This window comes from Theobroma cacao, chromosome 8 (genome assembly GCF_053813885.1).
Source record: "Theobroma cacao isolate CCN51 chromosome 8, ASM5381388v1, whole genome shotgun sequence".
NCBI classification, from domain to species: domain Eukaryota; kingdom Viridiplantae; phylum Streptophyta; class Magnoliopsida; order Malvales; family Malvaceae; genus Theobroma; species Theobroma cacao.
Genome location: NC_142646.1, coordinates 28,694,594 through 28,766,682, shown reverse-complemented (window position 1 = coordinate 28,766,682; position 72,089 = coordinate 28,694,594). Strand labels below are relative to the sequence as shown.

At 32.6% G+C, this 72,089-nt stretch overlaps 3 protein-coding genes, 1 non-coding gene and 1 pseudogene across 5 annotated transcripts; 2 read left to right on the top strand and 3 right to left on the bottom strand.

The window, feature by feature from the left end:
* Positions 1 to 4,628: 4,628 nt before the first annotated feature.
* Positions 4,629 to 8,194, bottom strand: LOC18593008 (cytochrome P450 93B16-like). The gene is made up of 2 exons (XM_007020012.3): positions 7,277 to 8,194; positions 4,629 to 5,282 (listed from the first exon to the last, which is right to left on the bottom strand). The coding sequence occupies exons 1-2, from the start codon at positions 8,192 to 8,194 to the stop codon at positions 4,629 to 4,631; spliced, it is 1,572 nt and encodes a 523-aa protein (XP_007020074.3).
* Positions 8,195 to 11,137: 2,943 nt separating this feature from the next.
* Positions 11,138 to 11,883, bottom strand: LOC148761310 (uncharacterized; annotated as a pseudogene).
* Positions 11,884 to 25,126: 13,243 nt separating this feature from the next.
* On the top strand, positions 25,127 to 25,232 carry LOC148761309 (small nucleolar RNA R71). The gene has a single exon (XR_016028111.1). It is a non-coding gene; the product is annotated as a small nucleolar RNA R71 (small nucleolar RNA).
* An 18,708-nt stretch (positions 25,233 to 43,940) lies between these two features.
* On the bottom strand, positions 43,941 to 57,180 carry ATSAC1 (Phosphoinositide phosphatase family protein). Of its 2 annotated transcripts, XM_007020007.3 has the most exons (16): positions 56,875 to 57,180; positions 56,198 to 56,402; positions 55,942 to 56,107; positions 54,232 to 54,454; positions 53,457 to 53,533; positions 49,767 to 49,954; positions 49,547 to 49,644; positions 47,968 to 48,101; positions 47,732 to 47,866; positions 46,889 to 47,273; positions 46,623 to 46,744; positions 46,295 to 46,405; positions 45,960 to 46,172; positions 45,151 to 45,339; positions 44,912 to 45,023; positions 43,941 to 44,656 (listed from the first exon to the last, which is right to left on the bottom strand). In XM_007020007.3, exons 1-16 carry the CDS (start codon positions 57,001 to 57,003, stop codon positions 44,408 to 44,410), a joined length of 2,736 nt encoding a protein of 911 aa, XP_007020069.3. In that variant the 5' UTR covers positions 57,004 to 57,180; the 3' UTR covers positions 43,941 to 44,407. The 2 variants fall into 2 exon arrangements, with proteins under 2 accessions (XP_007020069.3, XP_017981042.2); XM_018125553.2 differs by lacking the exon at positions 47,732 to 47,866.
* Positions 57,181 to 57,355: 175 nt separating this feature from the next.
* Positions 57,356 to 58,770, top strand: LOC18592999 (SSUH2-like protein). Its single transcript, XM_007020000.3, has 4 exons — positions 57,356 to 57,581; positions 57,686 to 57,745; positions 58,426 to 58,472; positions 58,577 to 58,770. The coding sequence occupies exons 1-4, from the start codon at positions 57,423 to 57,425 to the stop codon at positions 58,662 to 58,664; spliced, it is 354 nt and encodes a 117-aa protein (XP_007020062.1). The 5' UTR covers positions 57,356 to 57,422; the 3' UTR covers positions 58,665 to 58,770.
* Positions 58,771 to 72,089: the final 13,319 nt, after the last annotated feature.

Here is a 72,089-nt window from a genome sequence, read left to right as displayed (position 1 = left end):
TGTATTGTAGGTAGGTTTTCCATGTGAATGGTTATATCTCTTGGTTAAATGACATTCGAAGGTTATGAGACAAATTGAAAAAACACCATAACTCAAAAGTTTAAAGATGAAAAGTTATCGTTTCAAATTATAACTCAAATATTATGTTTTATGGAATGAACGGTTGTCCATTGATAAGTTGATTATTGAAACAATACCTTGACCCAAAGGTTGTGTTTTGCAAAATGTAAAGATGCCATTTAAGCAAAGTGGTGCTTTAATGAAAATGTTATGTCCTTTAAGAAGAGACACTTGCAAGCTTATATAAAGGGCTTGTTGTCAACCATTTTGACACACCAAAACAACTAACATAAGTGTAGAAAAACCAAGAGATATAAAAGTATTATGTTTTAAAAATAAACATAAACACTTAAATTCTCATCATCTATGCAAAGAATCCAAATTTCTTATAATTTTCTTGCTGCAAAAAGTAGGCTCTAAGGTTGAACAACTTTACAAACCCTCGAGTGTATCTAGCGGTCTACTCTCGTAAAGTGCAAAATGAAGTTAGACATTGGCTTTATTGTATACCTAAGTCTATTTGCATTATTTCCCCTTTGTATACTGAGTGGCGGGGGCAAAATAAGTCTTAAAGATAGCGTCTATTGAAAAGCTCGCTTTGAAGTCACTTTTGTCGATTCTTTGAATTCCATCTAAACCCCATTTACACGTTAAATTCAATCTGAACCCCGTTTGCACCAACACGAAGTGCGATAGTGGCAGCCACAACCTTTTGAATAAATTGACCAAAACACATAAAGTAGAGATTAAGAATCACATCAGACTTGTGATTGCCCTGCGTCCACGTTGTGCGTTGCCAACTCCAACAAGTACTCCATCGTCACCACTATCATGGCTTTGTCTTGCATATATGGTAAATGAAAAATTAAACAAAAAGAATATCAGGTTGTCAATGAGATCAAACTGCATACCCCCACACTAAAGAACTACCACCTAGCACAAAGTGAGTCCCAAGTATCCAACCAAGATTATCTCACTATTGCAACCGGGGTGCAACATTTCTATACATCTATTCAATCCCTCACATCATCCAACCGACCCTTAGCATGACCAATACCATTAAATCATTTAACCAAATCACAACATAGCATAACCATGGACCAAACACGGCAAAAAATAATCAAGCAAGAGGCACATACAATAGACCTTGGCAAACAGAGCCATCCCCTCACACACCACCCATATCTAGCATCTATCGCCCCAACAACCCTTGTCATTACCACATAATTAAAGTATAGGAAGACATAATTATAACATGAATCAAGGCATGCTCCTTTAATTTTTAACCAACTTGGTTCTACCAAGTGGTAGATCAGGATTTTGTATGAGAAGTGGCTAAAGACTAATCATATAAGTTCATGGATTGGATCATGGATCGGGTCAATGATTCGATTCAGAGTAAAATATTAATCACTTTTGAAATAAAATAAAATTATAATATAAAATTTCATTAAAATTAATCACTTTTGAAATAAAATTAAATTATAACATAAAATTTCATTAATAATTTAAATATAAGTTTTCAAATTCACCAATATAAATAGACATAAAGCAGAAAAAAATTAATATTAGATTTTCACATTAGGCATTGTAATAGGCATAAAGCAAAATGAAAAATTAACACGAAATTTTCACATTAAGTATCATAAATTGTGCTCGATGTGCTTTCATGTTTGTAAATTCATGGATGATTAAAAAAGAATAAAAGGGTTTAGTATAAATATAAAGGAGAAAAAATGAAAAAGGGAAAAAAAGAAAAAAAAAAGGAGAATTTAGCATACTTATAAAGGAGAAAAAAAAAAGAAAAGGAAAAGAGACGAATAAAAAGAGAAAAAAAGAAAAGAAAAAATGGGTTTAGTACACTTATAGCATAATATATAAAAAAAAAACCTAAAAACTATTTAGAAAAATTCTAATAAGTCGTTATACTTTTCTTATGTTTAGTCAAGCTTTTATATTTTTGTTTTGAGCCAAATAAGCTTTTTTATTATTATTTTAAGTCAAATAAATCCTTATAACTAATGATTGACTTAATCAAAATCTCATTTATTATTTTATATTGCATGCGTTGACGTTGCATGTTGACTATCATAATTGATGATAATGTGACATATTGGCATATTATAATTAATGATTATATAACATACTAATTTGTTATAATAACATGATCATGTTACATTTTTTACCATCCACATCAATGCCATGCCAGTGTCCTATGGATATAAAATAATAAGTGACATTTTGATTAAAGGTAATTAGTCAATAATTAGTTGTAAGGGCTTATTTGACCCAAAGTAAAAGTATTGAATGCAACAAAAGAATAAGCATTTATTTGAATATTCTTAAATAGTTTAGGGACTTATTTATCATAAAGTAGTTATTCCATTTCATTTTACACATCAAAGCTTACCATTAATAAATTCCATGACAAGCCAAATAGGTATAAGAGAAATATGAAATCAAAAAACTAGTTTTTGGCAATCCAAACTAAAATGAATACTTGGAATTTTGTTTGCAGGTTATTTTTCTTCGTGTCTTGTAAGTCAAAACTAGACATTCAATTTCATTTATACTTTTTAATAATTTTATAGAAAATAAAAGTAAATATTAGGAAACAAAAAGTAATAGAAATAACATATAAACAGAGAAACTTAAATGCAGTACTGTTAACACATTATTTATTTTGATATTGGCAAAATTTGCAATATGTTGCATATATTGTTGGTAATGCCCTTGAACCAATTGGATCGATCAAGAAATATATATTGTCATTTAATGCATACTTAATCACATAACTATATGTAATAGAGATTTTCCTTCATGTTAGTGCAATAATAAAGAGTTATTAAGTACTAATTGGATGAAGCTCGTGGAACATAAAGGCCTTGCAAGAGAATTGTAAAGTTGTTACAATTGTGAGATCACTATGCATCAAAGCCATGTTTCTAAAATTGTTCCTAGTCATTGTATTGTCAAGACAGGGCATTGACAATACTTAAAGACTAGTACATGTTAAGCCTCCTTACTTAGGAAGTAAGCATTCAATCTCATAGATTTAAGTATATGGGATACTTGAAAAATAACGTGTAGGTGCCTATTAAAGAACAAGTTCACTGAACATGACCTGCTATGAGAACTGCATTTGGTATTTCACTCAAGTGCCTATGGAAAATATTCTCATGTGATAGTTGTGCAACTAGTCTTTGGACTTGAGACACCAGGTCATCTTATATAGGGAATGACATACTTTGATTTCACTCTTACGGGTCTGGAAGCGACCAGATGCCTAAACAGGGTGTTTTTGGGTATGCCATGAAGCATGCAAAGGTGAATGAGTGGTCAAGAGAGGATTCATCACCCCAAGTGATAGAAAGGGATATATCTCACTTGTTCTCAACTCTTGATTAACTTGTATAAAGTGTTTGGCCAAAGCATGATGAATTTGAGGAAAGTTAGTTTTTTAAATTCATAATGTTAGTCATGAATTATGAGAACTAATATAAAATGTCATAAGTAGACACCGAGCCGTGCTTAATGACATATTTGGGATATTTGATGAAAGGACTGTATTGCACTAAAAGGCTTATCACTGAAGAGCTTTATTAAATTCTTTAATTGACTCTCTAACATTTTGGTGGTCATGATGTACTGTTAGATGCCGCTCATGATCAATAAATATAAATTAATTATCAAATTGATATATGATTAGGATTTATATTTATTGCTAACATGTTAGAAGTCTAATGGGTCACACACATTAAGTGACATGATTGGGATTAAACAATGATAATTAATTAAGTTGTACTTAATTGAAAGAGACCAAAATATAGCGAGAAATCAATTAAGTTCACATAGACTTAATTAAATTAAAATACAAATGTTTTATTTAGGGTTACAAATTAGTTTGGCTATACAAATATGTTATGTTAGCAAACTAAAACTCTAAAGCCTCAAACAACTTCTCAGCCATTTCATAAAATAAGAAAAGAAAAATAGTTTTCTTTGTCTGACAAAAATAAGATTCGGCAAGAACTTTTGATCTTTTGTTTTAGAAACAAAACTTGCTAGCACAAGTAAAATCTTATCTTTGAGAAGGTATTGTTCAGTCACTGTGTGGATTACTGTTAGAGGCCAAACACTTGGGTGGATGAAGATTTGACAAATCCTAAAGGTGAAGAAGCAAATATTTTGGATTTAATTGGTTTTTGATTACGATATCTAGAGTATGGTGTGTAACTTTTAAACTTATTAGTATTCATAATTAATTTGAAAGTTACATGAAAAACACAAATATTGATCCTGTAAGACTCAATTGTTTCTCTGATTTAATACTAGTTTATTATTCCGTTATGTTTTAATTTTAATTTATTGATTATTTGCATGTTTGAGCATGATGTCGACTCTCAGAATATATTTCTACCAATATGCATGCCATCACATTGACATCATTCTTAACAATTAACCACGCGAAGAAACAGATCTAATACCCTAGAAATCAGGAGAACCGCGGTCTTTCCCCGGTCTGGTGAACTATGGCTCACCACACTCATACGTAAACGGTCTCTTGCTTAAGTTGCAAAGAGAGTGGGAGTGAAGCGTGCAATTGGAACACACTCCAGATCCTTTGCCCTGGGAGCCGTAAGTCCAGGCCTTTCAGACATGTCAACACCATCTCCAATCTTGGAAGTAGCTGCAGGCTTCCAGTGAAAGCACTGAATCATGGCTGCCAGAGTGGTGGGCAGCGCCTGCATTGCTAAAGAAGTACCAGGGCAGCGCCTCCGCCCTGCACCAAAAGGTAACAGCTGATAATGGAGGCCTCTAACCTCTATAGGCCCTGAATTATTATCTCCCTCATTGGATGTCAAGAACCTCTCAGGCTGAAACTTCAATGGATCTGCCCAGACGTTGGGATCCCTTCCTATAGCCCAAATGTTTACGAACAATAAACTGTCAGCGGGGATGGTGTATCCCTTTATTTGGCATGATTGGACTGATTTTCTGTTGATCATCGGGATCGGTGGGTGAAGCCGAAAAGTTTCTTTAATGATGGCGTGGATGTATAGGAGACGAGGATTGTCAGATTCTTCTACCAATCTGCTTTTCCCCACAACTTGATCAATCTCTTCCTGAGCTATTTTTAGCACATCCGGATGATTAATGAGCTCTGCCAATGCCCATTCAAGTGCAATTGCTGCTGTATCTGTGGCGGCTGTCAAGAAATCCTGGACAAGTCACTAGTAATGATCAACTATAGACGAAGAAAGAGAAAGATATTCTTTACAGTTTTTTTAAAGGCAAGAAAGGATTTCATTATTATAAATTCCTTTACAAAACTATCAGGCCTGTGGTAGTGAGCAAGTAGCACAAAACAGGGGACAAGAAACCCTATAAAAGCAGTTACGCTGTGAAAGAAAAAAAAACCCAGAGCACTAAATCCCAAGTTGCCAATGGGATCAACCTCCTAGAACAATACAAAGACTCCCATTCAAATAAAAAAAGACAAGGAGTCAAATAGACTCATCGTACCACAACCCATTCATAATATTCTGTACAAAAAACAAAAATGACCAGCAACAGCCTTAACAGTCAAAATCACGCAGTTACCAAGCTTCAAGTGCGACAAACAAATCCCATATAAAGATGTTCTTTACATAATTGGCAATTATAAATGGGACAATTTTTCTTGGCACTCAAAGTTAAGTTGTTTTCAAAAAAACTTTTTCATAATTTTAACTGCTTTAAGTCAAAAAAAAAAAAGATTTTTGGACAAAATTGTGCTCAATGAAACCTTTTCATATTTAAGGGCTAGTGAAAAAAATATTGTTACACGTTATGTTGAAAATAAAAATTGTTATACATTATGTTTAAAAAAAATTACATGTCATATTAAAAAAAAATTATTACACATCATATTAAAAAAAGTTGTTAAATGTCATGTTAAAAAAATATTATTATTACATTTCATATTTAAAATGTTATTACACGTCATATTGAAAACAAATTTGTTATGCACCACGTTGAAAAAAAAGTTATAACATGCCATATTAAAAAAAAAAAAGTTATACACGCCATATTAAGAAAAAATTATTACAAATTATGTTGAAAAAATGTTATAGTCATCTCCTAAGGTCTCAACAGATAGTAAAAAACATCTTTTTAACAAAAGTCTTGAACATTTTCTTTACGAAATCATCAGAAAGTGAGACAAAGTTTTGCGATTCATCAACAAAATCATTTGGTAAGGACATTTCTAGAAATTTTTATGAGATTTTACCAAATCAAAGATGGATGGAAGCAAGCAAAACACAAAATCCGTTTTCTTTCTTGTCGTTCTCTTTCACCTTCTTCTTCTTTGTTTTTTCCACTTTCCCTTTATTTTAATTTTGCACCGAATTTAAAACAATTAAAACCTTTTATTTATTTCAAGATGGATAGAAAATCTTAAACCATTTCTTTCATTTCCTCTGCAATCAAAATGTAAAAACTGTTTTCTTCCCTGTAGTTCTTTTTCACCTTCTTCTTCTTTCTTTTTTTTTTTTTTCACTTTCTCTTTATTTCAATTTTGCAACGAACTTGGGAAAATTGAAGCCTTTTGTTTATTTCAAGATGGATGCAAAATCTTGAACCATTCCTTTCCTTTCCTCTAGTTAAATTCTTTTTATTCTTAAGATTTTTGGAAGGAAAGATGAGCAAACTAAAAATATAGTTTTAAAAGGTTTAAAGGGCAATAGAGAGCTGAGAAAGCTGAATGGGCAATGTTCTGGATGGCGTGAGAGAGAAATCGGGAGCATCTAATTTGTTTGAAGGGTATTAACGGCATTTTTATCAAGTAATGGTAAAAGTTGGTTAAAAAAAATTAACTTTATATTCAATGCTATTTTTAATATGAACTTATGAGATTGGCTATTTCTCAAAAATTTGCTGCTATAAAAGTAACATGCTCACTATCTTGAAAAGAGAAGGAAATTCCATAGAGGGAAAGGATGAAGAAAAATTGTTGTTCTTCCAATATTAGCTATAGTCAAATAGTATAATTAAATATTATAAATAACGAATAAATAAATAAATAGTATTATAAAAATATCAGCTATAGTCAAATGTGATACAAATATTATTGGAAAATCAAAAAATGATCCCAATAAAGTTATTAATAAGATTTAGTAATCATGGTCAAAATAGTTAAACCCAGTGGCAATTGAGATTTAGAGATACTAACCATAATACAAGCCTTAATGTGATTTCTGGTTAATTGCATCTCCGAGTTATCATTTTCCAATACATCAAGCATCATGTCCAGAAAATCCTTGACCTCATCAACATTGTCTCCTTGGTAACACTCATTTCTTCCCTTCTTCTTGCTTTTTCTTACTTCCTCGCGATCTCTTATGATCCTCTCCAACAAAGCGTCATACCTTCTATGTATGTCCTCAAATCTCCTTCGGAATCCCTGCAGATCCCAGTTTTTGCAAAACCATATGATGTCTGAGATGCTGAACTCTCCGAAGATCTCAGTCACCTCCCGCACTATAGTTTGAACCCCATCAGTGGAGTTTCCACTCCCCGAGCACTTCATGCTCAGCATCATTTCTGATATTATGTTGCTGGTTAATTTCAACAGCTCTTGAGTTACATTCACGCTCTCGCCTGCTTTAGACTTTTCAAGAAGAAACTCCATGAAATGGTGCAATTCCTTGGTCCGAACGGGAAGAAACTGGCTAAGAGTTCGGTTACCTAGGAGCTCGTTGGTGCTTAACTTTTTTATGAATTTCCAGTAAGGTCCGTAGGGGGCGAAAGCAAAGGAAGAGTTGTATGTAAGGTGGTTAATGGCAGCGGTTTGCTTGCGGTTAGCGAACGTCAGCTCGTAAGTTTTCAGAAACTCTTTTGCAAGCTCTGGGTTAGAAGCCACGACGCACCCAACAGAGCCAAGTCGGAGATAAATTAAGGGACCATAGCGGGACGAGAGCTTGTGGAAAGTTTGATGAAGGAAGGGACCGAGGTGGTGGAGGTGGCCGATGATAGGTAAGGCAATTGGGCCTGGGGGAAGCTTGGGACGGCTCTTGTTGTAGATTATTGTTTTCACAATAAGAAATGAAGCAATGAAGAGGATGGCATACGACAGGAGTTCAAGCATCATGGCCACCTCCACCAAACGACTGAAACAGAGTTTTGGCGAAAAATTTTCTCAACCCACAGGATTTTGTCTACATTCTCTCCACAAGAACCATGTATTTATTTTGACAGGATACAGCTACCCATAAACAGTTAAACTTTTACAAGGGTAAAAACGAAAATGCATAAATATCCCCTACGTACCAAACTGTTTAGTTCTATCCAAATTCTCAAATTTATTGTCCAAGTAATCCTTCACCAACCCTATTGCAAGTTTAGACACAGAGACTCCCATTTTGAGGGGTCACGGGCTGCACTTTGTAGGAAATTAAAGGAGAAGAAACCAAGTTGGATTCAATGCAAGTGCACAACATGAAAAGAAAAATACTAATTCTAAAAAGTTTGAACTTAAATTAAATAGATATATATTTTTAAAAAATCTTAAACTACTTTAAAAAATAAAATTAATCTATATTTTTTATTATCTTTAATTAAATTTTTATATTTATATTTTCTGTCAAATATGACCTTATGACTAATAGATTTTTTTTTTCTGAAAAGGATGAAATTTTTTTTTATCAATAAAAGCTCAATAAGCAAGGTCGTACACCATATACAGCTTTAGCTTATTTAAAGTTACAATCATATGAAAAAAATAAAACCCAATCAACCTGAAAAGATGAGGCTTATATCTAGTCCCATTATGACTGGATCTCTAGTGGTGAGAAATTCTTAAAATTCCAACAAAACTCTGCTAGTCAAAATCGTTGATAGTTCAAAGTTCCAACCATTTTGCTTTCAATGAAATCTCCACAAAAGCAGCTACATTTAAATGGTTGGCAATTTGAATTCTGGAAATTTAAAAGGCAGCTGAATCTATAATTTTATTGCCAAAAATCTGAACCCTTTTTCAACAAATTTTAATTTTCAAAACTGCCCTTCGCACAGAAAAACCGCACCTATTAAATCTGTATTTTAACAATTTAAATTTCCACCATTTTGCTCCTTTAAACGGGTGTCCATGATTTTGGCAATCAACATATGTGCATCAAAATCGTGCAAGTCATTTTTTGAAAATTATGCAATAGTTTAATTATTGGATTGTAGATAAGTTTTAAGTCTACATTTCGACAATTTTAATTTAAAGTTGTACCTAATTTTTTTTTTAATAAGTATGCAATTTTATTGCTCAATGTCAATGATAAAATCTTTGGACTTATTAGTACATGAAGTTAAAAAATAAACAGCAATAAATAAAGAATAATCCCTAAGAACAAGACGTTTAGATGTAGGGAAATCTAAACGCCAAAATAAAACCTAATCAGTCTAGGCCATAACTTATCCGAATAGAGGCTGTCCGAAACAGCAAGCCACGTTCAAAACAAAACCGCCTGGGACATAAAATAATTCTGTCCAAAACAAGTTCCGTGTCCCGACAAACTCAGTCCAAAATCGTGGAAATTCAAAACCATCAGTAAGCCGTCTCCCATTACATGATTTAAGATATAAGAAACCTAAACCACATTCAACATTAGCGTTCACATTAAACTAGAATTCCTACTTATTGTTGAATTCTAATTAAAAAAAAAAAAAAAACACTAAGCACTCCAAATCTTTTAGTTCAATCAAGCTACTCACCAAAGACTTTCAATAAATCTGAAATTCCACTTGCATCATCCTTAGCCAATTTGTCGAGCAGAGTTAGCTAATTTTTGTTGAAGAGTCAAAGACAAAAAAAGAATAAAAACTAAAAATTTTTAAAACTAATACGTTAAACTTAATCAACGATCAAAAGATTTGTAATAAATAATAATTTTATATAGCATGTAAATAAGAAAACTAAGAAAAAAAAGATTTATAATAGTAATTTAAGAAATTTGTGCTCGACAATATTTCTTGAATTCAAATTCATCAATTATTGACTTGTACTGAAAAGACTAGCAATGTCTTTTTCAACATAAACAATTAAATTATCTGCAAGAAACTCACCATCTATTTTGTTTTGGAGTCTTGTTTTCACAATTTTCATTGCTGAAAAGGCTCTCTCTGTAGTTGCTATAGAAACTGAAAGAGTCAAAATAAGGCAAATTAATCTATCAATCAAGTGGTAATTTTTTTACTTTTCTGTTTTTGCTAATCTTCGGCATAATTCAAAATATGTCTTAATATCTTCAAAACTTTGATGATGAGGTATATTAAGCTCATAATGCCTCAACTGTATCTTCAAAATAAGTTTTTCTTGTTCTGTGAAATCTTAAGAATAAAAACTCCTAGCTAACTTGTAGATATTATCAATATTGAATCATTTGTAATTCTTATTAGGATCCAAAGCAGTGCCTAAAGTTAAAAGTTCCATAACTTGCTCATTGAATGTCAAATTCAATTCTTGTAATTGGGAATTTATTGTCACTAAGAATACATTAACTTGATAATGATGCTCTACAGTTACATTTGGTTGACAAGATCGATCTCTGCCCAAGATATATCGTGCATCCATGTTAGGAATTTCTATCTCATGTTTTTAACAAAATTTTTTCACATTCTCAAGCAAATTAGAACGCCCATCATCTCTTAACTTCTAAAGGAGTGATTTTGTAATAAAAACAAGATGAATTGCATTTAAAATATCTTGAGAGCGTAATTGTAATGCTTGACAAAGAACATTAGTGATTCCCATGATCTCATACATTAAGTGTAATATGAAAATAAATTCAAATGATGTTAATATTTTACTAGCAGTAGAAGCATCACCTCTTTGTGAATAACTGAACCCTTCATCAATAATACTTTCAACAATAGTGCAGGTTGCATCAAACATTCTCATCAAGCTACAAATGAAATGAAACTGTGAGCTCCATCAAGTATCTCTAGCTCTTTGTAGAGTTCCCACTTGATTTGCTCCTCTTCTTATTTCAAGTTCATTACTAGCAATCATGTTTGCAATGTCAATTGCTTGAGCAGCTTGTAATTAGTCATGCCTTTTGGAAGAAGCATTAACAATATTTACAATAGAACCCAACTGTGTAAAAAATTCATGAATATGAACTACTTCTCTAGATGCTGCAACCAATGCCAATTGTAATATGTGAGCATAATAATGCACATAATATGCGTATGGACAATTGTTAAGTGCCAAAGCTTGTAAACCATTCCATTCACCACGCATGTTACTAACACCATCATATCCTTAACCTCGAATACTTTCAACTTGAAGGTTATAATGAGAAAGAATAGACACTAACTCTTTTTTCAAAGTCATTGCACTAGTATCACTAACATGTACAAGATCAAAGAAACGTTCTTGAATAAAACCATCACCATCAACAAATCTCAAAATATTAGCCATTTGCTCTTTTTTAGACTCATCTCGAGCTTCATCAATAATAATCCAAAAATTAGCATTACCACTTCCTCTCTAATTGAATTTCTCATCATATTAGCCAAAATATGCAAAATCTCCATTTGAACATCATTGGATGTGTACTTAGCAACTTGTGGAGCATTTTCCGAGACAAGCTTATGAACTTTATCACTGTAAGATCTTAACAATTTCAGCATTTCAATGAAATTTCCTTTATTTTTTGAGGATGGACTTTCATCATGACCTCTAAATGCACAAGCTTGAAAAGTTAACCATCTAACACAATCTATAGAAGCTTTAAGCCTAAGCCGATTATTCAAGATCTCTTCTGATGCTTGTCTGTTGATAAGCATGTTAATATGTTGGGATTTTTTCAATAAACCCTCACAAGATTTTATAGCAATATTATGTGGGGAATTTAGATTTTTCCCAACATGATTTAAAAGTGGACAATTTTCTCCACTATTTACTTTCTTCCAACTTTTGAAACCCTTTTCAATAAATGCATTTGAACTTGGATGATTTGAGGCATTCTTACCAAAAAGGTAGCATGGCTAACAAAATACAACATCTTTGTCACAAGATACTCTAACCAAGAAAGATATAATTCAAACCAAAAACCTTGAAAACAACGAGGATGATCATCATTTGATAAAGGGTACATCTTAAGAATGATTTACATGGCCCACATTTGGGATAAGCACGACGAATTTCATCCCTTTGATTAGTAGGAAATTCCCATATCATTGGCCATAATCCAAGATTAGGTTCTATAAGAAAAGTATCAATTTCTTCAGGATTAAGCCTTGGATGTTTTGATTCACACTGATCTTGTTCATGAGTTGAAGTATTAAGGCTTGGTGGCTCAAGTATAGGAGAATCGTTTGAACGATCTACCTCTTTTCTTTTAAAAAATTTAGTAATTGTTTTAAAATTACTCATATTTTAATCAAACCTAACAAAAAAAAAAAACAATGTAGTCAACATTATATTTAAACTTAAAATATTAAATATAAAACTATAATGCATAATATATAAATTGTTAAATACGAAATACAAGATTTCACACAATAGTTAAATAATATAAATAGAAAGAAGAAAGTAAAAGAAAATTTTACCTCCTTTTAATTTTACACAATGGTGGTGAGTGGTTTCTGTTTTTCCTTGTCCAAACTCACAAGCTTATAAATCTTTTTTGAAGAATGAGGTGTGTTTCAATGGTGAGTTGTGAGAAAAGAGAAATAAAAATAAAAAGACATAAAAGAGAAGAGAAAAAGAAATAGAGAAAGAGGTGTAGAGAAACTTAAATTAGGGTAAAGTTATGTAGTTTGTGAAGTTGTTTTATAATTTTTTATTTATATTAATTATTAAATAAAAAAATTATTTTAAGTGGGTCATTAAAAATATATCGTAAGTAAAAATTTTCAAAAATTTTGGGGGGGCTATTGATAAAATATATATAAGAAATAAATATTTTTAAAAGTCCATTGTTGGCTTACCCTCCGCCCTTGTTTGCTTCAGTGTTCCTTTCCTTCTTAATATGTGTAATTTTCCAATAAGAAATTTCTTTTTGCATATTAACAATGTGGATCATAAACTACCTGAATCTCCATAAACACTCATTCGGATTAAGAATCCATTTGACTGCATTATGTGAATCACTTTCAATGTACAAATTCAAAGAATAATGGCCGAAAACCCCCCAAGAACACTTGTAAAGCTTCTTTAATAGTTGAAAGTTCTGAAAAATTTGAATCTCCAACACCAATTGATCTGGAAAATTTTAATTAAATTTTGCTTGCATGATCCCTTAGTAAACCATCTATCCTTGCCATTCCTGGATTCTTTAAAGTCGAACTATCCACATTAAATTTATACCAACCTGCTAATGGTGCACACCATACAGCCTCTTGTCTAACAACCTTCACTTGCCTTGGAACAAAAACTGAATAAGGCATTCTGAAAATATTGGATATATCGTCCACTAACTCAGGCCACCAGCTTTGCTGCACAAAGCAATCCACTATTTAATTAGGTCATATAGCTGATCACTATCCCATTTCTTATTATTAATACGATATTGTTGTGAAGCAGCCAAATGGACCAAGTGATTACATAAAAAACCAATATCCAGATCTTCAATTTATCATTACTAACACACAAGGAATTCCATGCTAAGAACAAAAATTTTGGACTTTCATGTATCACCCAATTCACCTTCCAATCCAAACACCACCTTCCCCAAATCTTCCATACCTCATCACATGTGAAAGACAAATGTCGCACAGAGTCCAGCTTTTGATTACATATCACACATAGAGCTTGGTTTTCCAAAATTAAATTACGTTTCATTAATTCTGTCTTAACAGAAATATGTTCCCACATTAATTGCTAGACAAAATTTTCCACTTTATATGGAGCACAACCAAGCCATAATTTCTTCCACAAATCACTACTCGCAGATTGAGAAGTACAAGCTAAACTGCAAAACTATTTAAAGGTGTACTTACTATTAGCATTTGCTTTCCATCCTAAACTATCTCTGAAGGCTCAATGAAAAATCTTGACGAAAACTCCAAAGACTCATCCATTGTTCAAATTCCCAATCAAATAATTCCCTCTTCAATTCAATTCTCCATAACCACCCTTGAGTAGTCCACTCCTCAAACTCCCTTATATAGTCGTGTTTATTGAGTGCCAAAACAAAAAATCTTGGGAATTCATCTTTCAAGACCATATTTGCAAGCCACCTATCATGCCAGAATACAATCAAACCACCATCACCTACAACACATCCAAAGTTAGCTTTTACATGCAAGAAAAATTTATCAGTAGGCAGTAAAGGAGAAACAATATTTTCCATATTCTAGAGCATTTATGAGTAACAGCAACGTTAGGTAGAAGGAAACTAAGTTCCTAGTCGTTCTTTACTAATATTATATGTCTTCACAAGCTTTCCTTCTCATTACCAAACCTCAAAATCCACTTATTAAATAACTCTTTATTTTTTATTTCCAAATCAACAATGCCTAGACCATCCATTTCTTTTCTCTGACAAACATGATCCCATTTAATATAATGCACGCATCTTTTGTTCTTTGAACCAGCTCACAAGAACCTTCTTTTGATTTTATCCAACTCATTTTTAACCCCACTTGAAATTTTAAACAGAGACATGAAAAATACTGGCAAACTGTTGACTATAGCTTTTATCAAAGTCACTCTACCGCCTCGAGAAAGAAATTTAGATTGCCAACCCTTTAGTCTAGCTTCCACCTTTTCAATCAACGGCCTCCAAATTCTATTACGAGATAATTTAACGCCCAGAGGCAACCCTAAATAAACAATGCGTAAAGAATCAACCTTAGCAAAAATTTTTGAAGCCCATTTCGACACTAACTCTTCACGACCCAAATCCCATATAAGCTACTCTTTTGGAAATTATTTTTTAATCTAGATACAACTTGAAAGCAATGTAGAACTCTTTTCAAGTTTAAAAGCTCATCAAGCTTAGATTGACAAAACAATAACGTATCATTTGCGAATTGTAAATGAGAAATACTAGGCCCTCCATTATAATCTCATTATTGATTTTAAATTGAATTTTTTTATGTTTTTGCTTAAGAAAGGTTATAAAAAAAATGTTTACCTCTAGAAATGCGAGGCAAAAGTCATCCATTGACAAGAAAAGTCCATTTATAGTCACCTATGCCTTCCAAAGCCTTATTACTCGCTTTAAATTGTTTTATAATCTCATTATTGATTTTAAGTTGAATTTTTCTATGTTTTCAGTTGAGAAAGGTTATAAATAAATGTTTACCTCGAGAAACGGGAAGCAAAAGCCATCCATTGACAAGAAAAGTCCATTTATAGTCACCTATGCCTTCCAAAGCCTTATTACTCGCTTTAAATTGTTTTACAATCTCATTATTGATTTTAGGTTGAATTTTTCTATGTTTTCAGTTGAGAAAGGTTATAAATAAATGTTTACCTTGAGAAACACAAGGCGAAAGCCTTCCATTGACAAGTAAAGTCCATTTATAGTCACCTATGCCTTTGAATGCCTTAATACTCGCTTTAAGTGGTTTTATAATCTTAGTATTGATTTTAAGTTCAATTTTTTTATGTTTTTAGTTCAGAAAGGTTATAAATAAATGTTTACCTCGAGAAACGCGAAGCGAAAGCCATCCATTGACAAGAAAAATCCATTTATAGTCACCTATGCCTTTGAAAGCGTTATTACTCGCTTTAAATGGTTTTATAATCTCATTATTCATTTTAAGTTGAATTTTTTTATGTTTTCGGTTAAGAAAGGTTATAAATAAATGTTTACCTCGAGAAACGCAAATCCAAAGCCATCCATTGACAAGAAAAGCCCATTTATAGTCACCTATGCCTTTGAATGCCTTAATACTTGCTTTAAGTAGTTTCATAATCTTAGTATTGATTTTATGTTGAACTTTTTTATGTTTTTAGTTAAGAAATGTTATAAATAAATGTTTACCTCGAGAAACGTGAAGCAAAAGCCATCCATTGACAAGAAAAGTCCATTTATATTCACATATGCCTTTGAAACCCTTATTACTCGCTTTAAATGGTTTTATGATCTCATTATTGATTTTAAATTGAATTTTTTTATGTTTTCGGTTAAGAAAGGTTATAAATAAATGTTTACCTCTAGAAACGCGAGGCAAAAGCAATCCATTAACAAGAAAAGTCCATTTATAGTCATCTATGTCTTTGAAAGCCTTATTACTCGCTTTAAATTGTTTTATATTCTCATTATTGATTTTAGGTTGAATTTTTCTATGTTTTTAGTTGAAAAATGTTATAAATAAATGTTTACCTCGAGAACGCAAAGCAAAAGCTATCCATTGACAAGAAAAGTCCATTTATAGTCACTTATGCCTTTGAAAGCCTTATTACTCGCTTTAAATGATTTTATAATCTCATTATTGATTTTAAATTGAGTTTTTTTATGTTTTCGGTTAAGAAAGGTTATAAATAAATGTTTACCTCGTGAAACATGAAGCAAAAGCCATCCATTGACAAGAAAAGTCCATTTATAGTCACCTATGCCTTTCAAAGCCTTATTATTCGCTTTAAATGGTTTTATAATCTCATTATTGATTTTAGGTTGAATTTTTCTATGTTTTCAATTGAGAAAGGTTATAAATAAATGTTTGCCTTGAGAAACGCAAGGGGAAAGCCTTCCATTGACAAGAAAAGTCTATTTATAGTCACCTATGCCTTTGAATACCTTATTACTCGCTTTAAGTGGTTTTATAATCTCAGTATTGATTTTAAATTGAATTTTTTTATGTTTTCGGTTAAGAAAGGTTATAAATAAATGTTTACCTCTAGAAACGCGAGGCAAAAGCCATCCATTGACAAGAAAAGCCTATTTATAGTCACCTATGCCTTTCAAAGCCTTATTACTCGCTTCAAATGGTTTTATAATCTCATTATTCATTTTAAGTTGAATTTTTTTATGTTTTCGGTTAGGAAAGGTTATAAATAAATGTTTACCTCGAGAAACGCAAATCCAAAGCCATCCATTGACAAGAAAAGTCCATTTATAGTCACCTATGCCTTTGAATGCCTTAATACTCGCTTTAAGTGGTTTTATATTCTTAGTTTGATTTTAAGTTGAACTTTTTTATGTTTTTAGTTAAGAAAGGTTATAAATAAATGTTTACCTTGAGAAACGCGAAGCAAAAGCCATCCGTTGACAAGAAAAGTCCATTTATAGTCACCTATGCCTTTGAAAGCCTTATTACTCGCTTTAAATGGTTTTATAATCTCATTATTTATTTAAAGTTGAACTTTTTTATATTTTTAGTTAAGAAAGGTTATAAATAAATGTTTACCTCGAGAAACGTGAAGCAAAAGCCATCCATTGACAAGAAAAGTCCATTTATAGTCATCTATGCCTTTGAAAGCCTTATTACTCGCTTTAAACGGTTTTATAATCTCATTATTGATTTTAAATTGAATTTTTTTATGTTTTTGCTTAAGAAAGGTTATAAAAAAAATGTTTACCTCTAGAAACGCGAGGCAAAAGCCATCCATTGACAAGAAAAGTCCATTTATAGTCACCTATGCCTTCCAAAGCCTTATTACTCGCTTTAAATTGTTTTATAATCTCATTATTGATTTTAGGTTGAATTTTTCTATGTTTTCAGTTGAGAAAGGTTATAAATAAATGTTTACCTCGAGAAACGGGAAGCAAAAGCCATCCATTGACAAGAAAAGTCCATTTATAGTCACCTATGCCTTCCAAAGCCTTATTACTCGCTTTAAATTGTTTTACAATCTCATTATTGATTTTAGGTTGAATTTTTCTATGTTTTCAGTTGAGAAAGGTTATAAATAAATGTTTACCTTGAGAAACACAAGGCGAAAGCCTTCCATTGATCCCATTACAAATTTACCTCTTTATAGCCTTAATCAACATACAGCTTCACATTTCAACTACCAAATTAAACAGAAATGGTGACAATGGACAACTTTACCCTAAGCTTCTATGTAATTTGATTAACTTAGTAGGAGACCCATTAACCAATATAGATACAGAGGTAGCAGAAATACATTCCATAATCTATTTAATCCATCTCATACCAAGCCCCATTTTCCACATTGTCAACTCCAAAAACTCCCAAAAAACACTATCATAAGCTTCTTCGAAATGTACTTTAAACAATAAGCCTCCCTTCTCCTTTTCTGACAAGGTATATACCACTTCATTAGCAATTAATACCAAATCAAGAAGCTAATTACCAAAATGAAAGCAAATTGTGAATTGCCGATCACCTCACCAATCACATCTATGAGATGAATAGCTAAGAGTTTAACAATTATTTTATAAATACAACCTACTAAACTAATACGTCTGTATTCCCCCACCATGCTTGGGTTTTTCTTCTTGTGAATTAATGTAATAAAGCTTTCATTAAGTCCATGTCCTATTCTCCCAGAGGTATAGAAATTAAAAACATAAAACATTGCCTTGGATTTAACAATTGACCGTTGAGATTTGAAGAAGTTGAAATTAAATCCATTTGGCCCAAGCGCCTTAATCCCATCCATATCTCTTATCATGTTCCAAACATCATCTTCAGAAAAGGTCTCTCCAACTTGTCACAAGACTGTTTTTTAATCAATTTAATATCACATCTTAAATCTAGCAATCTAATTTATCTCCTAGCTGAAAACAACGTTTTAAAATGCCTCCATATTTCCTTCTTAATTGAATCTGGATCATCAACAACTTCATCATTCACTGAAATACTAACTATATGATTAGTCCTCATCCTTGCAGATGCCATTGCATGAAAATACGTAGTATTCCAATCCTTTTCAGCCACCTATTTAATTATAAATTGTTGTTTCCACTTCCTTTCTTCTATCCTGTACAATGACCTATTAGACTTGAACTACATCTTGTTTTGATTTGACAAAAATCACATGTTGTCTTAATTACATTTTTAATCCCTTAAGATTACAAAATTGTTTAAAAAGTCGTGCATCATTAGAAAACATCTTACAAGCTTTCAAACAATGCATTCTCAACTAACAAATCAAGAGCAAACATGCCTTGAAATGTTTCTTTGGAATATAGGTACAAGGCAATGAGAAAGTAGTTGGAAAGAAACACTAAAAAGCTAAAGGAACTTCAAGACGCAAGCCAAGAGTGCATTTGAGTGAAGCTCAAGTCGATCTGAAGGCTGAAAGAGTGCAAAACTTGAAGATCATAAAGCCTTAGTCGACTAAAGAGAAAGCACAGTCGACCTTATTTTAGAAAGACCAAGAAAATCAAGTTTAGAACAGCCATAGTCGACTACAGAGAAAACATATTTGACTCTATTCCAAAAAGATCAGGAAAATCAAGTTGAAAAACAACCCTAATTGATTATAAATAAGGTATAGTCAATCATGACAAGTCAAAGGCCAAAGGAAGTCAACTTTAAGATACCATTGTCGACTATAAGAGAGGTATAGTCAATTATATAAGGCTAGATTTTAAAAATACATGTTCACAGGAAGTGGATCGACTAGTGAAAGATTATACTCGACTATGGAAACCCTATTTAAGAAATTTGAAAAACATAGTCTACCTAAGGAACATTGTAGTCAACCCTCAAGCTTCAGCAATAGTCAGATTTAATTCAAACATGTGTCTAACAACTCTAAATCATGCTCTAGCTACAAATAGACTCATTTGAGCCATTTTGAAGCAAGAGAAGACTTGAGATGAACTTTCAAACCCTAGAAAGACTACTTATATGCTCATCTTCACTCTCTAGTATATTTTTAGTCTTCCATTATGCTTTCAAAATTGAATCCTTGTTCTATTCAAGCTAAAATTTCTTTTCTCACTACAAACAAGATTAAAATCGAAGCACCCAACCTTTATAAAAGAATTTTCTTGCTGAAATTTGTACTCTATTGTAAAGGTTCTAGCGTAACCTTGCAAAGTTATTTTGTAAAGGTTATCGCTTCCTATCAAAAAGCAAAATTCCTTTGTGGATTGTGTGGGTTACTGCTTGATCCCATAAAAGGCAAAAATTCCTTTGTGAATTGTAAGGGTTATCGCTTGATCATGTGAAAACGTAAAAATCCCATTATGGATTATGTAACATTTATCACTTCCCGTTAAAAAGTAAGAATCCTTGATGGTGGATTGAAATTACTTGATTGCCAAGGGAGTGGAAGTAGGCATCAAAAAATCTAGACCACTATAAATTTCTTGTGCCTCTTTTAATTTTTGGTACTATTATTTATTGCTTGCATTTGCATTAGGATATTAGCTTTACATTGATTTATTGTTTTATACTTAGGAAATTATTTTGCTTAGATACGCTACTTTTATATTTACTAAGTTATTGTTGAAAAATTATTTTGGCATTAGAAAATAATTTTTGGTGAAAAAGTTTTGCTTTAGATAAATAGATTTTTAAATAAATTTTTAATATATCAATTCACCCCTTCTTGATATATTACATATTGAGACTTCTACACTAACAATTGGCATTAGAGCTTGGTCTCATATTTTGTAAGTGTAACCGCCTTTGAGAAATCCTTGTAGAAGCTCAATTTGACAAAAATGGAGGTGACAATAATCATGCTTGGTGAGGGGCAACCAATTCAAAGGCCACCCCTTTTGTTAGTACTAATTATCCTTATTAGAAGAAACGTATGAAAATGTTTATACAATCAATAGACTTAAATGTCTAGAAGTTATACTAGATGGTCCACATGTTCCAAGTAAGGAGGTAGATGGCAAAATATTTGTTAAGTCTAGGAAAGATTGGGATAATGAAAATAAGAATTTGATCCAAATAAATTGCAAGGCTCATAATACTCTTCTTTTTGCCTTAGGAGCTAGTGAATTTAATAAAGTGTCTATGTGTGAAAATGCTAAACAAATTTACGACACCTTAGAAACCACTTATGAGGGCACCAACCAAGTCAAGGAATCCAATATTGGCTTGCTTAGGCATGATTATGAGCTTTTTAGGATGAAAGAAAATAAGTCCATAAATGAGATGTTTGAGAGGTTTACTAATATAGTTGAAGGTTTAAAGACTCTAAGGAAAAACTTTCCCAGTGCCCAACTTGTGAACAAAATTCTTTATAGCCTACCCAAATCTTGGAGACCGAATGTAAGGGCTATAGAAGAAGCTAGGGACCTCAACAACTTTAAGTTAGAAGAGTTAATAAGATCTTTACTCACTTACAAAATGACACTTAAGCATGAACATGAAAGAGAGGAACCTAAGAGAAAAGAAGTCAAACAAAAGGGAATAGCCCTTAAATCTATAGTTGAGGAAGAAAAGAGAAACAGCTAAAAATGAGAGTGAAAATGGAGAAGACATGGCAATACTAGCTAGGAAATTTAATAGATATATGAAAAAAATTTAAAGTTAGGAAACTTATAAGAAGGTATGTGCTTAAGGAAAAACATATAAGAGATCACTTGATATGTTTTGATTGCAAAAGGCCCAGTCACACAAAATATGAATGCCCCAACAACAACAACAACAACAACAACAATATGAAGAACACTTTAACAAGATTCAAGAAGAAAATGGTAGTTGTCAAGAACACACTTTCTAATGATTTGATTTTCACAATGCTTGTAAAGAAAAGACTCATCCCACATGTTGTATTTGACATCACGTAAGAATTTCTTCTTTTGTTGAGAATTAAATTTAGGAGGGAAGAGTTTACTCACTAGATAATTCACAACATCAACATACCATGGCAAATTTTTCTGTTTCTCTATATGAAACAATTGCTCATCAGGAAGTGTGTCATTGATTACTGTTGAATTCCTAATATGCTCATTATTCTCCAATCTCAATAAATGATCTGCCACTTGATTTTTTGTGCCTTTTCTATCTCAAATTTCCAAGTCGAATTCTTGAAGCAAAAGAACCCATCTTATCAAGCGGGGTTTTACATTTTTTTCTCGATAAGATATTTAATAGTTGCATGGTCAGTGTAAATAATAACTTTAGTACCAACAAGCTATGAGCGAAATTTATCTAAAGCAAAAACAATAGCAAACAACTCATTTTTGATTGTGGTGTAATTTGCTTGAGCCTCATTCAATAATCTGCTATCATAATAAATAGGATGCAAAATCTTCGCTTTTCGTTGGCCCAAAACTGCGCCAACTGCATAATCATTAGCATCACACATTAGTTCAAAAAGAAGATTCCAATCAAGAACAGTGATAATAGGAGCAAAAATTAATCACTTTTTGAATTCAACAAAAGCATCATGGCAAGCATCATCATCAAAATAAAAAATAGTATCCTTTTCTAACAAATTACATAGTGGTTTAAAAATTTTAGAAAAATCTCTAATGAATCTCTTATAAAATCCAACATGTCCTAAAAAACTACAAATACCCTTAAAAGAGATGGGAAGTGGAAGTTTTGCAATTGTTTCAATTTTTGCTTTATATACTTCTAAACCTTTACTAGAGACTTGATGGCCTAAGACTATGCCTCCTGGCACCATAAAGTGACATTTTTTCCAATTTAAAACTAAATTGGTTTCTTCATATCTCTTAAGTACTCTAGCAAGATTAAATAAACAATCATCAAAATTATCCTCAAAAACTGAAAAATCATCCATAAATACTTCCAAAAAATTTTCAACCATATTAGAAAAAATTACCATCATACATCTATGAAAAGTAGCTAGAGCATTACAAAGTCCAAAAGGCATTTTATGAAAAGCAAAAGTTCTATAAGGATAAGTAAAAGTGGTTTTTTCTTAATCTTCAAGAGAAATGGAAATTTGATTATAATCAGAGTAACCATCCAAAAAATAATAAAAATCCTTACCTGCTAGTCTATCAAGCATTTGATCAATAAAAGGCAGTGGAAAGTGATTTTTTCTAGTGGCTTTGTTCAATTTTCTATAGTCCATACATATTCTCCATCCAGTCACAGTTCTAGCGGGAATGAGCTCATTATTTTTATTATAAACTACACTCATACTTCTTTTTTAGGGACACATTAGACTGAACTTACCCATAAACTATCAAAAATAGGATAAATAATACTTGTATCAAGCCACTTAATAATTTCTTTCTTTACTACTTCTTTCATGATCGGATTCAGCCTTCGTTGATGCTTAATGTTTGCTTTGTGATTTTCTTCCAAAAGAATTTTGTACATGCAAATTGATGGACTAATTCCTTTTATGTCTGCAATGGTCCACTCAATTGCTTTTTTGTAGTCCTTTAAAACTCGAAGGAGTTTATTTACCTGTTCATCAGAAAGAAAAGGAGAAATAATTACTAATAGTGTAGAAGAATTTTCCAAAAAAGCATACCTTAAATGATTAGGCAATGGTTTGAGTTCAAGTGAAGGAGGTTTTTCAATGGAAGGTTTGATTGGTGAAGTTATAATTGATAATTCCAAAGACTCCAATTGGCATCTTAGGATGCGTGAATGGGCATCAAGATGGTTAGCATATTCAAGAACTTTTTCATCAATAATATCACATGAAGAATTCAAAGAAGTTTCTAGTGGATCTTGATGATTTTCAATAAACACACTATTCGTTATGTCATCCACCACATTAATTGAGAAACATTCATCATGTTCATTGGAAATTTTAAAGCTCTAAAAATACTAAATGTTAACTATTGATCTTCAACCCTTAAAGTAAGCTCACTTTTTTCCACATCAATTAAAGCTCGAGCAGTTCTCAAGAATGGTCTCCCAAGAATGATCAATATTTCACAATCTTCTTCCATATCAAGAACAATAAAATCTACTAGAAAAATAAACTTACCAACTTTTACCAAAACATCTTCCATAATACCATAAGGATAGGTGATGGATCAATTAGCAAGTTGCAAAGTCACAGAAGTTGGCTTAATCTCTTCTAAACCCAATTTTTTATAAATGGACAATGGCATCAAATTTATGCTTGCACACAAAACACCAAAGAGCACCAATAGTGCAAGGATTAGTAAAACCACTTGGATCTTTAAACTTTGGTGGAAGCTTATTTTGAATGATGGCACTGTAATAGTTTCAAACTCACCCAATTTCCTCTATTTAAATAGGATGTCTTTCAAGAATTTAGCATATCTTGGCATTTGTTCCAAAACTTTAGCAAAGGGAATATTAATATGTAATTTTTTAAACACATCAATAAATCTCTGGCATTGTTTGTCAAGTTTTTCTTTTTGAAATCTTTGAGGAAAAGGTGGTGGAGGTGCTGGAGTAATTTTTAATTGTGATTTTTCTTTTGAAATTGCAATAGATTTTTCAACCACAATATCCTTTTCAACATCTTTTTCAATTTTTTTTTCATCAGATTGAATTGAAATTTCAAAATTTAAATCCTTACTACTTACCTCTTTTCCATTGTGAAGATGGATTACCTTACAATATTCCTTACCTTCTCTTCTTGGGTTAGGTTCAGTATCACTTGGCAAGGTACCATGAGGTCTAGTATTTAAAGCACTGGCAAGTTAGCCCACTTGTGTCTCAAGATTTTTAATTGAAGTTGCTTGATTTTGAATAGAGACATCAGTCCTTGTCATAAATGCATCGATCTTTGTTATGAATGTGTTAGTCTTTGTCATGAATTGCATGAACATATCCTACATTGAAGGCTTTTTCTCTACCATAGTGGCTCTAGATGGAAATCCAAGAGGAAATTTTGACTTAGCCGCTGATGAAGGCCCTTGGTTATTATTCTATGAAAAATTAGGATGATTCTTTCATCCAGGATTTTAAGTGTTGGAATAGGGATTATTCTGTTTCCTATTTCCAACAAATTGACAAGACTCAGAATAAATGGGAAAATTGTCATTGGAATGTCCTTCCCCATAAATTCACACATCATAAAGGAGTTCTGAACAACATTAATACTCAGTTTATCTATTTTCTTTGCGAGAAAAGCCAATTGTGTAAAAACAGTGTTTATCACATCTAATTCATGAATTTCAACAATTTTTCTTGTACCTAATCTTTCAGATGGTCATTGATAATTAGAGGAAGCTATCTTTTCAAGTAAATCATAAGCATCATCAATGGATTTACTGACAACCACTTAGGTAATCCATGGTAAGGACACCATCTTATCAAATCTTTATACCTCTCACAAGCCTCATATATAGATTCATAATCAAATTGCATGAAAGAAGTGATATCATTCTGCATCTTTGCTGACTTAACATGTGGGAAGAATTATGCTAAGAATTTTTTAGCCAAATTTCATATGCTACTTTATTCAAAGTCTACCTAAATCCCCTTCTTCAATGTTTAACCTAGGTTTTCAATTCAATCTAATTGGTGGCCAGTCAATCAGAAGCATTAAGAACAGAATAAAATAAACAACTTAAATTGATCAAACATAAGTAAAAGAGAGATAAATAAATCAGACTACATATTGAGTTAATAATGCACCAGTTTCACTCAAGAGGACTGTGATGGAAACCAACTTATAAGATATGGTTATATTTTGTGGCTTCCAAATTACTTCTTACCACACATATCAGTGATGTCACAAAAGATTGAGCCATCCTCATTCATTCAATCATGGCTGGATGCACAATTGATATTGGTTGCATAATTTACAAAGCCATGACTCACACTGCAAAATCAAAGTGTGAAAGCTTATGGTTCTTTCTCTTATTACAACTATGTCCAAACAAGCTGGTGTACATTGGGATGCTAGTGAGGAGTTGTTGCACCTTAAACTTCCAATTGATCTTAATCTCATCCTCACACAATCTCAAAATTCTACTAGGGGTAGCTCTTCTTCCTCACATCATCCTCCACCTCCTCGACTAAGACACCAACAATTGTCAATGACCTAAAGAATTGAGAACCTTAAGCACCTAGTTGAGAACCTTGGGCAACAATTTGAACAACACATGGCTTATCAGACCCAATGTAATCAACATATGGATCACATGTTTTGAGCTTATGGTGCTTTTTATAGGAATAGACATGTCTACTCTTCCATCGGCACCTAATCCTCCTAGGGGTGCCAATCAAGCAGAGGACAATGATGCAAAGGATGATCCAGACAAAGAGGAGGATTAAAGCTTCTCCAGATTCATCCAACCATCAGGGGAGTATTTTTTACCTTTTCTCTATTTTTTCTAGCATTGAGGACAATATTTAGTTTAATTTTGGCGGGTGAATTTATTTTTTTGGTGGTAAATATTCAATGGAAGTTTTAGATTTAATTTGCATGTGTATTTAGATTTATAAATAATTTAGGATTAGTTGGTAAATGAATTTATTATTTATTCGATTCTTAGGAATCTAGAGTAAAGTTGTGCCAATTTTTTCGATGATTTTTCTATCCAATGATGATAACTAGTTGTCTTGAATTCTTAGCTTTTGATGAAAAAAGTTTTTGTTTGGATTCATGCTAAAGTCTTTTGTTAAGTATCATTGTTAAGATGTGATTTCCACAATTTTGAGCACTATATCTTTTACTTTGAATTATTATGAATATCTAGAGAAGGTTTACATTGATGTGAATTATAGATTATGTCATGAATTGTAAAATTTGCTTGATTTTCTCTCAAGATGAAATACTAGGCAATACTTAGATAAAGAGATTATTTAGGCCATCTTTGGACTGTTTGAGCTTAAAAAGCCTACATCGTTAAATCTTTATCCCTAGTATACCTTTTTTGAGCATAATTTCCCTTTTCATTGTTTAACTACATAATAATTAAGCCTAAGTTCAAAATAAAATTTTCAATTTTACAACTCTCACTCTTAAGCATGTATATTGTTTTAGGAAATTTAAATTTAGCTAAATGTTGAAAAAGGTGGAAAGGTGATGTTGATGTGAGAGAGAAAAAAAAGTTCAAAATACGAAAAATAACCTCACTACCTACAATATAAAGAAAATAAGTTTGGGAGTGTGAAATTATGAAATTGTGAAAAAAAATATGTTGAAAGAAAAAAAAGTTCAAATGTGGAAGAAAATGTGTACTTAGAGAAGGAAAATAGAGCTCTATAAATAGGTCCTAGAATAATTATGTGCTTAGAGTGATTTGAGCCACATTATTATCCTGTATCCTACCTTGACCCTAGCCATACATTACAATCCTATTAAAGTCCTATTGATCCCTAGCTTTGTATTTGTTTACATTAGTGGAGAGAGAGATGAAAAGTAAACTTGTGGAGTTCTAGTACTAATTTGAAATTTGTGTTAGCCTAAACTCATTTGGGTATCATGATATTCTTGGTAAAAGATTACACACACACACACATGAAAATCCATTCAAGAATGTGCTTGCATTAGAATTGAAACATAAATTTAAATGAGGCCTATATTTTTCCTTAGTTTAATGATTGATAGAATACTTTTAAGAAAATTAAGGAGAATCATTGAGTTGGTGCACTTTATCTCTAGTAGTAGTACTAGTAATAGTTGTAGTAATAGTAACTATATTTATTTTAATTTTCATTAACTGAATTTGATTTTCGTAAGTTAGTTCTTTTCTATGTTTGCTCGAGGATTAGCAAAATATTAAGTTTGGGAGTGTGACAACTCTATTATATAGAGTTAGTTGGGCTTAATTTTGATAGTAATTTAGCGTACTTCTTGTAGTAGTGCATAAAAATTAGTAGACTTTATTTAATTATTTTAAATTAGTTAATTTAGTTGAGTCAATCTAATCTTAGTTAATTTTATGCTTAATTTGGTGTTAATATTATTAAGATAGGTTGTTATTGATTTATTTGTGTTTTTGTAGGTGTTTGATGAAAGAAGAATTTTAGTGAAAAAGGGAGAGCAATTTCAAGGTGCAGACTTGCACTACACATATTTTGGTATCCATAACTCTCTCTATAGAGCTCCAAGTGAAATGATACTTGGACCATTAGAAAGATAAGAAACAGCTCTACAACTTTTATGTTTACTACTGCATTCAACCTGAAAAGTGGTCAAAAATCTTGTCGAAGGTGAAGCACTGCAGTAGTCCTAGAGCAATTGGTCGAGGCCATGGCCTACGTAGTCTGATGAGGAAATCCTACTAAAAATTGAATTCTTTCTTCACCCAACTTGGCCTAACTTTAAAACCCTATAAAAACAACCTTTTAGATTACTTTTAAGGGGGAAGAAGAATGAGACACTAGATAGACAGCTAAGAGTCAAGCCACAAAGTCATTGAAGCTAAGAAGAATTTGAATGATCCAAGGAGATTTAGAGATTAAGAACACAATTCTTGGATTTTTCTATCTTTTTGTTATTCTCTTATTTTCTTGTTTTTGTTTTTAATGTTTAAATTTTATTTAATGATGATGATGTGTGACTTGATAGATAACTAAATTATTAATCAAAGATTATGATTGAACTCCATATGTAGTCTGATTTAATTATCTTTTTTTCACTTCTATTTGATGGATTTAAGTTGTTTATTTTATTCCATTCTTAATGCTTCTAATTGACTAGCCACCAGTTAGATTGAATTGAAAACCTAGGTTAACCTTTGACAAAAAAAATTTATGTTGACCTTGAATAGAATAGTGTATGATCGAATGCACTTAGTTGATTAAGTGGTTTGATTTGCATATAGGGTAGACATACACATATAAGCCATACATAGCTAGGATTAAAGCATGAACTTAATGAATCTTTTTTTAATTTAATTTGCATAGATATATAGTAAATTAATTGGGAGAGATATTTTTATGAGAAACTTGACAGAGGCTTGTAAATAATTTAAGACTCTAGGTTAACAACTTAATCCATTAAATTAAGTTAAGAGAGAAAGACAATATTCAGATAAAGTATTGAGGGATATCATAATCTTAGGTCTGGTAATCACTAGAAGTTAATAAAATAATTTTGTTGATATATTTTAGATTAATTTTAGTTATTAGTTAATTAGTTTTAATTTTGATTGTTTAGATAAAATTAAGGTGTGTTAATTTTACTAGTTAGCAGTAAGAATTAATTCAATTTTTTGTGGGATTGACACTCTACTCATCATTATAGTATCTTTGCGATACGTATATTTGCATGGGTAGAAAATTAAACAACAATTTCATAAGTTTTTATAAAGCTAATACTATAATTGTAGGAATGAATATGGAGGTCAACAAGAGTAGATACTGTACCGAGCTTTTATCATCGTCGGGATATATGGTGAGGGAATGAATTACACTGATAAACTGTACACTGAAAGGTTGTCAAAGAACCCTTTAACTCTTCTAACCATTAGGTGGCCATGATGCATGGCTAGATGCCAAACTTGGTCTATGAAATTGATTATAAATTAATTGATTGAAATTTATATTAATCAATTAAGTCATTAATCAATTCCATTGCTAACATATTAGAAACCTAATAAGTCATGCACAATGATTACATTTGAATTAAATTGGGAGAATAACGATTTAAGTTAGATTTAAATCACATGTTAGGTAATTAACTTCTATAAACTTAATTAAAAAGAGTTTAATTAAGTTTTGGGCATAATATATAAATAGTTATAATTATAATGCCAAAAATTACAGTAATATAAAGGATATTATTTCAATTTAATATCCCTTGGGCTTAATTAAAATAGTTTAATTAAGTCATGGGCCTATATTGTAATATGTTATAATTTGAAGGGCCTTATTGCAAAACTAAAGTTAATTTTAACTTAGCTATATAAATCACATTTAACTATTTTTCCACATATGAAGAAAAAGAGTTGTTAGAAAGAAAAAAAGGGTTTTTCTTTTTACGTCGTCACCTACTTTGTGAAGAAGAAAAATTGTTTTTGAAGAAAATTTTCAAATGTGTGATTTGGCCATCCTTGTGAGAATTGGAAAAGGATAAGCATTGTCCCTTTTTGCTAGCGCAAAAGCATAGTTAAAATCTCATTCCTTTACTGAAAGGTTCAACTGAAATCATGTGTAATATTGTTAGAGGCCAAAAGCTTGAGCGGTGAGGGTTTTTGCTTCTTGTGGTGTTCATGAGTTGCATTGAGGAGATTGCTATTTCGATCAGAAGAACATTGCAAGGTTAGCTTCTAGTTTTATGATTTTATATACCATTTTATGTGTTAAAATATAACCATAATGATCCGTGGGTGGAGGTATGTTTTGTTTTTAAAATTTATTTTTCTTTCCACTACGTAATTTCGAGTATGTCTTCCATTGTCAAACCCAACATAATCAACCTTGACAAGTCAAATGCTAGAAAAAGTCAAGATCACACAGCCATAGTCGACCCTGAGTGAGTGGCAGTTGACTATAGAAGGCTAGAATTACAAAATACACACTCTCGAGAAGTGGATCAACTAGAAGAAGCTTATACTCTACTATGGAAGCCCTAAATGAGAAATTTGAAGAACATAGTTAACCATAGGAGCATTGTACTCGACCTCAAGCTTCAACGATGTCAAATTTGATTCAAACTTGTGTCTAATGACTCTAAATCTTGCCTTAGCTATAAATAGACACATTTGAGCCATTTTGAAGTGAAGAAAACCCTAAAGAGACTACCCACAAGCTCCTTTTCACTCTCTAGCATCTTTTTAGTCTTCCATCAAGCCTTCAAAGTTGAATCCTTACTCTACTTAAGTTGAAATTTCTTCTCTCACTACACCCAAGTTAAAATCTTTAGCATCCAACTTTTGTGAGGCAAATCCTTACTATTATTCTTTTGTATAGACAATTTGTGAAGGTTTTAGCTTAACCTTAAAAGCTATCTTATAAGGATTATCACTTCCTATTTAAAAAGCAATAATCCTTTGTGGATTGTGTGAGTTATAGCTTGACCTTGTAAAAAACTGTTGTAAACGTTATCATTTAATCTTGTGAAAAAACAAGAATTTTGTTGTAGGCTGTATAAGGGTTATCACTTCTCGATAAAAAGTAATAATCCTCGATAGTGGATTGAAATTCATTGGTTACCAAGAAAATGAATGTAGGCAATGAAAAAGCCGAACTACTATAAATTGTTTGTGCCTCTTTTTAGTTTCCACATTATTATTTATTATTTATATTTGTTTTAGGAAAATAGATTTATATTGATTTATTATTTTTCTCTTAGGAAAATATTTTTCCTCTACCTTTCATAGCTAGCATTTTATTTCAAGAAAAATATTTTACTTTGATTCATTATTTTTATACTTAGTGATTTATTGTTGAAAATATATTTTTGGTATTTGAAAACATTTTTGGGTGAAAAAGGTTTGATTTTGATAAATAGATTTTTTTTTAAAAAAAATTATAAATACCAATTCACCCCCCTCTTAGTATATTGTTATTGAGACTTCTATACTAACACCTTTATTCTGATAAATATAGTCTAGTTTTAACTTTATATCAAATTTAATTTTTAAATGACAACTGGAAGCTTTTCCAAATCTACTTGGAAAATTTGAAATGATTTCTCAAAAACTTTGAAAATGATATCCAAAGGATTCAAAAAAAATAGTACCAGCAAGATTTGCAAATGATATCTGTAAGATTTGAAAAATAGTATCCAAAATACCTAAAAATATTTATTTGGAGATTTTAAAAATGATACTTGGAAGAATTTTTATAAAAAAAATAGCTATCCAAAAACTTTGAAAATGAAAATGTAAATGACGTTACGAAAATATAACTTAAAATAACAAATAAAGATAACTTGAAAGAACAATTAAAGAGAAGAGAGAAAGTATTTAAAGGGAGAGAAGAGATCTTATTGAAGTGTGTATTTATAAATGAACTGATAGAGCCTATTTATAAGCAAATAACCCCCTTATTTTGATAGAATTTACAAGATGAAGATAACACTTAGAGATTAAATGGATTAAATCTTAATCTAATCTAATTTACATCAAATCTAGATATAGATAACATAAATGGATATTCATAACACTCTCCCTTGAATATCCATTGTATTAAGAGTATGCCCCGTTAAAACCTTATAAGGAAAAAACCTCATGGGAAGAAATCAGAGTGAGGGAAAAATAGTACATAATTTTTTTCAACAATACGCTTTTGATATACTACCTCATTAAAAACCTTATCAAGAAAAACCCAATGGGAAAAATCTTGATGAAGGAAAAGAGTAAAGTGCATATTTTACTCCCCTTGATGACTACATTATTTAAGATCTTTAAAGCGGTGCATTCCGATCTTTTGTACTAATATTTTGAATATTACAGTAAAAAGGGCTTTAGAAAACAAATCTACTAGATTGTCACTTGAACAAATTTGTTGAACACTAATATCAATATTTTCTTGAAAATCATGAGTGCAGAAAAATTTTGACGAAATATGTTATATTCGATCGCCTTTAATGTATCCTTCCTCTAACTGTGCTATGCAAGCTGTATTATTTTCGTATAATGTTGTTGGAATCTCTTTCTTAGTTGACAAGCCACACATTTCTCAAATATGTTGAGTTATAAATCTTAACCAGACACATTCACGACTTGCCTTATGAATTGCTAAAATTTATGCATGGTTACAAGAAGTAACAATTATAGTTTGTTTTACAGAATGCCATGAAATAGTCATACCTCCATATGTGAATAACCTCTCTGGGATCAAGTTTTGTGTGGATCTAATAAATATCCTATATCTACATAACTAATTAAATATGATTTTAATGCATTTAAATAATATAAGCCCATTTTTATTTTTCCTTGGAGATATTGAAGTATTTGTTTAATTTCATTCCAATGTCTTCAAGTTAGAGAAGAACTATACCTTGCTAATAAATTCACAGCAAATGATATATCAGATCGTGTATTGCTAGCAAGATACATTAGTGCTCTAATTGCACTAAGATATAATACTTCAAGACCAAGAAGTTCTTCATTATCCTCATGACGTTGAAAATGATCTTTTTTTGCATCTAATGATCTTACAACCATTGGTGAACTCAATGGATGGGCTTTATCCATATAAAATCGTTTTAGCACTTCGCTATATAATTAAATTGATGGACAAAAATTTTATTTGTCAAGTGTTCAATCTGAAGACCCAAACAAAACTTTGTTTTTCCAAGGTCTTTCATCTCAAATTCTTTCTTTAAATAATCCACGGCTTTTGACAACTCTTAAAGAGTTCCAATAATGTTTAGATCATCAACATAATCAACAATTATCACAAATTGATATTTAAATCTTTTTATAAAAACACATAAGCATATATGATCTTTTTTATAGCCTTCTTTTGACAAATATTCACTAGGCAAATATACCAGATGCGTCCGAACTGTTTTAATTTATATAAAGATTTATTTAATTTGATCGAATAAATCTCCCAAGAATTCAAATTTTGTGCTTTAGGCAACTTAAATCCTTTAGCGTTTTTCATGTATGTGTCATTATCAAGTGAGCCATATAAATAGGCTATAACTACATCCATCAGACGCATTTCAAGCTCTTCATGTATTGCTAAACTAATTAAATATCGAAATGTAATTGCATCCACCACAGAAGAATATGTTATTTCATAATCAATATCAAGTTTTTGGGTAAAGCCTTGTACAACAACCCGTGCTTTATATCTTACAATCTCATCTTTCTCATTTCGTTTCCGCACAAATACCCATTTATATCCCACTAGTTTTACGCCATTTGGTGTATGGATTATAAGTCAAAAAACTTCACATTTTGCAAGTTAATTCAATTTCACTTTGATTGCGTCTTTCTACATTGGCCAATCATTTCTATGTCCACATTCTTCAACAAATGTAGGTTTAAGATCCTCATTTTCTTCCATAATTTTGAATGTTACATTGTATGCAGAAATATTATGGACATTTATTTCATTCTAGTTCCATCTTTTTCCCGTCATGACATAACTTATTGAGATCTCTTCATTTTTACTGATTTCAGTACCTGAATTTCTTCTAAAATTATGTTAGGGTTCTCTTATGGAGTTTTTGTTTCCTCTTTTTGACCGTCTTGATATTTACTCCTTTTCTATCTCGAGCATTTTTATCTTTGAAACCGATTGGTTTCCCACACTTCTAGTGTTTTTTTTTTATTATTGGAAAAGACACGCAGGGCCCAGCTATCTTGTTAAAATTTATTAATTATGAAATATAAAGTGCAAAGGAGGGTGACATGAACCGAACCTCCAAGTTACATGAGCATAAAAAAATTTCAGAGAGGCATCTAGAGTAAAAAATTTGAAATCGAAAATGTACTTTGCGATGTCAAAAATTTCTTGATTCTTCTCTAGATTAGCGCACTAGAAATACCTCTCGCGTTCCCAACTAGCTGCAAAGTTCACCGAGATGGCATCTTCATCCGAGTCCTCATCATTTTTCCCCATGTCCATGGCTTTGTCTGAGGCTAAACTTAATATTTTATCAATTTAAACTTTAGTGTCTGAATATCTCCTACGCCGTATCCTAGGATGAATCTCGATTTCTGTTAATTTTTTTTCGGAGAAGGAGGGAAATGAAGGGACATTACTTTGTTTTTTATTGTGCATGCACTTACCCGAGGCAGACTCTTGGGTGGGGGGGGTGTTTGCATGGCCTTCGATTCTTTCACGTGAGCTTGCCTCTGATGATACAATTTGTTGATGATCATCTATGCCTCTGATTTGACTTGTACCTTGTCCATCTATTGGGCTGTGTTCCCCACTTCCCTCAAGCATTTCTTCTAACACGTTTTGGTCCGCTGGCCCATGCTCTGGCATTTGTTGGATTTCACCTTGCACAAAAGCCACTGCCCATACTTTCGACTGCATAAAATAATTTTTTGCGTTATCATCTTGTAAAAAATCCTATCCCAATATCCCATCACTTTTCATAAGCATTTTTAAATCCTTTTCTATGCCCCTCGTTTCTTCCTTGGTTGGGTCCCGCTGTCCATGCCATGCAGCTGACGTTCTCGCTACAGATGCCGAGGCTCTCTCGATCCCACCGGTAGTTGTCACATCTTCGGTTTCTCGGTTAATGGCATTTGTTCAAAATTGCTCTCTCTCTATCTACATGTTGTATTCTACAACTCGAGAAGTTGGTTTTTGCTTGCTTTTTCTTCCTTTTTTTATAATTCGATCGCTTTCCTTAGCAGCACGGTCCCACTCATTTCCTTTTGTCCCGCTTACCTCGACATTTGTTCTTACGTCTGACCCCATAGAATAATTTTTATCCTTCTCTCCTAAACTTGCTTGTGAGGCGTTCCTCCCTGCTGTCTCGTGACCTTTTACAGCTATTAAATCAATTTTCATTTTTTCCATGCCTTCCCTTAAAGGGTCCCGTTGACTCTGCCGTCTGGCAGATTGGTCCATTGCAGTTGTTGAAGTCATTTTACCTCTGACAATTGGTATTCCTCGTTCTAAAACGTCCTCTTCAGACTGTCTACCTTCTTTATGAAAACTGGGTTCTGCTTTTTTTTTTTGGTTATTTTTTGTTGAATTTTGACCTGTAACTTCGTTCAACGGCTCATTCTGCGATGTCCCTTCTACCTCTGTTGTACCTGTTTTCTTTGTCTTCACACCTATAACTTGGTTTGTGTGGTTAAACGCGCCATGCACGTAGAAGGAAAGATTTGGAGTAGACCCTCCTGCTGCTGGTGTTTTCACATCCTCGATAGGCATTGTTGTTTCAATCTCCTTCCTATTTGCATGCATCTCACTTGGAATCTGTGCCCCATGCACGTGACCATCACATTTATCACCTTCCCGGACCTGTAGTTTTGCTGTATTCGTCGTCGTCTCACCGCTTAGAGCATGGGCTAAAGCTTTTGGTACGAGCTCCCCCGTTGCCAAGACTAAAACTTCCTCTCATTGTACCTTTATGCTTGTGGTTCGTTTTGGGCATCTCACTACCCTTTGTTTTACCTTTTTTTGTTCTGCTGTCCTCATCTACATTCTTGTCGCTCGGGTTTTCTTCCACATTCGATAGACCCGCTACCACCTTTTTTCCCGCATGGGTGTTATTTTCCTTCTCTGCTTGCTTCTGTCTTTCGGGGTCCAAACTTTCCACTTCCTCCATCGATTCCAATATTACATAATGACTAAGATCTTGTCTCCGATCAATCTTCTCAGCCTCTAGAACTTTTTCTGCTTCATTATTTTCTCCCTCTGACGGCTTGGCTCTCCTAACAAATTGTTAGCATTGGCTTTGCTTGGCTGGTACCTCACCCCGTGAATCTTTAACAGCACTCGGACCTGGTCTGCTCACCACCTGCCATTTTTCATTCTGTTTAGCCAACTCAACTTGCACCTTATCTATCCTATTTCCTTCCTTGTTCTTTGGATCTCCATCTCTATGGTTCTTTCGATCATTACCATTTCCCTTAATCTGCTTTCTCACTCCCATGAGCAGTAGTTTCTTTTTCGGTCTATGTCCCATCACCATGCATGATGCTACGCCATGCCCCACGTGATAGCAGTGTGTGCAGTTCTCCTGCAGCCATGCAAACTCTACTATCTGCATATAACCACCCTTGACCAATCCTGTTTGCCTATCCCTTGTGACTATCCAGACATGATCGATAATAGGCTTCTGGCAGTCGTACTCTATACACACCCGCACCACACTTGGGCAAGTTCCATTCGTCGTGGCCTCATCAACCATTAGCGACCGTCCAACCATCTTTGCAATCGCCAATAGTGTCTATTTTTCATACAAATGGGCCCTCATATTAGGAAAAGAGATCCAAACAGGCACCATAGAAGACTCTTTCTCCGGTTGGAAATTTGGGTTCCATTGAAAAATGTGCATCTTTTGGTTTGAAATAAACCAGACCTGGTTCAACCAGATCCGGTTAAGATCGTGCTCATTTGTGAGTAGGATCAAAATATGCTTGTAGTCAAGCCATCTAATCTCATAAGCACCCATTAAACCAATCCTTTTGAATGTCGCACGGATCTCCTGCATACGCGGCATCCGAGAAAATTTCCCAACCATTGAAAACTTGAACCGCTGTGCAAGGGCAGAGATCTCATCTTCAAAGAATGAAACAGCCGGTCGATCCGTATACCATAAGGGTTCCCGATGCAAGGGAATAAGAGCTGTCTTTTCTCCAGTCGCCACTGCCAAAAAAGACTTCTTTTGAGTGCGAAGAGACACCGACGGCTAGTTTTTCTCTTATATTCCTTGCTGGTTTGCTTGGGAGAGTGGCGGCTTGAGGTTTTCTGCTGTTATGGGGTTATGGGTGGTGCCTGGTTGCATGGGGGAGGGTGTAGTAAACGGCGGGAGGGTAAGGGGGAGGTCCGGTGGCCCCCCAGCAGCCATTCCTTGGGGTTGGGGAAGGGGGGGAAAGTTGGAAGAGTTGAGAATGTTTTTCACTTGTTTTTTTTTTTTGTTTAGGTTTTTTCTCCCACACTTTTAATGTGTTTTAGACTCATTAACAATAGCATATTGTCCTACATCAATTCTGATTAGAGCATTTCTAGTTGGTATATGAGATTTAGTTACTTCTTTTAGATCAGTAAATGCGTCTATTAACTGATTTGCTATATGTTGTAAATAAATTATCTTTTGAACTTCTTGATCACATTGATTTGTGTGAGAATCAAAACCAGATAATAATAATGTATTCCAAGATATTTCCTTTTTTCAGCGGCTTATTTTCTCCCCCTAATGTTGAAAAAATTATTTCATCAAAATAACAATTAGCAAACCTTACTATGAATAAATCTCATGTTGAGGATTCTAGATATTTAATTATAGATGCAGATTCATATCCAATATATATTCCTAACCTCTGTTGAGAACCCATCTTTGTGCTTTATGGTGGAACAATTGGAACATATATCGCACATCAAAAAATTCTTAGATGGGAAATATTTGGTTCCTAACCATAAACCAATTTTATAGAAGAAAATTTATGATAACTCGTTTGCTTGATGTGTACAAGTGCTGTTGCATGCAAAATGGCATGCTCCCAAGTAGAAATTAGGAGTTTGGATTTCACAAATAATGACCTTGCAATCAGTTTAAGACATTTGATAAATGATTCTACTAGACCGTTTGTGTATGAACATGACTAACAGATTGTTCAACATTTATTCTAATCGACATGCATTATTCATTAAAAGCTTCAGACATATATTCACCAGCATTGTTAAGATGAATTATCTTGATTGTATAATTAGAAAAATGTGCTCGCAAAAGAATTATTTGTGCAAGTAATCTTGCAAATGCCAAATTATGATTGATAATAAGTACACATGTGACCATCTTATCGATGCATCGATTAAAACCATAAAATATCTTAATGGTTCACATGATGGAAGTATGGGTCTACATATATCACCCTGAATACATACTAAAAATGTCGAGGATTCAATCCCAACTTTAGTCAGTGATAGTCTTATAATTAATTTACCTTGAAAGCATGTAGCATATGAGAATTCATTAGATTGAAAATCTTCTAGTTTTTAAATGGATGACCACATGAATTTTCAATAATTTTTAGCATCATTATTGATTTGGAATGGCCTAACCAGCCATGCCAAACATTAAAATTACCAATAAATTTCTAATTTACTATAGCATAAGTTTCAATCATTTTAATTTTTGAGTAGTACATTCCAAGGACAAAGCAAGTAATTTTTCCAATATACACTTTTTACCCAATATAATAAACGTAACATAAAGCTATTTAGTGCCTCTTTCATTTGTTGTCTCAATATAATATTCATTCAAACAAATATCTTTAAAACTTAATAAGTTTCTTTGAGATTGAGTAGAAAATAATGCATCTTTTATTATAAACGTTGGTCCTCTACGTAGTGAAATATTGGCTCTTTCGAAGCCTTCAATTAATTTTGTACTACTAGATATTATATTGACATTAGCTTTTTTCATTGTTAAGTGGAAAAAATATTTCTTGTTTTTAAATATAGTGTGCGTTATACCACTATCTATTAGACATATATCTTCATAATTAATCTTGGATCTAACTAGATGAATATCTATATTTTCTTCAAGAAAATAAAATATATATAGTAAGAAACTTACATAAGGGAACATCAAATATAAACTTTATTATTAAAATGCATAAAAAAAAATCTTCTTAATAGACATATTAAAACACATTAACTTCTTAATAGAGTTATACTAAACATACCAAGTTCTTAATGGAGTTGTACTAAAACACATCAACAAATAATTTAAGAAATTTTATTATTGGGATTTCCATCACCAATCAAATGATCAATTTGTCGTTCAAGTTGGGCAAAAAAATCAGCAACATCCAATTGTGTTATATCAACTTGGCTATCATCTTCAACAAAATTTGTTTTGATATATTTTCCTTGATCTTGTAGTAATGCTTGATAAAGTTCAACAAGAAGTTTTGATGAATGGCCTTTCATGCCCCATCGATAACAAAAATTTTCTATATTCTTTTTACTTTGTCTACCTTTTATCTTTTTCTTTTATCTCTTCTTTATTCATCCACTTCTTGTGGGTGTTCTTATTATTAAAATAATAATTTGTGTAACCTCCACAACTACGATAATTATAATGACCTCTTCCACGTCCACGGTTATGACCACGATTATGACCACAACTAGAATTTCTAAATGAAGTTGCATTCACTTCAAGAAATGGAGTAGAACCAGTTGGGCGAGATTCATGATTTTTCATCAATAGCTTGTTATTTTCCTCAGTCACAAAAAGATATGAAATTAGTTTAGAGTATTTCTTAAAGCCTTTTTCACGATATTGCTACTGTAGGAGCACATTTGATGCGTGAAAAGTAGATAATATTTTTTCTAACAAATCACCATCAGTCACCTTTTCTCCACACAATTTTAGTTTATAACTAATTTTATATAATGTTGAGTTATACTCACAGTTTTAAAATCTTGCAATTGCAGATGCATCAAATCATAACGAGCTTTTGACAGAATTACTGTTTTTTGGTGGTCATATCTTTCCTTTAGACTTTTTCAAAGATCAACTGGATCTTTTATTATGAGATGCTCAATTTTTTAATCCTTCACAAAGATAGTGGCGAAGGAAAATAATTGCTTTTGCCTTATTTTGATTGGATGCTTTATTTTCTTCTTTGATTGTGTCTCCAAGACCTATCGCATCTAAATGAATTTCAGTATCTAAAATCCAAGATAGATAGTTCTTGTCAATAATATCAAGGGCCACAAAATCAAGTTTTGTAAGATTTGACATAGTGATAGCTTAAAAGAAAAATATAAATGTTAGTATTACACAATATATAGTAATTGGTAAACAAAACAATAAATTGATTGGTGAAAAATAATTAATATAAAATTAAAAATTGACTTATTATAAATAAGCAAAATATGGGCAAAGCAATAAAGTAATAATAAATAAAAATTACTTAAAGAAAAATTGAACTTTATAAACACCTAATTTCCTATTGACCTGTAAATCAATTTTTTAAAAACCCAACTTTCAAACTAAACAAAGTCTTTTATAAACACCTTGTAACTTAACTCGACATGTTGTGCATCGTCCAAGTCTAATGGTAAAACCACCTAACTATTTTCTATTAGCATCTCGAATCACTCCATCGGCGATAAACAACTTCACTGTTCACCTATAGTAGACAACCCCGCTGAATTTCTAATCACGTTGTCAAGGGCGGCTCAATAACCTCAAAGGCCTAAAGCTAAATATTTAATTAAGATTTTTTTAAAATTAAGAAAATTAGACTTTTTTTATTGAAATAGCTGAAGATCATTAAATACATATTGTTATTAGCTGATTTGAAATAAGAGAAATAATTGATAATTAATAACATTGTAAAAATTGGAAAGTGATAAAAAATTAAGATTTATTAAGTACATAATTAAGGAATCGAAAGAATTTATCATTTTATTAATTATTTGACTTTTATATATTTTCAATAAAAATAACATAAATAGTTAAGAATTAAAAAAAATGTACAAAATGAGAGAAAATAAATATCAATTAAAAATGAAATGATAAATAAATATTTTATTAATTATTTTAATTTTTATATTTTTTAATATAAATTAATTATATTATTATAAAATTATAAAAGTTTAGATAGACGGATAAGTGCGCATAATGCAAAGGATGGCTTTTGTTCCCTTGCTCTTTTGTATTGTAGCATTCAAAAAAAAAATGAGGCCAATTAAAATTTAAGCCTAAAGCAAGGGCTTTGCTTGCCTTACCCTAGAGCCTGCCCTGCACGTCGTCAAAATGGAATGCTAACCAGCCTGATGGAAGAGACTTGCCATAATTGTATATTCAGAATATATATCAAATCAAAGAATACAGATGAAAAAAAAAAACAATTGTGCTGTTTAATAAAGGACATGTGTACGTAAAGCAGTACGCAATAGTAATGGAAGGACATGACCGCAGTCTGTCTAGCTATGGAATTGTATCTCCCACGTCGTACCCCTTACTGCACGTTTGGTAAAGGGAATAGCTAAGCTATTCCCTGTCTATTCCCAAGAAAATAGCTTACCTCTATTTGGTATGGCAATATCACAAAGAATAGCTATTACCTAGTAATAGCTATTCTCTCAAAAGGGGTAAAACTCAGGCATAGTTAAATCCGAGGTTTTTCATAGTTTTTGCTATTTCGAGATCATAGGAATAGCTCTGAATTATGATAAGATTAAAATACCCCTTATCATTTAAAAATATTACAACCATAGACATATATATATATATATACATATATATTTTCTCATTTTCCCTTCTTCTTTCTCTCTCTTCTCATGTTTGTTCCTCTCTCATTCTCTCTTTAAGTGGCATCAACGCCGGCAATGATGTTAGTGGCGGCGGCGACGGTAGCGGAAGCGGCTGCGACGATGATTTTATGACCGAATATGGTTGGACAAGATTCAAACAGAGATTCAGCCAGATCTGGCAGCGAGAAGCACCGAATCTGGTGCTTCCCGACCAGATCCCACTGTTGGATCTGGCACTCCACGACCAGATCCAGCCGCAGGGAAGCGCCGATTTGGCGCTGTAGTGGGCAGATCCAACCTCATGGTGCGCCAGATCTGCGTTTTGTTACAACGGTCGCCTTTCCGGCGACTGACCCATGAAAAAGAAAAAAAAAAGGAAAAAATAGAAAAAAAATAATAAATTATTTATAAAATTTAAAATATTAATATTTTATATATAATTTAAATATTATTAATATTAATATGATTAAAATATTAAATATTAATGTTTTAAACTATTAATGTTTTATTTATTAAATTATTAATATATTAAATTTTTAATGAATATAAAAATAAAAATTATTAATATTTTAATCATAATAATATTAAATTATAAATAAAATATAATTAATTAAAATATTAGTAATTAAATTATATTAAAATATTGATATTTAAACTATTAATTATTAATATTTTAATTAATTATAAATTATTAATATTTAAAAAATAAAATAATTAAATAATTAAATATAATAAAAAATATTTTTATCTTTTTATTTTTTATTCTTTTTTTATTCTAAAGCTATTGTTACCAACCAAATACTGTAATAAATCATAATAATTATTTTTACTCTATTCTATTCATCATACCAAACTAAATAATACTTATTATATTTTATTCTCATTTCATTCTATTCTCACATAATAACTATTTTATTTTATTTTTATCTACTCCGCAAATCAAACGTGTCATTAGATTTTTGCTGACTCTTACTGTCAATATTGTCAACTTTACCCACCTCAAACGTATCTATCGTAACGATGAAACAACGAACCGGCTGCCACATACAAAGTACAGTCAAGTTCACTTAATGAACACGTGTTTCAGCCTAACCCATTTCTGTTGCAATCAAGGACCTCTGCGGCTGCCACTGCACCCATATGTCCACCACAAAAACCACGAACCCTACTTTTCCCATCTATTTATTTTTCATCCAGAGGACCCACCAACACAAGTAATGACAAGACACGAAAATATGATATAAACTCAATAACGGATTTAAATTTAAGTTGTTTTTTTATTAATCGTTAAGATATGAATAAATCATTTTTTTTTCTATAAAATCTGATATTTCAAAGAGAAAAAAAGAAAACTACTCTTAAAGGTTTTCATGCATTTAGGATACATCAAAGGCTCAAAACTCACCAATCAGAAGTAGAAAAAATAGCTATAGAGAAAGCCTCTTTTATAATGATAAGCAGATTAGAGTTTTGGTTTAAACGGACATAACCTCTGGTTATGCGACTATTGGGAATAATTACGAACATCAATTGATAGTCTTTGACAAGTGAAAAAACTCTTTTTCATAAGGTTTAATCTATTGGAAAAACAAATTATTTCTTAATTTTTTTCACTTATGAACCCATTTATCAATGCAGGATATTGGATCCAACTATCAAAAAATGTGTTCATGGATATAATATTCCAAATAATAATTGCCTATGAAACTTTAATTGTTTAATACTTCAATATTTTTAAATATTCTTTAGAATTAATTTTGAATGATCATAACATTTATTTGATGAAATAATACATATTAAGTCGGACTCAAGTTTAAAAATCTTTAACCCATGCCCAATTCGAAATGGGTTAGATAACCCAACTTGGACAACTTCAATTATTTATATATTTTGGTCATTAGGCAGTCCTGATTAAGGTTTAAAAGAGTCTTTAAAAATTAAGGTAAATTTTACATACATTCCTTGTGATATGACATTGTCTCACATATATAACACCCTAAAGTATTTTTTGTTTCATATAAAATCGTGTGTTCTGCTATTGTTTTCATTAGAGTAACGGTGTTAAATTTTCAATTATTATAAAAAGTTTTATTACTTTGTAAAAATTTAACATCGTTACCCCTCCCTTTATGAGAACAATACAAACCACAAGGTTTTATATGATGAAAAAAAAAAAAAAAAAACATCAAGATGCTATGTGAAAAAATGAAAGGTGTCTGTGGAGTATATCTTAAAAATTAATATTAAAATTCATAACTTGAAATAATGACTAAAACACAATATAACTCGGTCAACAACAAAGACTGAAATATCATATAAGAAACACTCATAAACCCCATTTTGCAGTTAATCATGTAACCCAAAACTGGTTATATTCACAAAAGCTATCTTACAATCTAAAACTTAGAAATTATAGGAAAAAACTAATAAATGGGACCTCTTACAACTCATAAAGTCAACATAAGAAAAAAATTGCAGCACGAATGTCAAGCTGGTAAAGAACAGGTTTTAACTACCCATATATCTCACTATACACTTTCTTTCTCCTTTTTCAACAAGAGGAATCTCACCCACACAAAACAAATAAGCATACCAAGTGAGAGATTCTCAAGTCTAAATACCTTACTTACAAGCAGGATCAACTAATTAGCTACTGCACAGCAGATCTCGATTAAGATAAAAGAAAAAAAAAAACTTTTTAAGCAAAGCAAAGCAAAGAAATATGTGTTTGCGCTTGCTATCAGAAAATTCACACCTTTTGCAGCTTGTCCTCACCAATGATCCATCGTGTCAACTGGCTTGGATCTTCAGTGAATGATTTGCAGGAGGCAGGGAAAATCCCGAGATCAGCACCGATTAGATCATATTCCTCCAGAGCTGCTGCCATCTCTGCTTCAATAGCTGCATCATCTACAAGATCAATCGTGTTCACTTGTAGAACATCAGCATAATGCTTCTCTCTTTCTAGATCATTTTGGAAAGGTTCCATGGCTGGTCCCTGGTATTTCAAAACATTTTAAGAAAGATAGTTAGCAGCGAATGATATCCTTGTCATTTCCAATAAGTTAATTAAAAAAACTAACATGTAAAATAAACAAGATTAAACATAACAACCCAGCTTTCCTTCAACAAAAAATTAAGGGCCAGAGTTCAACTCCTCATCCCCTTAACCTTGTCCAAACGTACAAAAAAAAAACAGAGGAAATTTTAATCAAATCTATTTTTCTTCATCAAATGGTTTAAGTTGTATTACCTCACATAATTCAGCATAATGCCTATATATCTCACTAGTTTCATCTTGATCACCAAGAAGTGTTCCACCATACCAACCATTGGCTTCATTAACAGAGGTCATTGAGAGGTACCTAAAAAAGCACAACATATGTTTACTATGCACCAATAAACTCAGTGTAACATTCAGAAGACATGAGTCCAACTGAAAAAGATAATGCATTTTTCCTGAGGCAAATAAGAACGATTTTTTAAAAATACCTCTGGAAAATATCCTGTTCATCATCATCATAGGAAGAAAGCCAATTTAAGTCGCAGAAATCATCAACTTTCACTTCACCATTGGACCCTCCATTTTTAATTTCACTCGCAGTGACTTTGGGGGCAGAGCCAACTTCTTCAAACTTTCTTTGGCCAAAGAGCCAATTTGGACTTTTAAGCTGTATTTCACTGCACAAGAATTTCAAAGTTCAGCAGCAAATAACAGCATTTGATTATGTTGCCCTAAATATCAGTTGTGGCACAGGCAATTAAGTTCAGAACAATATTCTAACCAACAATTTTGACTAAATAGGTAGATAGATTCACTTTATCGAACAAAATTTTGACCAGTACTTGAGGGAAAGCAGACTTTCAACTGGTTTAGGCAAAATATTTGAAACCATAGGACTGAAAAGAAAAGGAAGACTGTTTGCTATTAACATTCTTGAATTAATATAGTGTTTCAGAACTAGTACCATAGATTGTCAGTTATAGTCAAAATGCAGCAACAACACAAACAGGGTATTTAAACTCTATAGCAAGGACACAGTATCAGTTCCTCAAAAATATTTAAACAGCAGAATCTAAATGCAATTAAGATATGATTCAAACTCGCAAAAATAAGGTAAGAGGTAGAGCACATCCTGGTGAGAAATCAGAATCTACATATAGACACAAATGGCTCAATTTTACAGATAAACATGACTACAGACCAAATATCTAAACAGCATCATATGACAGGCAAAGAGGTAAGAAGCTGAGTAACGAAATATCAAAAAACTATATAGCAGATATGAAAGAATATTTACGCTGCATCAGGCGCCACACCAGAATTGGCTGTAGGACCACCATGTCTTTGATCTGGTTCACTACAAAGTCTTACATTCTTTATTGAACTACATGTGCGTTCGAGCAATTTATCAAATGATGTCAACTTCATCCGTGAAAAGTCTTCTCTACAAGCTGGAATGGGGGCAAGGGTCTTTCCAACTACTGCTAAAGGCTTAGCATTATCCTCCACGCTGCATATGGAAATTGGAAACAATGAAAAGGTAAAACGAAGTAAAAAATAAGAAAATAATAATAACTGGATGCAGGCACGCAGCCTAACTTTTTGGTGAAAAAAAGAAGAAGGAAAATTTACCACTTCTCAGGAAATAGGTCATCTCCTATTCCTGAAACATGAAGATAGTAATCTGAATCCAACTCCCAAAGAGCAGGTTTTCCTTCCTGGGGTTGGAAGTAGCCCAAAAATCTGGTAGAAATACCAATGATTGATATTAAAGGAAACAAAAATTGAACTGAAGAATCAAAAACTATGGGCATAAAGTAATCAATCTCTACAAGCCTGAAATGTCCCAACTTTTGAAAGGCACTCCTATCATGAAGATTGAAAACCTTCATAAATATCATTCACCAGGCTAAAGAAAATAACAATATATATATATATATGATGGATTGAAAAAAAGTACAAGTTTATTGCGTCTTGCTTTTCACCATCAGTGTAGGCATTACTATAATATCGCTTGATAGACTTCAAAAATTCTCTAGACTGGGTCGTAGCTTTCCACTTTCCCTGCCTCTCTGGAAAAACCTGAAGTTTGTAATAAAGCATGGAATAAGTTAATGCAAAAGTATACATGCAAGTACAATAGTCCAAAAGGATAGTTCCAAAACATATGAACAATATTTTTTGTTTTTTTTTCTGATAATTGAAGAGTTAAGAAGATAATCTTACGGTATTATGGGCAGCAGAACCTCCATACTGCTGAGCAAGAGCATCTCCCATGCTCTGATACATGTCCATAAGAGCAGCAGCGATGCTACTATCAGGGTCCACTTTGGGCTTGTCTGTCAATCCCATTGCATGGAGTTGGCGGCCTAAAGCTGCCAAGCCATAAGCATACTGCGCAACATTTGTACGATCCAAACAGTCAATGCAGTTAGTGCGCAGTACTCCACTCTGAAATCTTGGAGGTACACCATCATAAGTATCATTTTTAATTTGTTGACTTAAATCACCCTCCCTGTCTCGACTGGTTAGAGAATTTAAATTTTCATTGCTACTTCCAATCCTCGCAAGATCCCCAGAGTTACCTCTCAGATCTCTAATAGATGCATCCCTGTAATAATTGAAATAAGCTAGTGTGCTGTCAATGAACCATTAGCAAATTTCATAAATGTTACAACCAACTGCCAATTTAAAAAAAAAAAAAATCCTTAGATATTCTGTCCAACATTGGAAAATTATAATCAGCTCTCTAAGACACCTTTCCAGATGTTTTCACAGATACATTAGATAATGTCTTAGCCAACCTTAAAACTGTAATTCACTGCCCTTTTTTAATAAAAATTTTTAAAATCTTTTCCTTGCATGTGCTTGGTACCATTTGAACATCATGTTTTCTGAAAAGAAACTAGATAAACCTAAGTTCCAACTTCCATATCAATCTGAAAAAGTTACTTCTCAAAATAAACAAATCACAAAAGATGGAAGATGGAATAAAGATTTGAATTTACAAAAACAAATGAAAATTGGCAGTAAACCAACTAATTTATATGAAAAGAGTGAGTTCGATACCTCCCAGCGCTTGTTCTATTAAGTTGGTTAGCTCTCCTCTTAACAGTGCTGGGTTTACCACTATAGTAAAAACCGGTCAAATCAAGAGCTTCACCAGCCACACCACCCAAAACAGCCAAAACATTGGCAGACTTGCTTGAGATCAGCAATAAACACAAAAATAAGCTCAAATTATAAAAGGAGTGAAGGGAAGGGATTCAAAGCTGTCCACTTCATGAGAAAAATTAATGACTTACCTCTTTGCAAACTTGTGAAAGTCCCAGTGAATAAATTTCAGATGGTTCTCTTCCGAGAGAATTGTGTTCAAATACCCAACTGCATTTGCAAATTCACGCCTCAACATCATCTCTCTAGGTCTTTTCTCAACAGTCTGCATTTTAACAATGAATTCACTGAGGAGATAACTCAAATTGGCAAGTAGTTAAATGTTCAACAAGAGATAAAATATATAATGTACATAAGCTGATATATTACATATAAATATATTCATCTTTGCATGTAACTAACTGCATTCATATGTGTATATACTTATACAACTCATACGGTATGCATGGGTAAGATAAAATGTAGAAAATGGTTCTCAACAACTTGAGATCTCTATAATAGCCATTACAACAGCACACATGCTCACAGGTGAGAGAAGAGGGGGTGGAGTGGAGGAGAGTATCTGTAAGTATCCCATGCCTACTTCAAAGACTTTAAAGAAATTTGGTCTGATATAGAATATTAAAGAGGACTAATGTCATCACTTCCAACAGTATGCTAAAATAAATATTAATACGATTTCAGCAATATATTCAACAGAAAGGTATTCTTGTAAGTCATTGTTATTTTCCAAATCACATACATGACTTAACTGTACTATGTACCTAAAAGTTTTCAACTAAAATACAAAAATGAATCAAGCCATAATTCAAAAGTATGCAGGATGCATCTATAGCAGATAATTACAATAAACAATACACTAAGCCCCAAAAGAACTATATTAGAAAAGTTAAGAGATAATGCTCAAATTTACCACCCTATCATACTGGGGACTCCACTTTCACTACTTATCTTTCTGGTACAATGTTACCACTAAACTATGACTTTAAGTGCAATTTTGGTCTTCTTTGGATAGAAAAAGCCACATGACCGTTAGTGATCATGTGTACAGTTAATAGAGTTACGTGACAAATTTTTCAAACGAAAAATTTGAAAAATTGTCAAGTCAAATTACATGTACATAAAAATTAAATTTAATATCGTTTTCTTTCTCTCTTTTCTTATTCTTTTTTTTTTCTTATTCCTTCATCTTCTTTTTCTCTCTCCCTTTACCCTCTCCAGGCTTGCTGGAACTGCCACCAAAAAACTTTGTTGGTGGCCTTGGAAAGCCCAACTGGTGCCACTTAAGTCCTCTGAAGCCAGATCTGGTACCTGAAGGCACCTATCTGGCTTCAAGAGGCTAGGCTTGCCCTCTTCAAAACTGATCATTTTTTCTCTATTTTCCACCTACTATGCTAATTTTCACTCTCTCTCCTCTCTTCTTTCTTCATTCCCTCCAACAATTCTTTAATTTCTTCAACAACTGAGAATTCTCTTTTCTTCTAATTTTTCAGGTAATTGTCCTAGTGCTCCCTCCTCACACCACTCCCAGCATCTGAACCTATAACTTTGATCATCACCTTGCATACCAGCAGCCAAGAAGCCATTGGCAGCAACAAGAAATAATCAGAAGACACTACAGAAGCAATATGAATATGATGGATTCAATAAAATGTAAAAGAAGCAGCATTTTTTCTTCTAAAACTCATCAGCAATGAATTTGAAAATAACCTTGATTAGAGTAAGTACAATTATTGGATTGCCGTATCTGTTCGCCAGGTCCTCAAAATGCAATTTGGTTGCCTGGTATGTAGGATCATACCTCTGTACTGAAGCAAAAAACAAAAGCAATAAAGATTTAGTTACCTGAAGTTAGGGATGTGAAAACGCAAGGGGTTAATACAACTGAAAAAGAAAAAAGAAATCAGGTCATATCAAGTTGATTTCTTACAGATTATGTCAGGTTTAGGACTAAATCTTGAAGCCTCTTGGGACCAGAAAAGGGGAATTGAGCCACGCATCTGCACTATAGAGCTCATCTTTCCCTTGCATGACCCAGCTTCCTCATCAAGGACAATTTGCTCTGTTTCAACATCATTTGCAACCCTTCCTCGATCATTCACTCCCCTTTTCAAATACCTGCGATTAATGAAAAGACAATAATATCCACCTTAAACACTTCCCCGCCCCCCCCCCCCCCCCCCCCCCCCCCCCCCCTCTTAGGCCAAAAAAAAAAAAAAAGCCAAGGAGAAAGGAAATAATATATTCCCTGTAGTTTAGCATGCACAGAACAGTCCATGATATTTAAAAATATCCTTAAAAGTAATATGCACCAAAACTTCAAAGGATATAATCAAATAGAGAAAATATATCATTATTTCTTTTCGCCACATGCCATCTTTAAACAATTAATAAACAAACAAACAAAAAAAGAAGACAAATATCTTGAAAACTTGACACAAAAAAGACCATCATGGTGTGCCCTCTAAGAAGGCCTCTTAAAAGAATGTAACCTATGCTGGCACTCATATAACCCCCTGGAAAATAAAAGCAAAAAGACAAGAAATAGCAGCAGGCTTGGAAACCCAAACCAAACCAAATAAAAATGGTAATATTTAGTAATAAATAAATCATATCCTGCATTTGAACTAACGAAGGATAAAAGCATCACTAATATAAGAAACAGAACTGTGTAAGATTGAGAATATGATCATAAAAAGCATTACAAAGGAATTCTGAAAAATTACAAATATTCAGTCTATCTCTCCATTTTGGAGGATAGTTCAAAATTTGTCTATTATTAGAAATCTAGAGGAATTAATGATTAACTTGCTGATGAGTATAAATAAAATAAAGGCAACATGACTAATTATCTTTCCACCAACCTCACCTGCATCTTTCAGCCACAACATCCTCATATCACTTCTTCATCTCACCCAACCTACTCTTAGTTCTCCTCTATGGATCATCATTCATACCCTAAATGCTGAAATCTTGCTCTTAGGAACTGGCTGGTTATTTAATTTGACTCTATATTCATTTCTAGTTATACTACATCTAATCTCCATAGATTCAGATTTTTCCCTAATTAATCAACCTTTAGATTCTTAGTAATCCTCCATAGTTCTAGCTCCCACCTTACTCTCGTCAACTACAACTATATCTCTGCACATAGTTCATCCAAGGAATATAATCTTGAACATGCCAGGTCAGTTCATCCATACATAGAACTTAGAGAAGATCCTTGGGGTCAAGCTATTGTAATAGGAAATATCACACTTTCAATTGCTCCTCATAATAATCCATCATAATACTAGTATCAGTTAACAACAGAAATTGCATAACAACAATAAGAAAAGTTAGAAAACTTCCACTTCCATATCTGTGTTATCTAAGGAAACCTTCATATTGAACATGTTAGTTATTGTACATTTAAGCATGGTTTTTACGAGCTTAGTAGGGAAAAGAACTGGTTATCCCATTAATCGGGCATACTGTCTAAAACCATGAGACATTATTTCTTCTTCTGGTTCATATTGCTGTACAAAAAGCAGGACCACTATTTTACAGGTACTATACAATTGGGGTATATTTAAAATATAAAACATGTCAAGTTAGTATTGCTTATTAATCAAATACTGTTTATTTATTTTGTTATTGTCCAGTTAATAAGTTGTTCACACATTTGCATGAGCAATGCAGGCTAGTTAACTGAACAAGAATGTGACAAAGTTAAAGTTCGAATAAGCAATTGCCAAAACCAAAATCCAAATTCCAAATCTGGGTTTAGATTCAAGAAAATAAGGGTTTTAGGGATTAGGGTTGAAAAACCGATTACTCTTGAATATTTTGATTTCTATTGACAAAAAAGATGTAAAAAATGAGGCATTTAATTCCTAAAATTATGTGCAGCAACACTGTATGCACTTCAATAGTTGATTGATTGGAACAATGGGGGATATATAGAGAAGGATGCAAATCTTAAAATTAGAATTCCTTTTATTGTTAGCTTTACATAGTAAGCCTGAATGGACAATAATTAAGACCCACACCCACTGCAGCAAAACAAAAACCATTACATAAGTTACCTCCACACCAAGACTCCATTAAACTAATAAACTATTGGACAGGTTACTCAATAATCAAAAACAAAGCTCACTCTCCTCAAGCAGAGACATCTTCTGTAGGATCTAAGTTAGCTGGACAAAATGAGGACTGCCTCCAGAATCTTATGCGATAGTAAAATACCTCTTAGCGGAACAGAAATTTTCATTTAAAAAAAAAAAGGAACATTGGCAACACTTTACAATACTAAAGGTTAAGTATCAACAAGCACAAAAGATGGTTTTAATATGATGGGTAGTAAGTATAAAGGAACAAATCAGTGCATTTAAGAAAAGATGGAAGAAGCAGTAATCGAGGATAACATGATGGCAACTCACTTAAGGTCACTTGGATATGTGGGACAACAGCCTAAAAGTTACCCCATTAAGAATATGACTTAATGGAGGATGCTCAAGTCTAAATGGTGAGGAGAAGACCAAAAAAGAAAAGGGTAAAAACTGTCATAAAGAAACAATAATGCAACCTGATCCATCTAGCCAAATACAAATAATGGAAGACGGCTTCTCGTTGTAACTATCAAGCACTCATTTTTTGATAAATTGTAGTTGACAAGTCATAATTTTAGTTATTGGCCTTTAAGGAGAAAAACGCTTTTCTAACTAGGCTATTGATACTACTTATGGTATCATATTACAACAACTTTTTCTTTGATCATTGCAAATTTTGTAAAATCTTTTAGGATGAGAAAAAAGTGTGAGGGCTGCTATTAGACACTAAAATCTCAGAAGTCTTTTGCTTAACGGATTGAAAATATGAGTTGAATATAAGAGTCTTTTCTCTTCTTCTTCTTCTTTCCCTTTTTTTTTTTTTTTTTTTTTTTTTTTTTTTTTGCATTTCTAATCGTTTAAGTCTAGCAGTGGTTTGAGCTCAAGACCTCCGGTTCAGGAGTAAAGCTAACCAACAGTCTGTTTCCTTCACCACCAAATAGCTTAGCGTCCTGATTAAAAAAGCTAAGTTGCTCACTCTCAAGAAATTCCATATAAGTCATGAACCAATTAGATGCAGGTATGTCCAATTTTTGTAAGTTTGTTCTTGCCATGCCCTCGTGCGTCTTTTGGGGAAAATGAAATAATGCTTGAGTACAATTCATTACATTACAAGGGATTTAATGGATAATCAGATTGGTCTCATGATGCTACTATCTTTACAAAGGACTAATTAGCAATGACATAAATGTACTATTAATTATGATATTATGGTAACGCTATAATTGCCCTTAAATTGACCCTCTGACTAATACCAACATGCCTCAAATTAGAAATAGAGTAAACCATGCAAACAAAAGGAGGAAAAAAAATCATTTTAATACACACATTTTTCAACAAAAGTGTATTAGTAATATTTCACGTGTCAAGCTTTTCCAGTTGCTCATATGCAAACCAAGTAAAGAAAATAATTTCCAAATGAAATGGCATCTTCAAGTAGAAATCATCCATCAACATACTGCAACCGTTGACCGCCATTTTAGTGGTTTGTAATCAAGAAGGCAGAAAGATGCATGCAAAGAAGAACTTACCGTGTTCCAGCAAAATGCCGAGACCGTCTAGATACTAATGTAACACTAAAGTCCCTTCCAAAGATTGATAGCCTAGTCTGCAGTTAAGAGTAGCAGAAAAAAAAACCAGAAGTATTATTTGAATATTCAACAAGCATCGCAGCCAACTTAAACAAAATAGTCATGTACAAAATCAACATATCCTTTTAATGGACTTTCAGCTTCAGTAAAATTAAATTAACCATCAAATTCTGCTTCCTTTTAAATAAAATGAAAAATAAATCATAAGTAACCAAAATTTATCCTGTAACTGTAACAAATAATATCAATTTTGCAGAAAATTCTATCTCCGACTTTTCCAAATCTTTTCAAAATCTTACTTCACGTTTAAGATTCCAGATTATTTAGTTTCTAGTTTGTATTTTGGCTGAGCCAAAATACAAAATTTCTAATTTGTAGGAATTTACATCTGAATTAAGCATCTGAGCCATCAATTTTTCTTGTTCAAATATTGAGCCAAGTGCACCAAGAAAATAAATAAAAGCTGACATAGCAAGAAGAAACACTAGACGCTTATGGCAATGTACAGAAGTATGACAAGATGAATCTAACAAGACATAAATGAGTGCTTAATGAAACTTGCAGCAATAAATTAATTTTTTTTGATAAGACAGCAATAAATTAATAGTAACAGAAAATGAAAGATCATGCTGAAGTGAACTATTTCTAAGAAGGCAAATGGATAAATATATCCAGTCCAGCTAAGAAAGAGAAATGCAGTCAACATTTGAAGTACCTGTTTAAAATGCCCATGAACTAATGCTATTGTCCAAATAGTGTTACTGCATCTTGATCGAATGACTTGGGTTAGATGGGCATTCCAAACAAATATATTATCATATGGCATCCCTTCTTCGTCCAAGGATAAAACATTTTTTTGCAAACTTTGCATTATGGGGTATGTATAGCTATAGAAAAAGTCTTTGGTCAAATCCACACTGGATAGCAGCTTTTTGTACCTAAAGCCAAAAGGAAATAGAATAAGAATAATTAAAATGCTATTAAAGTTTGATCCTAATGCCATTTGAAGGCAAGAATGTGGAATAGAAAAATATATAATTTATAGCAAACTACAAATTAAGATTATTTAGTTTTTATTTTTTGCCATTGCAGTTACTGAGAAATTGAGATTGTGATTATAGCTGATACAGATATAACAAATTTCATGACAGCAGTTACAATTACTTAAAGGTATTAGAAGAAAGCAAGATTTGATTAAAAGAGATAAATATCCAAACAGGACATGCACACACAGATACCACTAGATGGTGTTTAAGATTGGAAAAATACTAATCTTTGAACTTGGGAGCTTATTGCCCACTTATCAAATCGCCCTAAATTTTTATAAAGCAAAGAAAATAAGGCCTATGGGTAATTTTTCCCGTTTGAGAAAATAACGTCACTGCTCTTGGTTGAAATTAAAGTAGATTAGCACCGACCAAAAATAGTAAGGGCAGATTGTAAATTTTCCTGTTCTTGCTGCCTCATAGCTTCTCTGGTAATCCACTTATAGTAACAAAAAATCCTGTAATCTCGGGAATTTAATCACCATGCAACCAAGAAACTAGAGATGCCACCTCCCCAACCTACTAAGGGTAGTAAAATCACTTCAAATGAAATGGAAAATATCAATATATAGGGTATAACACCTTGTCACACTCAAATTGAAATGTCTTCTTATCTTGGATAGCATAATTGATTGAAGCATTGTCCAGTTGAATATTTCTGAGCAGTAACATTATACGCTTGTCCAGGAAAACAGTTATCTTTCTGGTTTTCTTGGTTTAAGAAAAAGTAAGTTAAGCTAAGCCAATGTGGTTAGTCTAAAATGGCTTGAAAATCCTAGGAGACCCATAATTTTTAAGGCATATGAGAAATAAAAGATTATACAAATATAGCAAGACGTGATCCACATTGTGTCCCTAGCAAAAGATTTTGACTGCAACTCAATATAACTAACAAGAGCAGTTTATTTACTAAGAAGGAAACTATAAAATACAAGTAACCGAACAGCCTCTTCCTGGCTTTTCCATCTATACTTGACCACTGCAATTCTTATTTGGTCATAATACTAATTGCCGTCGTTAATAGGCCATAATACTCAATTTGGTAAAGGGCAACCTCTTCAGTTATCTGTTTTTCTCCATCATATGATAGAGAAAAAAATTCACAAGCAAAAATAAATATAAAAAAGAAACAAAATAGCACCCGTTTGGTATTTTAAAGTTGCCATTGCGTCTGCATTCTACAGAATTATTTCTAGGAATGCAAAAAGAGATAAATTAAATTGGATGCATGTGATTTGCAGGTAGATGTCAGAATAAACACAATCAATTCTATTTTAAAAAAAAAAATAAAACTTTTAAAATAATATGAATTTAAATGGCACAAGGTTTTGAATCAGACCTAAAAACTAACTCTGAAGCAATCAAAGTGAAGGAGATACCTTAGCTCCGTTTTGGAATGTGCTACATCAGACTGAATGGAAACATGAGGAATTGTGATCAAGTGGCTCTCATCTATACTATATATTGCATGACCACATATACATCCGATTTGCCGTCGCTTTGTAACCAGAATCAAGTAATATGACTCCAAAAACTTGATGCAACCTAAAAAATCCAGAAAACATATAACAGGATGTCAACAGGAACCATTCCTTTAGTACCTTATATAGGAACAAGGCGTAGATTGTCACTAACCCACAATTCCAAAAACCTTTGCCACAAAGCTTAAGCCACCGGTGGCACGATTTCCCTCAGCAATCCGCTGAAGCAAATTTTTTATCTCTTGCGGTGAATAAACCACTGGGTCTTCACTGATATTAAGATCAGATGGTTCTGATCGATCAATTTTCAACACACGGAAGAATTTCTTGTTCCTATCACTCCCAATCAAATAAAACCTCTGTTTAAAAGAAACCAAAGATAGAAACAAATCAATCCTGAAGAAAAAGAAATGAAAATCGTACACAAAAGCTAATTGCACAGACTCCATTTTACCAGCAACCAAATAGCATCTTCAGGATTCTTTATCAATCAATTTTCAACTAGTAGACCCAATGTTGATTGTAGTTGATTCGGCTCAAGAGTTTTTTTCTTCTTTTTTTTTTAATATTGTAATTTTAGTTGCTTTTGCCCTATTTTTCATCCTTTTTCCTCAGCAACCAACAGAAAACTTGAAAATCTAATATAAAAAAACCCTAATTTCTATTTTCTTTTACATCTTTTTATCTTAAAAATAACACCAATTGAACAACCAACCAGATTGTAAAAAGAACCACAAAAAAACACAAATTAGAGATTTCTTTCCTGTTGGTATAAATTAAGAGTTTTCATGATTTTGCCAAGAAACAAACAGAAAAAGTAAGGATGGTTACCGCTCGCGTTTCGTATAGCCTGAATTTCTCAAGGGAGTAGGAATTGGGATCGGCCTCCGGATCCATGGATGGGTGAATCTTGGCGTATGGAAGTGACAAATTGGAATTCAAATTCTCCGATTTTGCCATATTGGTGGGAATGTAGTCAATTCAATTCTAAGCTATGTTTTAGACATCTGGTTTCGTCAATAATTTTGGGGATTTCCGCAACTCTAATAAAATATATTGTATTCGACAAATGACTTCTTCAACTCACTGAGTCAACTCGAAACTCAGCCACGTTGTCCCGTTGAAGCAAGTTGGTAACTTAAAAAAAAGATTTCATATATATCTTAAATGGTCAGAATGCGTGGTCAACCAATCTGCACAAAAAAATAAAAAGAAAGTTTACCTTTCATAGACTTCGTATGGTCTTAGCAGTACCCATTATCCAGTTTTCTCTTACAGCCTCAATTTTAGTGCCCGAAAGGAATATTTGTGGTGCTAGTTTTATATTCACATAATATATTCATAAAAGTAAAGGCAGCAGGTCACGATTCCAACCCAAAATGCCAACTCTCTTTGCTTGCCTCAACATCTTGATGGCTTCTCCAGCATCACCACTTCTTCTTCCTCGATGCAGTCCTGCCATGCTTAATATTGGAAATAAGGAGCCAAGACCCAGAGTTGTCACTGTCTTTGCTGCAAAATTTGGTGCCTTAAACTCGGTATACTCTTTTCATGGTCAACACTGTTGCTGCACTATCTGTGGTTATATGATTTATTAGCTGATGAAATCATTCACACCATATGTATGTATTACTGCCCGCAGATTCTGAAAAGATGTGAAAAATGTGGAGGCAAAGGAGCTATAGAGTGTCCGGGATGTAAGGTGTCTTGCTTCTCAACCTCTAAGCACCTTATGTTTATATACATATATAGGAAATATTGCTGCAATTTTCATGTCTCGCTCAATGTGTCTCTTTAACTATGAGAAGATATCAGTGCCTAAGCCCTGAGTAAACAAATCCTTTGCATGAGTTTGACATAATTATCGAAGGTTTGAATTGAATATCGTAATCTCAAAGCTTATGTTAATAGGATGCAAGGCCTAACGAGGGGAGGTTCTCAAAACTTGAACCTGAAAATCTAGTCTGATACAATGTTGGTGGCCATGACGCCCCAGACTATATGTGGCTTCCCCATTGATAAGCTAACAAGAGAGTGAAAAAGAATGAGACTCTTGGAGACTAATTACTATATTTATATATAGTGCAGCAACATTACTATTTTCTTTGGGAAAGAGCCTTGATTTCCTAGCTTGGTGTAGAACTAGTTATATTAGCAACTTTGTCATCGTTTGCAGAGATAGATATATTCAATATTGGAGAATTACACCAATATGGTCATCCTGATGAAAGAAGTGATATCTAAATACTGTTGAATAATTAACAATCTCAATAACAAGAGTTTATCTAACTCTGTGAGCTAATTCATATAGATTTTATTTTTCAAAGAATGAGTGTTTATATGAGCAAATAATGCTTTAATTGTGCATGATTGATCTTACAGGGAACAGGCAAAAACAAGAAGAATGGGAATATCTTTGAGAGATGGAAGTAAGATATGTTTATGTTTTAGAATATAAACAGATTGAGGAATTATAGTTTATTTGAAGTAAGATTTATCTAAATTAGCTTCTAATGTATCAAACTGTGTTTAGATGCTTTGATTGCCAAGGATTTGGGCTGAAAAGTTGTCCTAGCTGTGGGCAAGGAGGGCTGACACCAGAACAAAGAGGAGAAAGATAGAATTCATATGAAGGCTTGCGAGTTGACTGTTCAATGAGATGTTGTAACTATATATGTATTAAAACTTAAAAGTTTTCCTCTTAATTTCATTTTATACCTTTTTTTACATCTTCCCAAACAGTAACCGTTAAATACTTTCCAAAAAATTACTTTTACTATGCTACTTTACTTTTAATAATTCTATAAAAATACTTGGAATCTTTTGAATTACCTATGCTTATAGTAAAACTTTTCTTTTTCTTGAAATTGTACTAGTCCAGCTACAAGTAACTTTGCTATTTATGCAATAACTATTGGAGGGAAAGTAGTTTTGAAAGTTGTTAAAATCATATTGTGTTCTAATTTCGTCTGTATCTCTTTGTGTTCAAATGGGTAAACTTATCTTCTCAGATATTCCTATTGTAATATAAATACAACACTATACAATACAATGAAATCAAGCCATTTTTTCATTCATTTCTCTATTTGTTATCAAATTTTCTTATGGTATTAGAGCATTAGCTCTAGCGCGTCATTTAATATTTCTCTATGGCTTCTTTAACCTCTAACAGTGTTGCTACTGTTACCAATGTCTCATTGTTTGCTACAGGTTGCTTGGTTATGTTGATGGATCATCTCCTCGTCGTTTTACCAAGATTCCACAAAAAAGCTCCAATTCTCCTATAATGATTTTCGATCCAGCCTATGATTACTGGACTCACTCAGATCAATTGCTCCTTCATGGAATTATATTCTTTACCACAAATAGTTTTTTCCTTTCTTTATCTTTGTTGAAACCTCCTATGATGCCTAGACATAAAATGAGTATAAACTTTATGCCTACAAGTTCAAGTCCAAGATAATGAATTTGATGGATCATCTCCCCGTTCCCCTACTATGATTCCACAAGAAGGTTCCAATCCTTCTATGATGGTTTCCATTCCAGCCTATGATCATTGGACTTGCCAAGATCAATTGTTACTTCATGGAATTATGTTCTCTGCCACAAAAAGTTTTGTTCCTTTCTTTGTCTCTGCTGAAATCTCTATTGATGCCTAGAATTGAATAAATAAACTTTATGCCAACAAGTCCAAGTCCAGAATGATGAATTTATGAGAAAAGTTCACCAAACCAAAAGGAGTCAGATATGCTTTAGTATATTTTCAGCATCTCTGCAATTTAACTAATGAACTTATCTTAGTGAACTCTCTTATCAATGCAAAAGAATCTGCTATCCATGCCTTGAATGGTATTGGAGATGATTTTGTTGAAGTAATCCTCAATCTAGGGATTTAGCAGCTAACGGCTATGGCGGGAAGCAACAACTGGTTAAAGACTCAAAGAAGAATAATAAAAGAAACTAAATGGTGTCGTCCTATCTTACCAAAGTTTTAAGCTTGGGTCAATCTTTTCTTTCCTTAGTCAACCTTTTCTTTCTTTTTTGTACTGGGTACTTGAACGGCATCATGTTTAGTCGTTTTATGGTTTCTTTGTTTTAATTTCCTGTTAAACACTGCACAATTTTTTATCCAACTAGTAGTGAATTGTTGACTGTTGAAATGAGGAACAAATGTTCTCCTCTAAACTTGGTAGATACCAAACGCTTGGCATTGTATATTGAATGTAATATCTCTGAGCTTTGGCACAGGAGACTAGGACATGTGAATTGTAATTCACTGTCATATATGTCATCAAATGAACTTATAGATGGACTACTTGAGATAGCTAAGCCAGACAAGCTTTGTAAAACATATCAGCTTGGGAAACTAACCAAAAAACCTTGTCTTAAGGTAAGCCAATGGAAAGCTAGTTAAAAACTAGAACTCATTCATATTGATATTAGTGGGCCAGTGAAAACTCCCTCTCTAAATGGAAGCAGATACTATATTTTGTTTATAGATGATCTTACTAGTTACTGTTGGGTATATTTTTTGAAGGTGAAGTCAAATGCCTTAAAGCAGTTCATGAAGTCTAAAGCACTTTGTAGAAAACTTTGCAAGCTTGAGTATAAAGACTATAAGAAGTGATAATTGTACTAAATACACTTCAACTGAATTTGAGAGTTTTTTTACCACTTTTGGAGTTCAACATTAGCTCACTGTAACATATAGTCCTCAGTTAAATGGCAAGTCAGAAAGGACGAATAGAACATTGGGAGAAATGGGCAGATGTCTGCTATATCAGATGAACTTACCAAGGAAACTCTAGGCAAAAGCTATGAATACAACCAACTACCTACTTAATAGAGTTTATACAAGAGTGTTGAGTAAGAAAACCCCTTTTGAGATGTGGTTTGCGCATAAACCAACTATCCCACATCTAAAAACATTCGGTTGTGTATGTTATGCCAAAGTACTTGATGAAAGAAGAACAAAGTTTGATTTTAAGTCAGTTGTAGCTTTGTTTATTGGTTAAAGTGAGGTGACTAAAGGCTGTAGGCTATACAACATTGAGTCTAATAAGGTGTTCATTAGTAGAGATATGAATTTTGATGAAGGGCAAAGTTAAAATTGAAACAAAGGCATTGTAGAAAGATCAAATAAAATGATAGTAGCTGATGAGAATCCTATATGGGTTATTGATGATGAAGTATCTGATATTAAAGATGAATCCTTAATTGTTAAAGGAACTAGAACACCACAGGACAGCAAATGTCATGTTGTTGTAACTAAGCCTTCAAATTTCATTAATGTAGTGTCAGACGAGAATTGGAAAGTTGCCATGGATGCAAAAATGAGTATGATCTTGAAGAATAATACTTGTATCCTTGTTGATAAACCTTTTGATCAACATGTAATTGGAGTCAAGTGGATTTTCGGAATAAAATTGAATCCAAATGGGATAGTTAACAAGTACAAGGCTAGGTTAGTTGTTAAAGGCTATGCTCAAGTGTATGGTGTTGATTACTTTGAAACATTTGCCCCAGTTGCCAGGCATGACACCATCAGATTACTTGTTGCACTATCTGCTAGGGAAAACTGGAAGATTTTTCACCTAAGTGTTAAATCAGCCTTCCTTGATGGTGTGCTGTTAAAGGATATATATATATTGAACTGCCTGAAGGGTATTTGAAGAAAGCCTTAAAAGGTAAAGTTTGTAAGCTTATCAAGGCTTTTTATGGCTTGAAACAAAACTCTTAGGGCCTGGTATGAGAGAATTGATCAGCACTTTAAAGATTAGTGCTTGTCAGAAGTGCAAATGGGCATACCTTATACATAAAGAAGTCAAATGATTCTGTGATGTTAATTGTGGCCTTATGATGATGATATGATGATAATAGGTCATGATAAGGCTTATTTGGAAGACTTCAAGACTCAGATGCTAAGTGTGTTTGAGATGATTGATCTAGGACTAATGTCCTACTTTTGGGAATGGAAGTACTGTAGTTGCCTACTCAGATCATTCTATATCAGACAAAGTATGCAAGTAACTTATTAAAAAAGTTCAAAATGGATTCATGCAAAGTTGTGAATATCTCACTTTCAACTGGGTGTAAGTTGAGCAATGATGATGAGTCTACTTAGGCAGATGGAATGCTTTACAAGAGTATCGTAGGATCTTTGCTATGCATGTCTGCAACAAGACCAAACTTGATGTTTGCCATAACTCTTCTCTCCAACTTCATGCAATCACCTTCAAGTGTGCATTTTACTGCTACAAAAAGATTTCTCAGGTATGTGAAAGGTACACTGGATTATGGTTTGGTATATGTGATGGATGAAAGCAGTGATTTACAGGGTTACTATGATAGTGACTAGATAGGGCCATTGATAACTCTGAAAGTACATGTGGTTTTTGTTTCACATTTGGTAGTGGTGTTTTCTCTTGGAACTCTAAGAAGTAGGAGATTGTGGCTAAGTCTTCAACTAAAACTGAGTACTTAGCAATTGTTGCTGCATCAAACCATGCCAAGTGGTTAAGAAAAATGTTATTTGATTTTGGGTTCAAGCAAGAGAAAAGCAAACAAATTTATGTTGATAATCAATTAGTCATTGCTATGGCTAAAAACCCTATGCAGCATGGCAGAACAAAACATATCAAGGTTAAATATCATGCATTGAGGGAGGCTGTGAAGGAAAATGAAATCAATTTACTACATTGTCCCACTAACCAGCAATTAGCAGATATCTTGACCAAGAGCTTATGCAGAGAGAGATTTGAGAAGTTAAGATCAAGGTTGTGAGTTCACCAGATCAAGGATTGTGGGGCTATGTTGAAGAAGTAATCCTCAACTAGGGATTTAGTAGCTAACGACTATGGTAGGAAGCAACAATTGGTTAAAGACTTAAAAAAGAATAATAGAATAAACTAAACAATGTCATCCTATCTTTCCAAAGTTTTTATCTTAGGTTAATCCTTTCTTTCCTTCATTGATTTTTTCTTTTTTTATTATACTAGGTACTTGAACAGCATCACGTTTAGTCATTTTATGCTTTCGATGTTTTAATTTCCTGTTAAACATAGCAATCCACTATCGTTTGAGCCTTCTCTATAAAAGGCTTTATAAGCCATGTGTTTATTTTTGTTGTTAAAATGACCGTTGCTGAGCACAATAAACAATGCTTGTTTTTAATGCTTAGCTATCTATTTTTTACCCATTCCCTAGGCTAGATCCATGGAATTACTTGTTTCCAAGATCATGTGTATTTTCAATGAAAAGTAATATTGGTGTGAGCGATTGCCACCAAGAGAAATTGAAATCGATCTCTTACTTTGTTTTTCTTTTTCTTAAAAAAAGCCTCATTCTTTGTTTTCTTGAGAATCTATTGAATTCTTTTTAGATTTCAAGGAAATGATAGCCAATACACGAGCTTGACAATCATATATTTCTTTCGAAGAAATTCTTGATAAGTTCTCAAGCAATGAGGATGTTCTAAAGAAACGTGAGTCGTCTTCAAACTTGGTCATTCTCTCTACACATATTGCTACAAAGTCTATTTCATTTCTAACTATCAAATCAAAATAATCTCGTTCTGGTCACTACAACAAGCTTAATTCTCCAAATACTAGTCTTTCTAAGATCTTTCCTAACTCTACTTAGCCTACCTCTAAAGTTTTTTTTTTTTTTTTTAAAAAAAGTAAAGGCAAGGATATTATATATGAACAAAGGTAAAAGATCTACAATATGATATATAAAAAAAACTTAGTAGGGAAAACCTTTACGTAAATGCCCTCAGCACAGAAACCACAAACAAGAAAACAGACTAAAATCAAGGGATATGAGCACAGACTATAGTAGAGCAATTCAAAATTCATAAGCAGCCTGATCAAAAAGAGTGCATGGAGCACTACAAAACACACTAGTTTCCTAACAAACCAAAAAGAGATAAAGATAGTGTATAGATGCCATGAGTCAATTAGCCATAACCTAACAAGGATAGAAACAGAGATAGTGTGTAGTTGCCAAGGTCCAATGAACACAACCCCACAAAAGAAGCAAAAAGGAGACTGAAGATAAGGGAAAAGCATAATCAAGCTTCCAAGAGAGAAATTAAAATCAATTAACCTGAACTTTAGCAAGGAGGTCAACAAGTTTATTAGCTTCCATATGAATGTAGAAATCCTACCACTTATTTACCTTTTTGTTTTAAAATTCCCAACTAGTTACCAACATTGTTAAGATACCATGGTACTTTTTTGGGTTGTCACACCAATTCATTACCAATTCACTACATTAATCAAATCACTTTATACCAACAAGGCATGAGTAGAATACTTGCCCTTAAAATTGTTTGTCAATTTTGTAATCAAACAAGTGATTATGCCAAAACTTGCTTTACAATCAAGTCAAAATAATCTACATCAACAACAAACAATGTTAATACTACAACACTTGCACCGAATTGGCTTGTTAATTATGGTGCCTCTAACCATGTAACAAACAAGTTGCAAAATTAGAATTTCTCCTCTAAGTATGGTGGTTCAGATGAGCTACTTCTTGATGATGGCACATGTTTACCTATCACTCATATTGGTTCTACCTCTTTTAATATTTCCTCTCATTCTTTTTCTTTAAATAATGTTCTTTATGTTTCAAAGATAAATCCAATCTATTTTAGTTTTCAAATTGCTAGCCTTATAGCTTCAAATTGATCCTAAGTTTTGAAATGACAACAACAAGTGATCATAATGGTTTTTCACATTTTTAAATAAGTTTAAAAAACCCTTGACATGTTTAAGTAAAAAGATTAAGTGTTACAAAACAAAAGCTAACTCAAAAAAGACTTTCAAAAAATTCTGCCTTAAATCTATCAATAAATTGCTCATATCAATCGATAGATTTATGTTTTTGTCGATAGTTGTTAATTTAAAGATCAAGATTTCAATCTATCGATAGTTGTTCATGTAAACATCAAGATTTCAAAAGTCAACCTCATATATTGATATATTCTTCAAATATATCAATAGATTTCAAACAGAATGCTTTCATGCAACATCTATCGATAAATCACTTAAATCTATCAATAGAAATGGTTGTTGTCAGATTATCCACGTAAGTGCACGTATCTTTAAACAAGCAATAAAGTGAAAAGTAAAGTGTCAATCCCACAGAGAATTGAATTAATTCTACTGTTAACTATTAAAATTAACACACCTTAATCTTATTCAAACAACCAAATTTAAATTATTAAAAGTAAAATTAAATCTAACAAACTAACACTAAAACTAATCTAAAATTAATAAGCAAATTTGTTTTAAAAACTCAATCAACTACCAAAACTAAGATTATGATATCTCTCAATACTTCATCTGAATATTGTATCTCTCTCTTAACTTATTTCAATGGATTAAGTTGCTAACTTAGAGTACTAAATTATTTACAAGTCTTTTTTGAATTTCTCATAAAAATTTCTCTCCCAATTAACTTACTATATGTCTATGCAAATTAAATTGAAGAAAGATTTATTAAGTTCATGCTCTAATCTTGGCTACGTAAGGCTTATAAATGTATTCCGCCATATATGCAAATCAAACCACATAATCAACTAAGTGTATTCGATCATAAACTATTCTATTCAAAGTCTACCTTAAATCTCCTTCATCAAGTGTAACGACTGAGTCCTACGACTGTTACTGGTGCAAAAGTCATGTAGGCAAGGCCACACAACCCAACAAGTCTTTTAAACATATTAATCTCACCAAATAAACTCTTTCCTTTATCATAGACTAACAATGTTATATAACCAAAATTTCAAATTTAATTCTTAAACACTCATAAAATTCCTTAACAAGAAATTTAAAATATATGTACAACACGTCTTAAAATGAAAACCTTTAAACATTACACCATTGAAATTCAATCAAACAGTATCCAAAGGCCCCAGCCCAAAATAGTTTTATGAATACATCACTTTATTTAAAAACAATAGATAACTTGACATTTAGACAATGGAGTGAAACAAAGGAAGTGATATGAGATGCGAATTACCTATGCAGCAAGTCGAAGTCCCCTCACCACTATTGCTCCCCATTAATTCACTTATCTGCCATTGTCAACTAGTTAAAGTGAACCTTTCATATTCAGTGAGTGGACAGGAAGGGAAACAAAAATTAAGGTAGAGTTTTTGATAAAAAAAACATAATAATAATAAATATGTATGATGAGATAAGATGTGCATAGAGTTAATAAGTTGTGTGCAAATCAATATAACATGCTTGAGTTTAAATCTTAAAATTAAATCACAATGGTATTGTGTAAATTTTATGCTCATTATAAAACAATTAACCATGGCAATTTAAAGTATAGTAATTTCCAAAACATCATGTAAACAAATAAATCACAACCATGGTTTTCCCAAAGCAAGTAGAATAGTAATGTCATGCTCAATTAATAAAAACGTATCAATTAGGGTATCCTCGGGTAGGCTTGATAGAGCACGTAGGCTCTCTCTTTCATATCAATAATAGCAACACCTACTCGTGAGACTCCTCATGCCACCAAATATCTGTCGGGTCTTCAAGTTTCCCTTTACCTACTCATGGAAACTCCTCACACCACCAAATATGAGTCGGGACTTTAGGAACCCTTTTACCTACTCATGGGAACTCCCCATGCCATTAAATTGAGTCGGGGTTTCAAGTCCCCTTTTACCTACTCGTGGGAATTCCCCATGTCACTAAATATGAGTCTGGGCTTCAAGTCCCCCTTTACCTACTTGTGAGAACTCCCTACATCACTAAATATAAGTTAAGGCTTCAAGTCACCCTTTATTATCAAATATCAATCATTAATAATCACTACTTTGTGCACAAAGACCACACAAATCTAGTGTGATAACAGGACCTATAACTATAAGGTTTACCCAAGAAAATAATCCAATGCAATTTCAAACGAGTATAATCGATTCAACCATAAACTCAAAAGGCATGTATACATGTTTAAATTATGAAAGCAATGAGCAATACATAACAAAGTTCATCATAAAATCAATGACTATTAAAATAGCAAGTTCATGTATGAAAATCAATGAGCATAGCATAGTTAAAATATTTCACTCAAGCATCATGAAAATTGCCACCAAGGTTGAAGTTAAAATGTTTATGATTAGCCTTTCTAAGGACCTTTATACGAAAGTGTAATATATAACAGTTTTGAATAATCAAAACAAAATAAAATCGCATCATTTTGAAAGGCTTGTTTCCCATTTTGTAAAATGGCTCAATAATCACCAAAGAGATTCATAACCAAGTTAAAGAACATTTTTAAGTAACTAGCAGCTCATGCTTCCCAATAACAATTCAATTATGTGAAGTATACATAAAACATTCGATTTTCATTCAAAATAATGAGCATAAGTATGTATGTATGCATGCATGTATCAGTGTGTGTGAATATACACAATTTCAAGATCCATATATATTTGGAGAGGGAATTGCCCACTCACCTCTTTTGGTGGGAATTCTCACCAATTATTAAACCATTCCCTTTAGCTTAAGTTCAATTTTGCCAAAGGTTTTGAGTTAGCTCAATTCACTATCATCGAGCCTTTAAAGGTCTAATGTCTTGGTTAATGTGAGCTTTACTCACACCTTATTCATCTCTTGGTTGGCCTTAATTGGACTAGCTTGAACAACCTCTTCTAAACTCTACTAACCAACCCTTGATGTTAGGTCTCGTTTGATAAAATTCCAACAACTATTTCTCGCTTTATCAAGTCTCCTAGCATCAATATTTCGAAGTCATATAATAGGATCTAAACGTCGAAACATCAATATTTCAAAGCCAACAAACAATTATTAACTTAATTTCAAGTTCTCATCGACCATTGTTACCTCCTTGATCTCATTTTACCATGCTCAGTATCAAATCCAACTCAATATTTCCTATGGACAACCAAGCCATGCTTAATTTACAAAATTTGAATGATGTTCACTTATTTTCAACAATATAAGCCCATACTAAATTTCCAACAACATAAAACCGTACTGAATAGCAAATTCTATTATGTTAAATTTCCAGAATTGAAAACATGCTCAATTATTTCCAACACTTCAAACCATGATCTATTCCAACTTAAAAATTATGATCAACGGCCATGAAGATTGCCAATCCAATGTTTAAACAACATTAAAATCATGCTTGACACATTTTAAGACATCAACTTCAGCATAAGATTCATGCTTAAAACTAGACAAATCATGTAATTCTCAATAAACAGTAAAATCAAGTTTAATACACCCATGCTTCTCAAATATACCAATACGTAAGTAAATCATGCTTTCATCCTTAATTGTATAACAGAATAGAATTTTAAATAGACGCACTCACTCACCTTAGATTGTGGTTTCCATCAGCAACTAATTTATCAAATCATGCTCAATCGCCAATCAACCCATGATTACTTCTAGTAGTAAATAAACCGATTCTTTAAGCATCAGTCATCCTTGGACTCCAACACATTTTCTCAAGTTCCAAATAATTCATAAGCTACCTAGCATTCAATAAATATAACACAATTCATTAAATTTTTTGGCACTCAAAGTTGCAAAATTCAACTAGCTAAATCTAAGCTTTAATCCTATGTTTCAGCAAAGCTTTAAACATTCAACTCATACATTCAGAACCTCAATTACTTCATCACCAAAACCTTAAAGTCGCTAGCATTTAGCAAAAATAAAACTAGTTTTTCTTAGTTTTCTCTCAGCATTAAAATTTTAAGGTTTTAAATATCTAACTCAAACTAAACTACTTTGTTTCAGCTAGCAGTTTACATATTGTATCTAGAATTCTAAAACCTTAGATAATTAGGCATTAAAAGCCTTACTTTAACAAATAAATTTAGTCCCATTATACTGCCAGAATCTCCAAGCCACCTACTCAAGCTTTCCAAATAAGTTTGCTTACTCTTTCCCAGCATACAATGACACAACACAACTTATTTAATTTCTACCATTTAAATTTCCAACATTAACTCACTAAGTTTTCTATGCTACCAATGACAATTTAAAGGACTCAAATTGCAAGCTTACCACCCAAATATTTAGTGCTTACCTTGGTGACCAGAATTGGCCTAAGGAAAACTCCATAAACTTTCCAACCAAGGAAGATCAGCCTAGTTGGAAACACAATTCAAATTTATCATTTAAACCGATTGAAAAGAAGTTTAAGCTACTAAGAAATGTTCCTGACCTTGTTTTTCACTTTCTTAACTTCGAATCACCATATTGGAAGCTCACAAATACAAGGGAGACATGCAACAATCAACATGAGAGAAAAACACCGAACTTGGCTTCAAAATGGAATGGGTGAATTGCCCAAAGTGAGTTAATAGCCCATAAGCTTAATTCCCTTTCAAAGTCCTTTTTTTTCCATTGATCTTGTAGAGTAGTCCTTCCAAGTTTCTTATTTGTTCTCCCTCACTTAAAAGTAAACCAATCTGAACAAGGTTCGCCTTATTTATTTAATCATTCATTTATTCTATTATCAATTTATTATTATAAATTTACTTTGTATCTTGCCCTTCATTCATTTACACCCTTCAATAGTTCCTTTGACATACCTCTACTTAGAAATCACGTTGTAGGTCTTATTTGCCTAACATCCCAAGCGGTAGGATGTTACAACTTCCCCACTTAAAAACAATTGATCCTCGAATTTAGATCATGTTTGGAGATTTAGTAATTACACATTTTATAAGTTTATCATAATATCTTCCATTGCTTATAGAAACTCAACAATGTTACAATATATATATATATACTTAGCATAATATTATTAATTCCCATGCTCCCTTAAGCACTATATCTTCCTTTGTTAGCTTACAAGCCATAGTATTTATTTAACATGCCAATCACATAGCAATTCCTATAGCTCCAACGCTGTAGACACTACACTTCTCACAACACAAAACAATGAACCTTTCATAATCTCCATGTACGATATGTTCGTATCTAGCAAGTTCAAGTTTTAGCCTTTACATGTGCAAATCGTACGTGGTAATTTACAGTCATTTATCTTCCAATTTCATCATTGTCAATAATCCATCAAACTTTACATCTTATACTACGATATACATTAATCAAACATAACATATTTTCATTCGAGTCTTAAAACATTTTAATTAATACTCTCTCCTCTTTTATCTTTAGAACTTCAAACTCTTTCATCAGGTTCAAGACTTGTATCTATCTTGTTTTGTTACTTTTTTAAAACTTTTCTCTTAGCTTGTCCCAAGCTTTTTTAAAATCTCAAAGGCCATGTTTCATGTGCCACTTCCTTGTAATGTTGTTTAATTTGAGCAATTATTGAATTTACTCTCAAGATAAAAAGGTCTCCTCCTTGTTCAACTACTTCCTAAAGGTCATAATCTCTAAGGAAGGTCCTCATTTTCATTGCTCTTTGTGGAAACCATTTTTTGAGGTTTTGAGGTTCTCTCAATTTAGAGCTCTCTGGTTTTCTTTTGGTTTTTCTTCTCTCTCTCTCTCTATATATATATATATATATTATTCTTGTACATGTCCCTTAAGCAAAGAGCTTTAATACAATGTTGGATTGTTTTGTCTTAGAAAAAAAGCTTAACACAGTAGAAAAAGAATAAAAGAACAGTAGCCATGAATTGTTTCGTCAATAGTTGATAGAAAGAGCATAGAAGTATTTTAGGAAAATTTGTGTAAACCAAAGAAACATAGAAAGCAAGGAAAGGCTGTACAAAGCTTTGGGACCAAAAGGTCCACTTCATTAATTTCCAACCGGTCTTTTTATCTACATCATGAGTTAATAACTCTTAGATAATAACCAAAGGTGGGTAAAAGGTTAACATAACTAGCCACCTTTTTTTTTTCATATTTCAAGGCTTTCACAATGCTCAAGAAAAAAAACATCATTACAAAATGAAAGGATAAGTTTTAATCACAAATTGGTCCAAGCTTTTACATGTTTACTTGAGCTAGTGGCCATTCCCCATGCAACAATCTACTCCTTTTACAACTATATTCACCAAAAAGCTCCTTAGACCCATATAACAATAAAATACCTAAGGTAGTTTCATTTTCCAATAAATTGAAGTAAAGCTTGCTTTGAAGACTAGCAAGTAATGTTTAGTTGGAATGCCTTACACTACTGCTTTTGTATATGACAGTTGTTTGTTAATGTTAGTGTTGTTGTCAAACAAGCATGGTTAAGTTGAAACTAGTTGGTAGTTGTGTGTTGAAGTAAACAAGCTGAGTCTTAAGTAATGTACTCTCTCTCTCTCTCTCTCTCTCCATATATATATACATATACAAGACAAATGAAAGAGATACAAGTCTTGAACCTAAACCCTAAATCTTAAACCTTAAACTATAAAGAGATACAAGCTAAGTTACTAGTCATTAATGGCTATTGCAGCATCATAACAAGAAAACATAGAAGTAAAGCTTAAAGAAAAGATAAAAATGTGTGGCAATGAATGGCTTCACTTAACCAACTATCATTCATTCATTCATATGTTTTATCTAACATTTGATCAGGAAATTTATATCTTTTCTTTCTTTCAGCTTTACTTCTATGTTTTCTTGTTATGATGTTGCAATAGCCATTAATGACTAGTAGCTTAACTTTATGTTTTTAATACTCAAATTCCAACAGCAAATCCTAAGATATCTAGACTTTACGGTCCCCCTTCCACCCAATCATTTGACTAAAAATCCACTCTTTCCCCATTACCCAATATCACCCTAAGAGTTGAAGCCATCAAAGTATAGTGATTGTCATTGGTATCTAATGGTCTTATAATGTTCCCCCATAGCTTTGAGGTGTTCCTCCCTCTTTTGAATTTTGGTAGAAGCTATATTGAATCTTTTTTTTTTTTAAATTCGTGAATTCATTGCAAACAAAGGGACAATTATTGATCCTTTGAAAAGAACAAAATATTTTGTTCTGTTGTACTTTCACTCACATACAACATACCAAAATCCTCTCACAAACCACATCTCATCCCATATATACTGTCATAACGTTTGAGTCCC

Excerpts from the sequence above, each read along its gene's own strand:
- LOC18593008 (XM_007020012.3), bottom strand. The coding sequence starts at position 8,194 with ATGATGCTTGAACTCCTGTCGTATGCCATCCTCTTCATTGCTTCATTT. Across the intron at positions 5,283-7,276 it reads ACATTAAGGCTTGTATTATG|GATTTCTTGACAGCCGCCAC; the intron begins GTTAGTATCTCT and ends TGACTTGTCCAG.
- ATSAC1 (XM_007020007.3), bottom strand. The coding sequence starts at position 57,003 with ATGGCAAAATCGGAGAATTTGAATTCCAATTTGTCACTTCCATACGCC. Across the intron at positions 48,102-49,546 it reads TTGTACTTACTCTAATCAAG|ACTGTTGAGAAAAGACCTAG; the intron begins GTTATTTTCAAA and ends GTTAAAATGCAG. Across the intron at positions 45,340-45,959 it reads GGTGTGGCGCCTGATGCAGC|TGAAATACAGCTTAAAAGTC; the intron begins GTAAATATTCTT and ends ATTCTTGTGCAG.
- LOC18592999 (XM_007020000.3), top strand. The coding sequence starts at position 57,423 with ATGCCAACTCTCTTTGCTTGCCTCAACATCTTGATGGCTTCTCCAGCA. Across the intron at positions 57,582-57,685 it reads AATTTGGTGCCTTAAACTCG|ATTCTGAAAAGATGTGAAAA; the intron begins GTATACTCTTTT and ends TACTGCCCGCAG. Across the intron at positions 57,746-58,425 it reads TAGAGTGTCCGGGATGTAAG|GGAACAGGCAAAAACAAGAA; the intron begins GTGTCTTGCTTC and ends TTGATCTTACAG.